Source organism: Helianthus annuus, chromosome 2 (genome assembly GCF_002127325.2).
Source record: "Helianthus annuus cultivar XRQ/B chromosome 2, HanXRQr2.0-SUNRISE, whole genome shotgun sequence".
Classification (NCBI taxonomy): Eukaryota; Viridiplantae; Streptophyta; class Magnoliopsida; order Asterales; family Asteraceae; genus Helianthus; species Helianthus annuus.
The window spans coordinates 158,945,783-159,017,871 of NC_035434.2; the positions used below are offsets into that span (position 1 = coordinate 158,945,783).

The 72,089-nt window shown below is 36.3% G+C and overlaps 2 protein-coding genes across 2 annotated transcripts; both read left to right on the forward strand.

The window, feature by feature from the left end:
• The first annotated feature begins 23,468 nt into the window (after positions 1 to 23,468).
• LOC110925967 (nuclear poly(A) polymerase 1) lies at positions 23,469 to 31,553 on the forward strand. The gene is made up of 14 exons (XM_022169755.2): positions 23,469 to 23,518; positions 23,601 to 23,669; positions 23,798 to 24,323; positions 24,404 to 24,481; positions 24,569 to 24,676; positions 27,161 to 27,223; positions 27,295 to 27,456; positions 27,546 to 27,659; positions 28,569 to 28,631; positions 28,787 to 29,116; positions 29,195 to 29,359; positions 29,826 to 30,578; positions 31,065 to 31,138; positions 31,327 to 31,553. Exons 3-14 carry the CDS (start codon positions 24,204 to 24,206, stop codon positions 31,370 to 31,372), a joined length of 2,076 nt encoding a protein of 691 aa, XP_022025447.1. The 5' UTR covers positions 23,469 to 23,518; positions 23,601 to 23,669; positions 23,798 to 24,203; the 3' UTR covers positions 31,373 to 31,553.
• An 832-nt stretch (positions 31,554 to 32,385) lies between these two features.
• LOC110925975 (lysosomal Pro-X carboxypeptidase) lies at positions 32,386 to 38,943 on the forward strand. The gene is made up of 11 exons (XM_022169764.2): positions 32,386 to 32,842; positions 33,723 to 34,123; positions 34,199 to 34,388; positions 34,490 to 34,623; positions 35,602 to 35,714; positions 36,232 to 36,355; positions 37,208 to 37,363; positions 37,509 to 37,664; positions 38,350 to 38,429; positions 38,521 to 38,570; positions 38,637 to 38,943. Exons 2-11 carry the CDS (start codon positions 33,731 to 33,733, stop codon positions 38,774 to 38,776), a joined length of 1,536 nt encoding a protein of 511 aa, XP_022025456.1. The 5' UTR covers positions 32,386 to 32,842; positions 33,723 to 33,730; the 3' UTR covers positions 38,777 to 38,943.
• Positions 38,944 to 72,089: the final 33,146 nt, after the last annotated feature.

The following is a 72,089-nucleotide window of genomic DNA, read 5'->3' on the forward strand; positions in this document are numbered from 1 at the left end:
CAACCAGGGTGTGTGCGAAGGCAGTTCGACAAGTATCATTTAAGCATGCACAAATAATCATCCAACCCATTCCCACCCTGGGAACCCATGCCTTGGCTGTGTGAACTCACCTTGGTTTGCTCGGTATGCTAGGTTATGCACTCACAAGTAATTAATCACGTCCTATTGTATGCACGTATAACAAATCAGTTCATGTTCACAGTGATACGCATGCAATTTAATGTTCACATAACAGTCAGTTTGCATATCGGCACAACACGTATTACTTCACATCTAGTTATCAGCTAGTGTACACGAATACAAATGTTAACATTCATCACCAAGCATTGCATGCCAAAACAATCAAGCCTATGTTACAATATTCAAAGCATAATTCCCTATTATCTTTCGATCCAACTATTATCCTTCGGCACATTAATGATCTTTCGACAGACAATTATCACAATTATCATTCGGACCGAATGTTATGTTTCGGACCAATGTCATCTTTCGGTCAAAACTATCTTTCGGTCAAAGTTATGGTTCGGTCCAAACTATCTTTCGGTCAAAGTTACTATGGTTCAGTCAAAGCTATCCTTCGGTCAAAGTTACTATGGTTCGGTCAAAGCTATCCTTCGGTCAACACTACCATGGTTCGACTAACAAGCATCTTTCGACAACAAATATGTTTCGAGTAGCAAGTATCTTTCGATACATATCAGTTACGTTTGATCACAATCAGTTACGGATATTACGCAGTCAATTACAGAAACAGAAACCCTAATCATCTACAGCCGTCATCATCATTAACAAGCACATTTCATCAGTTTCATTACTCAGAAGGCACAAGATCATCTACGACAGTTACTATCATTCCCAGAAATCATTTAACGGTAACAGAATCAATCATCAACCAATCCGAATCGTCATCTATGTGTCATGTAAACATAATCATCATTCGGTTCGACTATCTAACATACATACCCGGTTATCATAACCGATCCATAAATATTATCATTGAACATCATCAAAACAGATCCGATAGTCATACATATCCGATTAACATACAACAATATATTGCAAGACAATAGATTAATCATGAAATCAAAGCATCGTGAAATCAAAGCATCGTAAACAACACCACACACTAACCGGAAATCTGGATTACGGAATGAAATCCTTCGAACAGAGGATGGGTCTGCTATGCCGTCACACACACACAATAGAACTAGGGTTTTTGAGACTAACTGATGACTTACATGCATTCACGTATTTAAACGTATCACAGAAATGGGCCAAGCCCATCAGAAAGGCTGGGCCGAAAGATGTCGAAGGATAGGGTCCTTGGTCGAAGGATATGTTTCGAGATCCTTCGGACCGAAAGTTGATCCTTCGAATCGAAGGATATGTTTCGTGGTCCTTCGAATCCTTCGAACTGTATGCCATGTTTCGTGATCTAGACTAAGTGTATTAAATAATAATTCTAGACTAAGTGTATTAAATAATAATTCTAATATTATCTTTTACAACCACAAGTAGTTACATGTATGCACAATGACAACACGTTTCATTAAAACACAACGCGTACAATTACAAGTCCAACAAGTCAACTACTAAACAGTCAAAGTCAACGCGCATTTAATGCGAAAGCAAAAGTCAGAAACTCGAGTTGTCACATCATGTACCTTCAATCCGGGATACTCCCCGAGAACAAAGCCGAGGCACGGAAGATCCAATACAGTTGAGATGCGTTGGTCCATTGTTGAGATGCGTTGACTCCAAAGACGCAAACTATTTGATTAGAGAGGTGCATGAAGGAATCTGTGGTATACATGCCGGGCCAAGAATGGTAGTGGCAAAAGTGATGAACGCCGGGTACTACTGGCCCGGGATGCATTTAGACGCGGTGAAAGAGCTGAGAAAATGCAGTGGATGCCAAAGACATGCCCCCAAGACGATGCGTCCCAAAAATGAATTAGTCCCAGTCACAACTGCATAGCCCTTCCAGCAGTGGGGAATAGACATGGTCGGCCCTTTCCCAGAAGCCCCAGGGGCGGTTAAATTCTTAATAGTCGTGGTCGACTATTTTACCAAGTGGGTAGAGGCGAAGGCACTTGCATCAACCACGTCAACCGTCGTCAAGAGATTCATATGGGAATAAATCATATGCCATTTTGGCCTGCTGCTCAGAATCATCACTGACAATGGAACGAACTTCGCAGCAGACGACCTTGAACGATAGTTCAAAGAATTGCACATCGAACACACCTTCTCCTCGGTTGCGCACCCGCAGGGGAATGGTCAAGTAGAAGCAGTTAACAAAAGCATTCTCGATGGTATCAAGGCAAGGCTAGGCGAGAAAAAAAAGGGCTGGGTTGACGAGCTGCCTAGCATACTGTGGGCCCACAGAACAATGCCAAAAACAAGCAACGGTGAGACACTGTTCAGTCTAGTTTATGGATCTGAAGCAGTAATACCAGCAGAAATAGGATTGCCGTCTCCACGAATGCTCTCTATGAACTCAATCGACAACGAAGAAGAAAGGAGGATCGACCTGGACCTCCTAGAAGAAAGAAGATAGATGGCGGCAATCAACGAAGCGAAATACAAAACGAAGCTGGAGAAATATTATAACTCCAAGGTCCGAGTCTGCACCTTCAACCCAGGGGAGTACGTCCTAAGAGAAAATGAGGCTTCAAACGCTGAGAAACCTGGAAAACTGGCTCCCAAATGGGAAGGCCCATATGTTATAGACGCAGTACTCGGAAAAGGAGCTTACAAGCCGCGCACCATCGACAACAAAGAGGTTCCACGAACTTGGAACGCTCAACAGCTGAGAAGGTGTTATATGTAAAAGAGTCATGTAATTGCAATGGCTTAATCGCCGACACATTTATCGTAATACAAGAAGTGTTCGGCTATCTTTATATTTTGCAAATTTCCTGTCATAACTGCATATATTACTTTGGGTGTACATGAAAACATCAACGGCTCGACCATAGGAAACGTTGTAGACCTTCAAGGCTCGTCACAACACAGCCAGGTCAGAAACACAACTGAAGCCTACAAAACGCCAAAGCAAAACTTCGTGCCCACACAAACACGAAAACATCGATAGCAAGGTAAATAAACATTGTAACGCTCCCAATGCTGAGCACAGCTGGGCACACACAATAACCTGCAACTCGATCACTTCGTAGTCACAACCCAACTCACGCGCGAATACGACAGAACAAACGTTGTAATCAACACAACACAACCTGTCAGCGCCATCATTCATTCGTAACAGCTAATCAAAGTAATTTTACATGCACATATTATGACGATAAGAAAATTCGCATAAAACAATGGCAAAAATTAACATACCAAGCATCAAACACAATCAGTTGTTCACAAGCATAAAACAGGTAAAGCAGAAATTAAAATTGTTCACAAGTCACCAAAAACTACAGGGCCGTCCAAGGCCATACGCGGCACACAGGCCGGAATCCTTCACTTAGGATGGCTAGTACCAGCAGCTCCCACCGCACCAGCTTCATCCCCGAGAGCCTTTTTCAACAAAGCAACACCATCAACCTTCCTAGCTAACTTCTCCGCAGCCTTAACAACAACAAACTCTAGGGACAAAAACTCCTTACGCTTCGCTGCATACTTTCCATCACAATCTTCTTTGAAAAGTTCGAAGTGATAATCTTTTTCATTGTTAACAACCGCAGCTCTACCCTCAGAATAGCCATACTTCCGACCGCTATTGTATCCCGCTTGACCCAACTCAAACATATACGTAGCAAGTTCAGGGGAATTCACAATACGGTCGGCAAGCTGTAGAAAATAAACGGCAAATAAGAGAAAATCACCAAAACATTCCAATAACAAATATAAACGAAGGAAGTTACCAAAGGTACTGCGCGCGACAGCAGCCATCTGCAATCAGCAGATACCTCCTCAACAAGGCCATCAGAAGCTGCACATTCAGAAGTTTTCTCCTCAAGAAGCTTTCCAGTGGCCTCACACTCGGAAACCTTTTGCTTAACGAGATTGCTCCAGCTTGTCGATACGAGCGACATATTCCTTCCCTCTCTTCTCAAACGCAGTACGCGCCTTATGGGCTTCACTAGCAAGCTCCTTCTTCTCACCAGATAACCGAATAATCGCTTCACACTGAGATTGCATCTCAGCGTTAGTACGTTCATCAGCCATGATATTTAGTTTTGAACTGGGAAAGCTATTGAGTAATTAAGGGTTTGAATTAAGTGAGTAGAATTTTTAAAAAATTGGAGGCGCGTCGCGTGAGTTTCTATGGGGTATTATAGTCCATCTAAGACAATAGCTTCTCTTTCTTTCATTTCCCTCATTCTTTAAGTTTTTCATACAACAATATTTAAAAAAATTGCACTAAAATGAGTATTTTTTATCTTTAAAACGAGATACTATTGCCAAATTTAAAGAAAAATAAAAAAACTCAGATGCGTAAAACACAATGGATAGAACAATTATAAAACGCAATGAACTCCAGGTTATGTTTTAGCACTCTAGCTTGAAAAACAAAATGAACTGTGTGTATTTTAAAGCAAAATGATCTAGCTGTGTTTATAAAAGACAATTCGAAAACGCAATGAAACACAAAATCAAGTTTTTTGCACTCCATGTTCAAAAACGTAATGGGGTTTCACATAGTTATGTTTCCGTTTTGATGTGGTCATGCCTCTGTTCTAATATGATCATGCTTCTGATTTAACATGATCATGTTCTTTGCACTCAAGTTCTAAAACGTTAACTCCAGATCCAAATTTCACATGGTCATGTTTCTGTTGGTCGTGCCTCTGTTTTAACATGGTCATGCATCGGTTCCAACATGATCATGCTTCTGTTTTAGCATGATCATGTTATTTCACTCCAGGTTCTAAAACGAAATAGGGTTTCACATGGTCATGTTTCCGTTTTAATATGGTCATGTCTCTGCACTAACATGATCATGTTCTATTTTAGCATGATCATGTTCTTTATACTCAAAGTTCTAAACGTACAATCCAAGTCTAAAACGCAATGGCTTTCACATGTTCATGTTACTATTTTACATAGTCATGCACTTGTTTCAACATAGACATGCTTCTGTTTTAACATCTAGGAGAACAAAATTGAAAAAAAAAATAATTCTAACTAAAACACAATAAGGTGAAAACACAATTGAGGTTTGATAACCTAAAACGCAATGAAAATAAAAAAAAGATACAACTTACAAAAGAACTCCGATTAATGACAATGGATGGAGATAGAACGCCGACAAACTGGTTGCGAAGGCGGCGAGCGGTGGATGGTGAAGAAGAATGGGACATGTTAAAACTGTGTTGGGTAATGGTTGAAAAAGAATGAGAAAATATGTAATTTTGGGTGAGTATTTATAGATAAAAATGTAATTTTTCTTTAAATTTGTTTTACCATACCATAACCGTCACCCCCAAACGGCTCCATCGAACCAGCTGATCAAAGACAGCAATGTCACACCCCCCCACGCCAGCGGGGCAATGCCATGGCCAACGCTAGCCCGGTGTGGTCTAGCCAGCGTTTTTGGCATTCCGCCGCCCCCAACCACACCCCACAATCTTAAACTATGGGGTGTGGAGGGGCTTGGGTTGAGGGCATTACTCGACACGTAGTAGATGTCGTCTCCACCAGTCGGCCCCAAAAAAAGTGGGGTGTGGGTGCGGCGTGGCCAGGCCGGCGTGGGGTGCCATGCGTTTTTTTATTAGCTGACAATTATATAAAAAACACAATATATATTAATTTAAAAAATTTACATAAAAGACAATCCGAAAAAAAAACCTACTTATTAAATCCTAAAAAATAAAAATAAAAACTACTTATTAAATCCTAAAAAAACAAAAAAAAGCACTATAGAGTACGATACATATTAAAATGGGGATCCAACTTAAAATCCGTATTCCCATTGTGCCTGTACTCGATCTTCGCGATTTCGACTCGATCGTCGTGGGTCAAGTCGCTCGTGGGGACACGGTTGAAGCAAACTTTAAACCGATCCAGCTTCGGTTTGGGTATGGGTGAAGAAGAATGGCAAAATATGGTTTAGGGTTGGGTGTTTATAGGTAAAAAAGTTTATTTTTTTAATTTGGTTTTGCATACCCGCTACCCCCACGGCAACCCCCAACATTGAACCAGCCCTTCAACTTTATCACATACCATAACTGTTGGAAGTTTTGTGTGAATGAAAGTCTCAAGTGGTAAAACAACTTTGTCTCACATTGGTGTGGGAACAAAAGGATAGGCTATTTATAAGGTGAAACCTTGACCAAGCCATTGAAGTCTTATGACATGTTTTACCACAAGTCTTGCCCGCGCGTGTGCAGGGGGTGCAAAAAAATGAGTTTTGGAACTGGAATTTGGTTGAACTCGTGCATGCCCACACGTCCTGTGGACACGAATGTAGCTCCGAAAACCAGGCCCGCGTGAGGCCAAGTTTTGCACTGACTCGTAACTGTTATTCGTTTTTAATAATCATAATTTATTTCAGTTTTAAACTGATACGATAATTGCAATAATGTAGGATCATGTGATGACCCCGAACGAGTCGTTCAGAGGAGTTTTGATCTGTTTCAGAGGCGGAAACTAAGAAACAGATGTCGAAACAGCTTGAATATCACTTTAATAAGCTTTCTGATTGCTTTAACACAAATTACATCCGCTGGATAAACTGGCAGCACTTCGGTATCCAAATCACACAAAGTCACCACTACTTAGTGATTTCGCTTGGAATACATATATATAGGCTACATGATTTCGCTTGAACATGCTCAAGCGGAATCAGCAACTCAAGCGAAATCAGCAACTCAAGCGAAATCACCACAATATACTCAAGCGGAATTATTTCTTGAGATTTCGCTTGAAATGACCATTTCAAGCGGAATCAGCCTAAATGACACCTAATTCTGCTATTTTCTCGTACAACGTGCCCTGATTTAACATATCTAGTACAAGACTCGATACAAGACGAAGTCGACAGATGTATGCACTAACAAATAATGACCATTATTCTGGTCTTTAAGTTGATGCGATGACGATGAGAATACAGTTACGGTTTTATGGCTATAAAACCGAATCAAATGATTCAGTTCAGAAACACCACAACAGCTTCTCTTCTCTCAATCTCAGTCTCTGCAACAAACCTCCTTTTTCTTTTTAGGCAAGTGTTCAAGTCCGGCAGTGCGCTATTGCTACTTCAAACCGGCGTATCCTGGGAACAGATCGCAAATCTGTTTAAGGGAATTGTGTCAAACACAAGCCCGGTTCAACGTTCCTGTCTCGTTTATTTTGTTGTTTTTGTTTCATATTTCTTGTTCATATTAATAGGTTACTAACAAACTTAAACAGATTTATTTTACTAATTGTTTCTGCATTGTGTTCTCTTTTCATAATGGAATCCCAGCCCATGTCTACTGTTGTTTCTGCAGTCATGACTGCTGTCATGACTTCCGTTGTTGCTGTCACAACCGGTCTGGTTGCATCACTGCCTAACGCAGTCTCGCATGCTGAGAAACCTGAAAATTCAACAGTGTGAATATTAAACAGTGGCAGCAAAAGATGTTCTTTTATCTAACCACGTTGAACCTAGCAAGGTTCTTGACCGAAACCAATCCCCATGTTGATGAAGGGGATATGGATGCTCAATCTGTGAGTGCGATTCACGCTTGGAATCATTTGGATTTCTTGTGTCGCAATTTTATTCTGAATGGTATAGTGGATACACTATACAATATGTATTATAAGGCCAAGACTGCCAAAGAATTATGGGAGTCCTTGGATCGCAAATACAAAACAAAAGATGTGGGCACTAAGAAATTCGCGGTGGCTAAGTTCTTGGACTTTAAAATGATCCACTCTAAAATTGTCATGAGCCAAGTCCAAGAATTGCAAGTTATTCTTCATGATATTCATGCAGAAGGAATGGTGCTTAGCTTGATTTCAAGAACTATCTCAAGCATAAGCGAAAGGAGATGACCATTGAAGATCTTGTTGTTCGTCTTCGTATTGAAGAAGATAACAAATTGGATTTGAAAAGGATTGATGGTCCTGAAACAGTGAAGGCCAATCTTGTTGAACATGGCCAATCTTCAAAGTGAAAAAACAAGGACAGTGGAAAGGGTGGAAAGAAGGGTCATGGGAAACGCTCCAACCTTGGTCCGAAAGGGGGTGTTGGGAAAAAGAAGTTCCAAGGAACTTGCTACAATTGTCAAAAGCAAGGCCACAAGGCCAGAATGCAAGCTTTTGAAGAAGGAAAATGCTTGACAAGTGAACATGGTTCATGAAGTTGATAACCTTGTTGCCATGGTCACGGACCTCTCGATTTTGGTTACGGGAGTGAACCTGGTTGGGCAAAATAACAAGGATTGGTGGATTGATACGGGGGCTACCCGACATGTGTGCTTTGACAAAAGCCTTTTTAACGCGTTCAAGGAGGTGACTAATGGAGAAAAGGTTTTTATGGGAAACTCCGCCACGGCCGAAATTAAAGGTGAGGGGAATGTGGTTCTGAAGATGACTTCTAGAAAGGAACTCACTTTGTCAAACGTGTTGTATATTCCAGAAATTCGTAAGAACCTTGTGTCGGGGTGGCAATTGAACAAGTTTGGGTTCAAAATGGTGATTGAGTCGGATAAGGTTGTGTTGATAAAAAACAGTATGTATGTTAGTAAGGGTTATGCCCTAAATGGAATGTTTAAACTCAATGTAATGGTTGTGAATGCAATGAAAGAAACCGCTACTAGTTCTACTTACTTGATTGAGTCTTCTAATCTTTGGCATGGTAGACTAGGTCATGTTAAATTTATAATTCCATTCGTCGTTTAATTAAACTTGATTGCATACCAACATTCGATATCGACTCAATTAATAAATATGAAACTTGCGTAGAAGAAAAACAAACGAAATCGTCATTCAAAAAGGTTGAACGAATCACCGAACCCCTCAAGATGATCCACACTGATGTGTGTGATCTAAAAGCAATTACTACTCGTGGTGGGAACAAGTACTTCATCACGTTCATTGATGATAGTACAAGGTATTGCTATGTGTACTTACTTAAGAGTAAGGACGAGGCTATTGACAAGTTTATCTTGTTCAAAGCCGAAGTTGAGAATCAACTAAATCGAAAAATCAAAATCGTAAGGAGCGACCGAGGAAGTGAATATGTTTCACCTTTTATTGACGTATGTGCAAAAAGTGGAATCATCCACGAACTCACTACTTCTTACTCCCCTCAATCAAATGGCATAGCGAAATGGAAAAATCGCACCTTGAAAGAAATGATGAATGCCATGATGAGAAGTTCTGGTGTAAACCAAAACATATGGGGGGAAGCAATCTCATCGGCAAATTATGTGTTGAACATGATACCCAATAAGAAAAAAGATGTAACGGCTTACGAATTATGGACAGGAAAGAGACCACCATATAAAGAATTGAAAGTGTGGGGGCGTCTAGCTAAGGCGGTGGTCACACCACCTAAGCGCCTACTAATAGGACCCAAAACGGTGCATTGTGTATTTATAGGATACACCTGTCCTTATGGTCCTTATCGTTTTCTTGTGCATGATCCTAAGAACCCTGGAATATGCAAAGGCACCATAATCGAATCCAAGGATGCAACATGGTTTGAACATGTATTCCCATACTTAGGTAAAAGTGAACCAAGTCTTGCTAGACCTGTTGAGGAAATTGTTCCAGAGGATGAGGTTTAAAATCATGAACCTCGAGAACAATCTACGACTAAGGAAGTTGAAATCAGAAAAAGTAAACGGAAAAGGACAGAAAAATCCTTTGGGACTGAATTTCTTACCTATATGGTAGAAGAGGAGCCTCAAACGCACCAACAAGTAGTGAATTCCTCAGAAGGACCTCAGTGGAGGGAGGCCATCAAAAGTGACATAGACTCTATTTTACAAAACCATACTTGGGAGCTAGTGGATCTTCCTCAAGGATGTAAACCACTAGGATATCAATGGATCTTCAAGAAGAAGATGAAACCAGATGGAACCATCGATAAATACAAGGCAAGGTTGGTGATCAAAGGATATAAATAACGAGAAGGTTTAGATTACTTTGATACATATTCTCCAGTTATGCGAATAACATCCATTAGGCTAGTGCTTGCCATTGCCGTCATTAGAGATTTGGAAGTTCACCAAATGGATGTGAAAACAACTTTCTTGAATGGAAATCTAGTGGAAGAAATTTACATGGAGCAACCCGAAGGCTTCACAGCCATTGGGCAAGAAAAGAAAGTGTGTAAACTTGTGAAATCCTTGTATGGATTGAAACAAGCTCCAAAACAGTGGCATCAAAAGTTTGATCATGCCATGCTTGATGTTGGGTTCAAAATGAATGAATGTGACTAGTGTGTATATGTGAAGGACACATCAGATGGATATGTCATCTTGTGTCTATATGTAGATGATATGCTGATTGCTGGAAGTGATGACAAAATCGTAAACTCTACAAAGAACATGCTAAAGGCAAGATTTGACATGAAAGACATGGGTTTAGCGGATGTGATTCTGGGAGTTAAAATCAGACGAACCCAAAGTGGACTTGTTTTAAGTCAATCTCACTATGTGGACGAAATTCTTGAGAAGTTCAATGCAAATGACTCTAATGCAACTAGAACTCCACTTGACACGAGTCAACATCTAGCCAAGAATAGAGGTAAACCTGTTAACCAATTAGAATACTCAAGAGTTATTGGTAGCTTGATGTATCTTATGACTTGTACTAGACCAGACTTAGCATATGCTGTGAGCAAGCTAAGCTGATATACGAGCAACCCAAGTTCAATTCATTGGAATTGTATCGTTTGGCTGCTTCGTTACTTAAGATACACTCAAGAATACGGGTTGCATTATAACATATATCCAGCAGTCATAGAAGGACACTTCGATGCAAATTGGATATCTGACACGAATGATTCCAGAGCAACAAGTGGGTATGTATTCACACCTGGAGGTGCAGCTATTTCGTGGAAATCTTCGAAACAAACGATTATTGCTAGATCCAAGATGCAATCATAGTTCATCGCTTTAGATAAAGCAGGTGAAGCGGCAGAATGGCTACGTCAATTTGTTGAGGATATACCAAGATGGCCTAAGCGGGCATCGGCCATTTGTATACACTGTGATAGCCAATCAACAATTGACATAGCTCGTAGCACAATGTATAATGGTAGGAACAGACACATCAGGCGTAGACATAATACGATACGACAACTAATCTCTACAGGAATTATCATTGTTGACTACGTGAGGTCAAAGGATAATATTGCGGATCCGCTAGCAAAAGGCCTAAGTAGAGAGTTAGTTCAGAAGTCGTCCATGGGAATGGGACTGAAGCCCTTGAAAAATTAAGTTCATATGATGGAAACCTAACTTAATAGACTGGAGATCCCCAGAGTTGAGTTCAATAGGAAAACCTAATTATATGAATGAGTAAGGTCACTGTAGGGGATAACCCTACATAAATAAAAGGGAGCTTGCTATAAAGTTTAGTAAACTTCCTAGTCCATTCCTAAAAAGTGACAAGTGTGAGGCTAAGCCTATGGCTTTTAATGATTCGACGAAGGTAACAATACATAGTGAATCACCTATGTGAGAGAGAAGTGAGTTCGCTTCGAAGGGTGTTGTTGGGGCACAATACCTAATGGCTCTCGCAGAACCAGGCTCATGTTCATGACCATAATAAACATAACTATGAAGACTTGACTTTGTCAAGGAGAGTCTTGTGTGAAGTGCATTGTCGTCTACATAAACAGCAGACGAGTTCAAAGATATCGAGTTCTACTCAAAGCTAGTCGGCTAAGTGCATTTCATGATCGAAGGTTCAAAGGGTAACACCTACCTATCGTATGCAAAACTCAACTGCTGAAATCAAATTGGAATAATGTTGTTTCTGAGATCGACCTCCATTCATGTGGGGGATTGTTGGAAGTTTGGTGTGAATGAAAGTCTCAAGTGGTAAAACCACTTTGTCCCACATTGGTGTGGGAACAAAAGGATAGGCTATTTATAAGGTGAAACCTTGACCAAGCCATTGAAGTCTTATGACATGTTTTACCACAAGTCATACCCGCGCGCGCAGGGGGTGCAAAAAATTGAGTTCCAGAACTGGAATTTGGTTGAACTCGTGCGTGCTCGCACGTCCTGTGGACACGAATGCAGCTCCGAAAACCCAGGCCCGCGTGAGGCCAGTTTTTGCACTGACTCGTAACTGTTTTTGTTTTTAATAATCATCATTAATTTCAGTTTAAACTATTATGATTATTCCTTTTAATGACCATTATGTTTCAGTTTTAAACTGATACAATAATTGCAATAATGACCATTATTCTGGTCTTTAAGTTGCTGCAATGATGATGAGAATACAGTTACGGTTTTATGGCTATAAAACCAAGTCAAATGATTCAGTTCAGAAACACCACAACAGCTTCTCTTCTCTCAATCTCAGTCTCTGCAACAAACCTCCTTTTTTCAGGCAAGTGTTCAAGTCTGGCAGTGCGCTGTGGCTGCTTCGAACAGGCGTACCCTGGGAACAGAGCGTGAATCTGTCTAAGGGAATTATGTCAAACACAAGCCCGGTTCATTGTTCCTGTCTCGCTTATTTTGTTGTTTCTGTTTCATCTCTCTTGTTCATATTAACAGGTTACTAACAATAACCCCATTCCATTCTAAACTTCTCAGCTTAACTATATTTCCTATGTCATTCATTCCATACATAACCCCGTTCCATTCTAAACTCCTCGGCTTTAAGTATACTTTCTATTATATTCATAGCCATAAAATGGGTGTGGCTAAATGCACCGCCATTTTTACTGTTTATACATCCCTTTCTAAAAATATCATTTTTATAATTTTTTAAATTCCACCCTGGTATTTTCTATTTTTTGAAAATAAATCCTTATGTTCTTCGTTTAATCCCTTTAAATATTATTTTTGATATTCAACTAATATTCAAATAACTTTATAAACGTTCTTCATTTAATCCCTTTATATGTTATTTTAGATATCCAACTAATATTCAAATAACTTTATAAAATTATCAATCAAATAGTACAATGAATTTTTTTTCACTGAAATATGAAAAGAGTGAAAATTGTATTTTCTATTTTTTGAAAATAAGATCAAACAAAACTCCGACCCTTTTTCTTTCCGATGGTCGGAAACATAGCCGGAGAAGCAGCGCCTTTGATGCTATTACGTCAAAAAAAAATAAGATTAAGACTATTATGAGTTCGTCACGTTTAAAACAAATGAGCAACACATTAAAAAACAAATGAAGGTTAACCAAAAAATATTAAGGTTGAGATTTAACTAAAACAAATAAAGTTTAACCAAAACAAATTACAACGGAAGTTTAACCAACATATTGTACAGTTCATTCTGGATTAGGATTTTTTAGCTCCTTTTACCGGTTTATACGAGAACTGTACATAACTTCCCAATCTGTTGCAGCGTCACTTCGGTTGCTACTCCAAAGACTGTTTGGTGGAGGCATCAAATAGTCTCCTTCTAATCTAACTTGGATGAAATGGTTTCCATGAACATGAACGAGCGACATTACTTAATGAGGGCTATGAATTTGGTTTGGAGCAGTCAATAGCGGGAACAAGTTTGATTGCTGGCGATGCTTAAAAGGTGAACAATCACACCAAATCTTTGAGCAATGAGGAGTCTAGTGTGGGGCATATCCATCCAATGATCAGCGCTTGCAAATCCCTTTCCTTGAAAATCTATGTTGCAATGTAGACAGTTATACTCTCCGGTGACAACTGTCTCAAAAATTTGCCTCCAATTTTTTGAGTTAATGTCCATCTCTTGTACAAGTTCAGTTCGAATAAAACTCCACAAGTTTTCATCCATCTCCAACCCCACAACGACAAATCAAAACCACAATTACCATCGGGATTAAAATTTTTATACGTGAAATGTACGGGTGAAAGATGCTTGGATTTCTTTCATTAGTGGCTCAGAATCATTTGCGTAGGAAGTATGTCTTGGAGGCGCTGGTTTCAAATCCATAAAATTATATTCAACCACTTTTGGCGATGGTTTCAAATCCATAAAATTATATTCAAGCAAAATACCTTTTTTGTTGTTGTTTCTTTAAGCTTGGTCGTCCACGAGTTTTTTTCTTGACAACAGATTCTTTCGTTAATGGCTCGAAATTGTTCGTGTCTAAACTATGTCTCGGAGGTGATGATTTCAAGTCCATAAAATTGTATCAACAACATTTGACGTGGTTGAACGACTACATTTATAGGAATGTTGAGGATTGGCTCGAGTTTTTTGTTGTTGTTTCTTTAGGCTTGGTCATCTACGAGTATTTTTTTCGAATAGTAGGTTCTTCAAATGATGTTTTACTTTGATCAATTATTTCTTTTAGCTTTTCTAGCAACACTTTCTTCCCCGGCTTGGAATGCTTGTCAAAGAGTTCGTTAAACATTATTAATTTAGCATCACAAGTAATGTCACCATTTTCCTCATGTTTTAACGGCGATATATCAAGTTTCCTCCAAAATATGTCAAAGAGTTCTTTAAACATTATTAATTTAGCATCACAAGTAATGTCACCATTTTCCCCATGTTTAACGGCGATATATCAAGTTTAGCTCCACCACGTTCACACATTAGTATGACTTTACAATAGCCACTTGGCTTTTTTGTGATATTTTAATGACGATAACATGTCCAACAACACATGCGGTATTTTAAACACATTTTTAAAAAATAGGGATATTTCCTAATATAATTTTTTAAAAAAATAGGTCCAACAATCCATATAAAAAATAGGGATATTTCCTAATATAAATTTTTAAAAAATAAAAAATACAAGGGTTGGTCGTATTTATTTACAAATTTCAAGGGGAGTGCAACCAGTAAAATTAAAAAAAGAGCAAACTACCATTTTGGTCCATGTGGTTTGGTCAATTTTGCCACTTTAGTCCAAAACTCAAACTTTTTGCATCTGGGTCCCTGTGGTTTCAGTTTTATTGTCATTTTGGTCCAAAAATGTAATTAGGTCATATTTGTCTTATAAAATCCTGTTATTTTGTCATTTCTGCAGGGCCAAAATGATCATTTCTTTTTATAAATAAATACCATATTTTATAAGACAAATATGACCTGATTTGCCCCTGAGAAAAATGACAAAATTGCATGATTTTATAAGACAAGTATGACCTGATTTCATTTTTGGACCAAAATGGCAATAAAACTGAAACCACAGGGACCCAGATGTAAAAGGTTTGAGTTTTGGACTAAAGTGGCAAAAATAACCAAACCTCAGGGACTAAAATGACAGTTTACTCTTAAAAAAAATAGGAGTAGCAACACCCCCATAAAATATATAGAGTAACTTTGGTGGTCTGTACAAGTCTTTTTCACTAATTACTACTATTCCAGATACGTCATGGTACGGGATTATTTGGACTACAAAAGCAAACCAGATTATAGAGCAAGATCTGCTTTTTTATCAACATATTTTTTTTATTCCGTTTGAATTCATTTCAATAATTGTTTCAGTCGCGTTAATAGACGCAATTGCTGTAACTCTTCAGTAAGGGGGCGTTTGGTTCGCGAATGATTTGAAATTGGAATTGGAATTTGTATAGGAATTAGAATTTGAAGGAATTGGATTTGGAATTTAAACATTCCAATTGGAATTGGAAATTGTTGGAATTGGAATCTCAATTCCATTTTTGTTGTGTTTGGTTGTCAAATGAATTGGAATCCATCACCCCGGCACCCACAACCACCAGTTCGGGTCGAAATGTTATGGGTCGAAACGATTCAATTCGAAACGGTACTGGTCGAAACGGTTCGCGTCGAAATGGTTCGGGTCGAAGCGGTTCGATTCGAAACGGTACGATATGAAACAGTTTAGGTCGAGACGGTACTAGTCGAAATGGTGCAGGTCGAAACGGTTTTGGTCGAAACGGTACGCGTCGTAACGGTTTGATTCGAAACGGTACCGTCCGCGTCGAAACCTTACGGGTCGAAACTGTTCGCGTCGAAATGGTTCGGTTCGAAACCAGTATGGGTCGAAACGATTCAGATCGAAACGGTACGGGTTGAAATGGTGCGGGCCGAAACGCTCGAAGATTCCAATGAATTTACTTTAATTCCTTAACATGTCGGAAGGATTTTGAATTCCTTTAGTTAAAGGAATTTGAAGGAATTCATGCCTAATTCCAATTCCAATTCCATTGTCAACCAAACACATGAAGATTGAAATTGGGATTCCAATTCCATCAAATTCTGTGAACCAAACATCTTAAGAAATGGAATTTAAATTCCAATTCCCTTAAATTCCTACGAACCAAACGCCCCCTAACACTTTAGAACTGGAAAACCCTTCACATGTATTTCCTTTTTTGCGATTGCATTATAAGGTCGCAATTGAACAGATCGAGCAAGTGCAGCAACAAGAAGAAGGAAAAGGATTGCATAGAGGAACTCCCGAACATTCTAGGTGTACAAATTTTCCACAACTACAAACACAAGTGTCGGCGCCGATACGGGAATAGGTGTGGCCCTTTATTAGGCTAAATGAGCGGCAAAGGAATATGCCAGGCACCTGGCACTCCTCTATTGGCCTAATAAATTTACGAATTTATCCCGCTTTAAAATTACAATTTTGCCATTAGTTTAAAATTATGTTATTGCCCCCACTTAAAAATAAATTTACGCTTTCGCTCCCAGCTAAATATTTCAGTTTTGCCCTCGGTTAAAAATTACGATTTTGCCCCGTTTCAATTTACAGTTTTGCCATTAGTTTTTTTCACTTAAAATTACGATTTTCCCATCAGTTCAAAATTATGTTTTTACCCCCACTTAAAAATAAATTTACGCTTTTGCTCCCAGCTAAAAATTTCAATTTTGCCCTCAGTTCAAAATTAAGATTTTGCCCCGTATAAATTTATAATTTTGGCATTAGTTTTTTTTTCTCACAGCCAAGTTACGATTTTGCTCTCAACTTAAATTTACATTTTGCCCATCGTTTTTCTTTGTTTCCCAGGTGAAATTACAATTTACCCCCAGTGTAAAATTACAGTCGTGCGAGCAGCTTCCTGGCACTCCTCCGTTGGTCCATTTAATGTACGATTTCTCCCCGAATTAAAAATATGATTTCGCCCTCAGTTAAAAATTACGTTTTCCCATCGATTTAGTTTTTTTTAGCAAAACTATAAAGGTTTTTTTTTAATTGGTTTACTCGATTTAATTTTTTTTGTGTTAAGGAGCTGCTTAACACTGTCTTATTAGTCCTGAAAAATTACTGTTTTGCCCTGAGCACAAAATTACGGTTTTATTATCGTTTTTGTTTTTTTTTTTCCTATCAACTTATAGTAGTTTTTTTTAATTGATTGAAAATTATTCGATTATCGTCCTAACGGGGCATCAACTAGTTAACATACATAAATGAACAATGTACCGAAAGTTCCGGAACCTAAATTAGTGGATAAGATGTAAACAAATATAAATATTATTAAAATCTAATCATTTAATAAGTAAACACATATAAATAAACTCTTTGCCAACCAGTTTAGGCAGGGTCCATTTCATATTACATGTCCCCTACCTATTAGACCTTTCTACCTGGATACTAGTACCCCCACTCGTATATGTTAACAAGGATTTTATATTCATACAAAAATACATTCATATTTGATTTTAGTAAAATACAAATAACGCATCTAGTCATCTAGGTGCAAAGAAAATACATATATAAGTTTAATTATAATAAAAATATTATTCATGTGTTATAGGATATAGATTTTGTGTCTAAATATATCCAAATAATATGATTGTACATTTATACACATTTTTTTACTTTATTTTACTTAAGGGTACTTTTACGATTAGCGTTTACAGAATTTTCCTTCAAATTTTAGTTAAAAGTAGATTGTTGTCAAAGGCGGCGCGTTACGGCGGCGTGTCTTAGTTATTTATAGCTTGTGACACATTATGTGATGTATTAACCATATGAAAATGCGTTTTACGACGTATCTGATCTGAAGTATTGAAGTTATAAAAGAAATGGAATCGAACCCGAGTTGTTTTGTTTAATGAGTGTTCCAACTAACCACTACACCACCCTTACCTTTGCATCAAGACTTAGTGGCGTCAGAATGTACAATAACTTGAATTTATATCGAATAAAAATGTATTATATTTGAACAGGCTCGTTTCCGAACACAGTTTACGTCAAGACGTAAACCAACCGAAAACATACCAAAAAATAAGCATGAAAATGTATTATATTTGACCAAACTCGTTTCCGGAAAAATTTATATTGTAACGTGAATTTATATCGTTTACATTGAAACGTTAATATATACCGACACTTAGATTAAAATACCAAAACGTAGACCAACTGAAACATACATAAAAATAAAAATAAGCATTAGAATGCATTATATTTGACTCTACTCGTTTCAGAAAAAAAAAAAAAAAAAGTTTAAACATGATATTACACCAACACGTACATAAAAATAACTATATAAAAAAATAGGTTTTCTTTTTTTAAGCTAAAAATAGGTAAATTTGATATGTTAGAACAACATTTTGTAAAGTTTTTAGAAATTGTATTTAGATTTCAATTTCAAAAGTTTAAGAGCTATTTTTATCAAATTCTAAACTTTAGAGGTTGGGATTGTATTGGTCAAGTTGAAAATTTGAAGGATTGTTATGCATTTTGATCCACCGACCTTTTGTTTTAAGGTATATTATCATCATCATCATACTCAGTATATCCCACCAGTAGCAAAGATAAGGTAGGGTTTGATGAGTGTAATATGTAGACAGTCTTACCTCTATCTCGTAGGAATAGAGAGACTGCTTCCAGTGAGACATCTGACTCGATAAGTTATAAGGTTTATATAATACATATATAAATCGTGATATCGATTGAGATCTTGATGGTTATGTAAAGAAGTCAAGTCAACCGGGGTTTGGGATCAACTGATCTTCACGCAAAAAAAGGCCCTCTATTAATATGGATATAACTTATGTAATACTACGTAGTTGCAACGAATGTAAATAACTTTGTTATAATCTCATAATTTTCCAATATTGATAATGTATGTTAAAATTTTCTTCTTGTGTTTTTATGTTACAAGTTGGTCCGTCGTGTTAATTATTGTAATTTTTTTAGTTAAATTAAATAAATAATATTCTACCATATATGTTATGTAAATTTACTTTTGTTTAGAATAACGAACTCACACCCTAACTATATATACTCCTAAAATTTACACCAATGTTTAGTGTGAAAAAGAACACATTACGACACTCCTTAACACCACCGTTAGGTTATAAATTAAAGATCCATAATATATTTTTATTTAATTTCCCTTTATAGAAAGTACAGAAATACGATAACATTATTGAGGACATAAATGCCCTTAAATCCCATGTCATGGTCAATGAGGTAGCGGTGGAACGGTTGGTGACAAACTTAGTGTTTCTTATGAATACGGGCAGCGCCGGTTCGTCTTGGATGCGAGACGAGGTTTAACGATTACTCCACTGTCGTACCTTCGAGCGGGTGGAGGTCGGGTTTCCGCACATCTGGGAGAGCCAAGGGGCTGATCGCGGTCGAGTAGTCGACCTTGGCCACAACGCGCCCAATGTTACAATGATTGACACATCGTTCCTTACCGTTCCAAAAAAATCCCACGTTATTAGGGTGGAGGGAGTGGTCAATTACTGGTGAGTGTTTAAGTTATTTTGTAGCCAATAATATCATGTTATGTCAAGTCCACACTCTACTCCATATTTTGCACTTAATCACTGACAATGATCAAACAAATGGAGAGTGGTAAATAATTTAAAAAAAAATTAGAGTTAATTACATAGTTAGTCCCTGTGGTTTGCATAAAATAACATACTTAGGTATTAATAGTTTAAAATCACATTCTAGGGTATTAACTTTTCATTTTGTAACGTTTGGAGGTATTAGCGTTATTTGTAGGCTTAAAATCACATTCTATTAGTACCTAAATATGTTATTTTGTGTAAACCACAGGGACTAACTATGTTAATACCCAAGAACTTAATACCTCCAAACGTTACAAAATGAAAAGTTAATACCTTAGAAAGTGATTTTAAACTATTAGTACCTAAGTATGTTATTTTGTGTAAACCACATGGACTAACCATGTAATTAACTCAAAAAATTATGATTGGTTGAAAGGGGTTAGAGCCCACCATTCACCCTCTCTCTCCCACCTTTCTCTTCTTCATCGACTTGGTGAGAAGTCACCGTCCACACCACCTCTCTCCAAGTCCCCATTCATCGACAACAACCCGGCACCACATCACTGATCGGTGAACTAGACTCCCCTCCCCACTCCCCGCGCCCATACCAACCACCCTTATTTGATTTTGAGGACATAATGGCCCCTAAAAGAGACAATCACCCCATGTTACTTTTGCCTCTAGCCAACCCAAGAATGAAGTCATATGCCTACTTATGGCTTCAAATTATTCAGAGAGTGACGTAGGGACAGGATGACGTTAAAACGAGTATAGTTTTTCTCTTGTGAAAAAGATCATCTAATTAACAAATTTTCAAGTATGTTATATTTTTGTAACTTAAAAATTTCTTTTATTTATAATCATGAGAGAGATATATTTTTTTGGTGTTTCTATTCTTACATTTCTAAAATCTTATTTCCACACTTTTTTCATTATATATATATATATATATGTATATATAGGTAGAGGTTCTTGTAAAAAAAAATTTATGAGAAAGGTAAGAAAGAATCTACACCATTAGATATTTGATCTAATGGTTGAGATCATAATGACAAAATTGTAAATAATGTTTACTATTAAACATATTAATTTTCTAGATTAAGGGTATATAGGTAAATTTAACATTTTTAAATTAAGAAACTAACATTAATGCACATGTAACTTCCCCCGTTTTTTTTAAACGTCAATAACTTTTTATACATAACTTTCTTTTTAAAAAAATCTACCATAATAACGAGCGTTCTTTTATCTTTAATATGAGTATCATATTGCTATACTTATATAGAGAAAAATATATGTTTCGATCAGATGTTTAGTCCATGAATGATGTTATATACTTACTGAACGATGTTATATACTTACTGAATGATGTTATATACTTACTGAACTGAATGATGTTATACTTGCTGAATGGTGTTATATACTTGATGAATAGTGTTATATACTTGCTGAATGGTGTTATATACTTACTGAATGGTGTTATATACTTGCCGAATGGTGTTTATAGAGATCTTTAAAAAAAATTCAGTTTCTATAATTAAGGTGTCGGTTTTGGGAACTTTTTAATTAATTGAATTAATGATAAAATTACTTGTTTACCCTTTTGAATTAGTTTAGATTTTTGACACACGTGATCTCCACAATATTTCTCATCTTTCTCACACTTTTAACATTTTTACAATAACCTTACCCTATATATACATACAGGGGACCGCTAAAATGAAAACTACCTCTAGTTTTAAGAACCATGAGAACTTTTTGATCCGGGGCGAGTTGGACCATTTTTTTTTCATAAACGTAGATGTGTGTTTTATAAACAAATTTGTAAAAAAAAAAAAAAAAATTCAAAAAAAATGTCGTGTGTGTAGTTTTGAGCACCATAAGTTTGTGTTTACGGTACGGTGTAGTTCTCATGATTCTTACAACTGGGGGTGGTTTTCATTTTAGCGGTTCCTTATACATATACATACATATATATATATACATATACATATATATATATATACATACATATATATATATACATACATATATATACATATATATATATATATATATATATATATATATATATATATAGGGTTGGGCTATATAGAAAACCCTATATATATAAAAAACCCTAGAAAACCCAAGCTCCCGACATTTTTTTTTTGAAAAAAATAACACATGTAATATACATGTTTTTAAGACTTTTGGGCCAAAAAAATCAAAAAAGCGCCGAAGGGATAATTAAAAAAAAAAGTTTCAGCAAATTTCAGCAAATTTATGTCTTTTTTGCCTAACACATGTTAGGCACTGAAATTTGTTTATTTTTTTTAAAAAAATCCCTTCGGCGCTTTTTTGTTTTTTTGGCCCAAAACACTCTAAAACATGTATATTACATGTGTAATTTTTTTCAAAAAAAAATGTCGGGAGGTTGGGTAAAATGGGTTCCCATTTGGGTTTCTAGAGTTTTATAAGAATTTTAGGGTTTTTTGTCTAGCATTACCCTATATATATATATATATATAATGTGTGTAGAGGGAAGGAGTGTATAGAGACAACAAGATTTTATGTTTGTGTTCATGAACACTTAACGAACAAGATTTTATGTTTGTGTTCATTTGTTAAGAAAATTAATTTGTTCATGTTCGTTTGTGTTTGTTTGTTAATTTTAGGCAAAGAACGAAATCGAATGTTGATAAACACAAATGAGCACAACCTGATGCTTATGAACACAAATGGAAACGAACGAACACAAACAAGCGTTATATAATACATTGACACTTATTATATATTTTATTATTTGGAATTTGAGTTATTTAAATAAAATATAAAATCTAAAAACACTAATGAACTATCGGACACAAACGGACACGTTACCGAACGTTCACGAACATAAATGAACAAATGCAACCTTTGTTGATGTTCGTTCGTTTAAATAAACAACCAAAATTTCTTGTTCGTGTTCGTTTGTTTAGTAAATGAACGAACACAAATGAACCTCCCGACGAACGGTTCATATACTGTCCATCGAACCTCGGTTCGTTTACAGCCGTACTTGATCTGTTTCCCACCAAATAAATACGGATGGAGGGCCGACCCAATAAGCATAATACCCTAGTCCCAATAAGCCTAAGGCCACCAATATTGAAGGGCCATGAGTTTTCTTTAATATAGGCCCCTATAAAATTCTATTACACTAAACATCTATCGTCCATATCCGCTAACTCAAAACGCGGTGCGTGCGAAGAATCAGACGTTCGAGGTCATAAAGAAACTTATGGCAATTAGGGCTTTCAAATTTGGGGCTACGAATGACAATAATATCAACTGAACAACATAGCTAGCTGTCAGGTAACAACGACTAATTGGGCGAAATCGGTAATTTTAGTGTTATCAACGGATTTTGACGATATTGGATTAACTCGTCGACTATGTTGATCTATTAGAAACTAAACGAGTTAGGAAATGCGAGAGTGCAGACTCGTTTTAATCTAATAAGATCGGGTACTCATTGGTTTTCTAAATTCAATATATATTTTGTCTTGGGCTTGTTAATTAAAATTATTTTCACTTTAAGCATGTTTATTAAATCAAAGTGGGCTTTCATCTTGTAGTGAATTAAGAAGTGTTAAACTTATTTGGGCCCAAGGAATGGATACCTAAAACCCAAATAAATGATGAGGAGATAGAGTTTTTTTTTTTCTGTCGAACAGAACAGAGAAAAAAAGGAAAAAACGGTACGGTTATTTCTCAACACGAACGATCAAATTCGTTCTTGATTCTCTAACTCTAATCCGTTCAAACTCCCGATTCTTATAGATTATCCAAGTGATTCCCAATTCGTCTACGATTCAAGTTTTCTTAAATCCAATATGCAACAGTGAAAAGGTTTGTTTCCTCCTATAATTTCAACAAAATCAGTATTATAAGAGAAACTAAAATCACTTTAATCTCGTATCTTGTTGCTTGGAACTTCAGTTTTGCTAATTGATTTCGTTTTTATACGATTTTCATAGGTGAAAGATCGGTTTCTTAAAGACCTACAACAGATTGATCGAAAAGAACGCCCCGATTCACTTGTAGCGAGCTGTTGATTCTTGGATTCAGTTGATCACTTGAAGTTGTTTGTTTTAATCGATATCGTAGAGTTAGGGTTTGTTCTTAATTAGCTATAGTTATCAATTAATTAATATAAAAGGGTCCCTATCTGGTTAGGTTTTTTTTTTTTTTTTTTTAAATTGTAGCACTTGGCTAATTTATAATGGCCTGAGACATACTGTACCATTAAGGAAGAGATTTATTGTGGCGTTTTTTTTTATTATTTGTTTTCTTACTTGTTCTATGCAAAACTAAGGGAGGATTTAAGTGTTTGTTCATACCAGACTCAACTTCTTTTGAGAAAATTTTGTATTTTTACAAGATATGATGGGTACCCAAGGCTTTAACGGTCAGAAAAACGGCCAAAGATTGGGCATCACCGAGCCGATATCTTTGGGTGGACCAACCGAGTATGATGTAATCAAGACTAAAGAACTTGAAGAGGTTGTTGTATGCTCCTTTCACATTCGACATAGTTTGTTTTTTTGAACTGCTTAAGGATCGGCTTCTTTTACTTTGTGTAGTTTTTGGCTGAGGCTGGATTGTATGAGAGTCATGAAGAGGCCATACGTAGGGAAGAGGTTTTGGGACGGCTCGACCAGGTTGAATTACGATTTATGTTTCTAGTTAGAGTTTGATCATTTTCGTTGTATGCTTTACTGTTGCTCTGATGTTGCTCAATGGATCAGATTGTAAAAATCTGGGTGAAAAAAGTAAGCCGGGCAAGGGGGTTGAATGAACAGCTTGTACAAGAAGCAAATGCCAAAATTTTCACCTTTGGGTCCTATCGTCTTGGGGTATGCGGATTTTTTTTTCTCAGTAATTTCTTATTGTCTTAATGTTTATCTCATTTTCTTACCATCATGGTTTAAAAAAGCGCGCCTTAAGCGCGAAGCGCACCTAGGCGCAAAGGAGATCGCCTTGTGTGACATAAGGCGCAGGGTGTACAAGAAGCGCAGCTGAGGCGCGCTTTTTAGGGGGAAAATCGACATAAGGCGCAGCTGAGGCGTGCGCTTTTTGTACATTGGGTGTTTCTATGCTTCTGAGTGTTGTACACCAGGCTTTTTATGCTGTACATGTATGTTTTTTTCATTTTAAAACATATATAAAGCTTAATTATAGCTAAATCATAGGTATTGGATGCTAAACACTTATGGGATATATAAAATAAATTATGTAATCACTTTGCGCTTCGCGTACGAAAAGCTCACCGCTTTTGCGCTTCGCTTTTTAAAAATCGGTTTTAGGCCTCATCGCTTTTGTGCGCCTCCCGCTTTTTTAAACCAAGCTTACCATCATCTGTAAAGCCTGTTTGATATGCTTTTGTTTCACATGAGTTTGTAATAGACGATTTTTTAGTTGTCATTTGTCAGACTTTATTTTGATTGATCTTTGTACAATACATCATTAGACTATATTTAAGATCTCTTTAATTTTCGATTAAGTTCGTCTTTTCAACCTAAATCTACGATTCCTCTTGTTATTTTAGGTTCATTGAATTCTTGCATTGTCGATTTAGTTTTATTGGTGTTTATTTATCTGATTTTGCTTGTTTAACCACTTACTAGTTAGGTTTAACCCCTCTTAGTTAATTTGTTTTATTCATATAGTTTTATTTTCGGTTAATAAAGCTCTATTTGCATCATTTTATCTCCATTTAGATCAATTCATGCACATTACATCATTAGAATAATTTAGATTTTTCCATCTTTGGTTGCCGGGTGAGCCAGATAGGCTGCCTACCCTCGAAGGCTCGAAGGGTTGCGGACAAGAAACATCTTTCCTGGCTCAACCTAGTGCCCGTCATGTGATGAAACGACAGACCATCTGTCCACTTCTTGTCTTATTGCAGCTGATATTTGGCAAATAGTGAGTAGTTTGTGCAAAATTCCACCGATATACCTTTTTTTTCTGCCCGTGATTGTTACTTCATTAGAGTTCCGGAATCGATGGCGTAAAACAAATGATGGTCTAATCGGTTATCCCTTTGGCCTGTTGGTATATATGGAGAAGCCGGAACGAACTGGTGTTCTTCGGCAAACGGGTGTCAATCGTCAGGCTGTTTGGACTTTGGAGAAAGTCGGTCTATTGGGTGAAAAGTCGACCCAAAATGCAAGTTTTGGAATGGAACAATTGGTGTAATACTAATTTCCCAGATACATAGGGTGTCTTTTGTTTATTCGGCTAGGTGTATAAGGTGTATATGCCACCGGCTAGTATGAGATTCTTGTATTTTTTCTTTGATCAATAAGTCACTCTTGTCGCCGTTTGGAAAAAAAAAACAGTTCCCAAAGAAATGCATCCTTCCCATGGACTCCCACAAACATTCGTACCTTTTTCACATAAATTTATATACTTATAGACTAGGCAAGTAATGAAATTTATTATGTAATACATTTATTTTAGTAACTTATTACATTTTTACAAATTATTAAAAAAATTAAACCTCATAATAACCAAAGTTAAACCCAACCCCATCCTCCCACCCTTTCGTAACCAACTCATGGGGCCGCGAAACACAGTGTCAGTGGGGATGCTCATACGCTGTATTCACACTAGCTGTCTGTGGCTCCACAAACACCCCATTGCGGGTGGTCTAAAGCCCTATCACTTTTTTATTGAACTTTTTCTTATGTCGATCTCTGGGTATTTTACGCTCATCAGATACTTTCTTTGTGAAGTTAACTTTTCCTTTGTTGCTTTTCTAATTTAGTTTGTTATTTCAGCTTAAATATATGTGAGTTTTTAGGCTATTTTGGATTCATTAGATTCTTCTTTTGCTGATATAACTTTATTAGCTTTTCTTTTTCTTTAGTCTGGTTTTAGAGTTAATGTTTGTCTTTCATAGATCCAGTCTAGGTCATAGTTATTAACAGAGAATATCGGAAGATTGCGACAAGCTACGTGTACGCTACGTAGCGATAGCGATGAAATAGCGGGCGCTATTTTATGGTTAGCCACACACTAGGCGAAAATTTTAGAAATATTTTATATGTATGTTATATCCAAATAAGCTGTTTTATACGCTGTTTTATATGTATGCTGCTCAACAAAAAACCTAAAATCCTGCTATTTTATACCTATAAAATCCCGCTGTTTTATATTAAAGCAGAAAAAAACAAAAATCGCGCTATTTGTTCGCTATGGAGGCGCCAAAATCAAATAGCGACACGTGAGTGCTACGCTACGCTATTCGCCATCGCGCTATTATACCTATAATATTTTTGCAAGTTGGTATTGGCTTCTTCACCTTATATAAAGTTTTGTATATTAATTGATAGGTACATGGACCTGGTGCAGATATTGATACACTCTGTGTTGGACCAAGACATGCAGATCGAGATGTAATCTCTTGTAAATTTTACGGATCTTGATGTTGAGTCAACTCGCTCGCTGATGGTCTGCTTTTTTACAGGAGGATTTCTTCGGTGAACTTAAAAGAATGCTTTTGGAGATGCCTGACGTAACAGAATTGCATCCTGTACCTGACGCTCATGTTCCTGTGATGAGATTCAAGTTGAATGGGGTTTCAATAGATCTTCTGTATGCAAGACTCTCACTTTGGGTTATACCTGATGTAAGTAAGTAGGTCTCAGGAACATAAGATGTGAATGTCCGTTAAATACAGGTTGACGACTACTCATGAGTTGTATATTGCTACTGCAGGATTTGGATATTTCTCAAGACTCGATACTGCAAAATGCAGATGATAAAACAGTTCGTAGTCTTAATGGATGTCGAGTTACTGACCAGATCCTGTCATTAGTGCCTAATATTCAGGTTCTGCCAATTGCTTTTTTTTTTCAAATATACTAGAGTTTTCACCCGCCGCAATGCGGCGGGGGATTCATTAGTTTTATATATCATGTTAGATGAAAGACAAATGTTTCTCACATGACCACGAGCATATGTGTAAAACCAAGAAAATAATAACTAAGTCGATCTCTGACTCGCACGTTGCGACAGACCTATCAAACGGGAAAAATAGACGCGCTGCGACGGACATGTCAAACAGGAAAAAAAAATAGATGTAAATACGTTGAACATCACACGCACGTTGCGGCGTGTTAACTCGGAAATTTAGAACGACACGTTAAACGGAGAACTTATGAAAGATGAAAAGTATGTAAGAGACTAAAGTTGAAAGTAAAAAAAGTGTTGAGATTAAATTGCGAAAGATGAAAAGCTTTGGGTTGAAAGTAAAAAAAAAAGTTAAAGGAGTTAAATTGCAAAAGATGAAAACTTTTGAATTAGAAGTGAAAAATCAAATTAATCAAAGGGGTTAAAATACCAAAGATTGAAACTTTAGACTTAAATTGCCAAAGATTGAAACTTTTAGAGTTAAAAAAGAAATCACTCTCAGATTATGAAAACAAAAGAGATAAATAGATTTAGTTAAATTGATGTTTATTATTATTATTATTATTATTATTATTATTATTATTATTATTTTAATAAAAGAGATAAATAAAAAAACAAGTGTGAGAAATTACCAGTGAATGACACGTGTCCAAAAAGGATTTTTGTTTATTAGCATAGAAAGATTAGACTTTGGACGAATTTTAACTATTTAGCTATATTTTATTTGACCCGTTTGATATAAAAAGTGTCCCATTGATAAGTAGATTGGTGTCTGGCTTCTTGGTTATTCCAATCATGTGATGTTTACACTTGTTTTTGGGTTTGCAGAATTTTCGCACAACCTTAAGATGCATGAGGTTTTGGGCCAAACGACGGGGAGTTTATTCAAATGTACAATATTATTATTATTATTATTAATATTATTATTAATATTATTAATATTATTATTATTATTATTATTATTATTATTTATAGATAATCAATCAAGATTTGAAATTTTATTGCTACATCGTATTTGAGGTATCTTTTTTATTTATGGGTGGCAGGTTGCAGGATTTCTAGGTGGCATAAACTGGGCTTTGCTTGTTGCGCGCATTTGCCAGCTGTACCCTAATGCACTGCCGAATATGCTAGTTTCTCGGTTTTTTAGGGTGTACACTCAGTGGCGATGGCCGAATCCAGTAATGCTGTGTGCTATTGAGGAAGGATCGCTTGGATTGCAAATTTGGGATCCCAGAAAAAACCCCAAGGATAAATACCATCTAATGCCAATTATTACCCCAGCTTATCCTAGCATGAACTCTAGCTATAATGTCTCATCAAGTACTTTACGAATAATGACTGAAGAGTTTAAGAGGGGTCATAATGTTTGTGAGGTACGTACTTTCGTTTATTTGAGTTGGTCTGTTTTGCTATCAAGCGGTGTATAATAATTTTGTTTTCGACTGTTGTAGGCTATGGTGTTGAATAATGGTAGTTGGCTTGAACTGTTTGAGCCGTATCGGTTTTTTGAAGCATACAAGAATTATCTGCAGATAGACATAGTTGCAGTGTGTGAAGAGGATATGATGAATTGGAAAGGCTGGGTTGAATCCCGTATACGTTACCTTGTATTGAAGGTGGTGACGTTATTATAGCTTTTCTTGATCTCGCAACTTCGGCCCTGCTTGCTTGCTTATAATCATAGTTATTAATAGCGAGCATAGCGCCCGCTATAGCGAATAGCGTAGCGCTCATGTGTCGCTATATAGCTGGTAGCGACAAATAGCGGTAAATAGCGAGATTTTTGTAAAATTTTTAGCTTTTTTATATTATTTTGGTAAAATATACATAAAAAAATTTTCTGAAAATTTCTCTAGTGTATCGCTAAACATGAAATAGCGCCCGATATTTGATCGCTATCGCTACGTAGCATTTAGGTAGCTTGTCGCTATCGTCCGCTATTCGCTATTGACAACTATGCTTATAATTATAAATTGGTCAATTTTGGCGTTTTAATTCATAAATAAACATGTTTAACTAAAAATTTGGATTAAAAAATTAAAAAAAAATATAATTTAATTCTAACATTTTTTTTTTGCGTAGATCGAAAGAGACACATTTAAATTGCTGCTGTGCCACCCACATCCAGGTGACTTTCCAGATAAGTCAAACCCGTTTCACTGCAGTTACTTCTTAGGTCTTCAACGAAAAGAGGGTGTTTCTGTGAATGATGCCAAGAAATTTGATATACGGTCGACAGTCGATGAGTTTAAAGGTAACGTTGGTTCATACACAGCATGGAAACCCGGAATGGGCATAAGCGTAACTCATATAAAGCGTAGGGACATTCCCGCTTTTGTTTTTCCTGGTGGTGTTCGACCTGCACGCCCTGCCAGAGCGAGTGTAGAGGAAAGGCGGAATGCCCCAGACACAAGTGCTGCGAGCAGTCTGGATGCAGGAACTTCGGTAGATGTTAATGTTGTTGACAGACCTGGACCTGGACCTGGACCTGGACCTGATGATGATGATACAAGGAAACGCCAACGAGAGGATTACCAAGAGTTGCCCGCTCCCAAGCGCTTATCCACTGATGGTTTTAATGTAGGTTTGCCTACTGAGGGTACTAATGTCAATGATCAAGCAGGGACATCAGGGGTCAAAACTGAAAACAATGAAGATATCATCAGTGGTCAATTAGTTTCTGGAGAAACCGAGAAGCTGGCCACTGATTCTGGTCAGTGTGAATCCTTTCAGAGTTCCCGTCAGCAACTTGAGGAGCTTGAAGAACTTGACATGGAATTCTCAACCATAAAACAAGTAGCAACTTCTGTGAATGAGAGCTTAGAAGAACTTGAGGTTCGTTTTTAGTTAATTTCTTCTGTTTTTTACTTCACTACGAGATTTGGTCTTAATCTTCTGGATCTCTTTGATTGATTGTGTGCAAAATAGCACGTCGTGAAATCGTTGATGCTTTCTTTCTGTTGTGATTATGGAAGTTCTAGGTGTAACGTCGTAAACGTATTTTTAACATTTTGTTATGTAGATATGTTTCTAGACGTTGGGTTCAAATGAAAACTATTAAATAGTTGGTGGTGGAACCAAAGGAACTATTTTTTAATTTTTTTGCTTTTAATCATGGAGCGGACGAGACGTAATCGTCTCCGATCTCAGTCGATCTTTGAAACATGATCAAGGGCCAAGAAGTAGTTCCTTTGGTACCTAGTTATTTATTTGTTCTCTTTTGAGCCCTTTTTACGTGTTAATATCATAACGGGAATCTTTCTAGGTTTGTTATAACTCGCAGTACTTAACTTTCTTTTCATTTTTCAACTTTGTATAAAGGCCACTGAACTTGTTGTGCCCCTGCCGAGGGCTGCACATGCTACAGCTGCTGCACAGAGAAAGCCAGTCATCAGGTGACGGAAATCTTTTGATTAATGCTGTTCTTTACGTCTTTGATTTATATCTGATCGGTATAAGGAAAAATATGCATATATTTTTCAAGATTAAGATGGGATGATTGACTCGACAATGATCAAATGCCGAAAAATGTAATGTCAACAACTCTGTTCCTGTTTGAATCGGTTTTTCTTTGTGTTTACAGGTTCAATTTTACCTCCCTGGCCAAGGCTACGGGCAACAGTAGTTGAATTCTGCATTGGTGATCATGTAATGCTGCTTCCCGCACACAACGCTCCTTTGTTAGCCCGGCGTATCGACTGAGTCCTTGTGCAACTCTTTGATTAAATGTTGATCAACTCTTGTACTTGGCTTGCAGTGTCATAGTGAGATTACAATGTGTGTTGGTATCGCTATTCGTCTTTTTTTTTTTTTTTTTTTTTTTTTTTTTTTTTTATGTGGTAACTTTTGGGGTTATAAATAAAACATATATTTTTACTTAATGGGTGTTGGGATGACTGTTAGTTACTGGTTGGTTTTCTGTTATAACAAGAACTGATTCCGTACGTTGGAGGGTTGTTTTTTTTTTTTTTAATTTTATTTTTATACGAGTAGACCAACAGAAAACGTTCATAAAATAAGCAAAAAAAATCTATAATATTTGACATGAATGATTTTCGAAAATAAAAAATTACTCCAAAACGAAAAGCAACTTGAAATTATACCAACATTTACATAAAAATAAGCGCACCTAAAACCTAAGAAATCCCACTTCATATATGACCATTCATAAAAGTACTGAAAATAAAACAAACTAGAAAACTATTAATAAAAAAACGGAATATTACATAAAATATTGAATAACATATTAATGCATTGATATTTTTTTAACCCTTTGACCGGTCAAAGTGCTACCCTTTGACCGGTGAATTGCAAGGATTGACCTTTATCTTTATACCCATTTGCAGGCGCTGTCCTTTATGTTTAAAATTGACGAGTTTTGTACTTTATGTTTTCAAATAATACACGTTTTGTCCTTTAGCCCTAATCCAGTTAGTTTTTTCTGTTAAATCTGATCATGTGCAATGCACATGAGGGTAAAATTGTCTTTTCACCCTATTCTTTTAAAATACATTTAAAACAAAAAATATTATATATCATTTATTCCTCTCATCTTCCCCAACTCAACCACCATTCCCACCTGTGACCTGTCACCACCACCCACACCTTACAACCAGCCACCACCATTCGACCATCACCACCACCGGTTCAACATCACCAGCCGACCAGCACAACACAACCCACAACCCACACCCTCTTCAAAACCCACAAATCAAAAACCCCCCCAATTTCAACCGTAACCCAAAATTGGATGTGACGGATCAGAATCTCCACCCAAAATTGATGTGACGTTTTGTGGAGTATTTGATGGGCATGGGCCCCACGGACATCTTGTTGCGCGTAAAGTTCGTGACACGTTACCGGTGAAGTTGTTTTCTTATCTTGATTCCTATGAATCGAAGAAAAACCGGTCTGCTACTTGTATTTGTGGCAATGTGGATTCTCGATTAGATGGAGGTGACGGTGAAGGAGAAAAACCGGAGTTATTATGGAGAGAAGCTTTTCTTAAATCATATAAAGCCATGGATAAAGAGCTAAAATCGCATCCCAATTTGGATTGCTTTTGTAGTGGTAGCACCGCAGTGACCATTGTTAAACAGGTATGGTTAAATAGCAAATAAATGAATCTTGATGAGGGTAAATTAGGTATTTTGAAAATTGAAATTGTTCTTTTATCTTCCAAACTAAATCTTGGTGGCTAAAAATGTTTGATTAAGGTTGAAATTGGGGGGTTTTTGATTTGTGGGTTTTGAAATTAGGAAGAGGGTGTGGGTTGTGGGTTGTGTTGTGCTGGTCCGCTGGTGATGTTGAATCGGTGGTGGTGATGGTCGAATGGTGGTGGCTGGTTGTAAGGTGTAGGTGGTGGTCACAGGTCACAGGTGGGAATGGTGGTTGAGCTGGGGAAGAAGAGAGGATTAAATGATATATAATATTTTTTGTTTTAAATGTATTTTAAAAGAATAGGGTGAAAAGACAATTTTACCCTCATGTGCATTGCACATGACCAGATTTAACAGAAAAAACTAACTGGATTAGGGCTAAAGGACCAAACGTGTATTATTTGAAAACATAAAGTACAAAACTCGTCAATTTTAAACATAAAGGACAGCGCCTGCAAATGGGTATAAAGATAAAGGTCAATCCTTGCAATTCACTCTAATAAAAATATAAGTCCTACATGTTTTCAAGAAATGAATAATGTCCATATATATAGAATCTTTAAAGCTTTGGACCAATCAAAGGGTCACTCTCAACTCTCTCTTGTTTTCTTCTCACAAGGGTCACCAAATTGCCTAATCAAAGTCTAAATGTTACTTTCAAAGTAATGATACCAAAATCCAAAACAAGATTATTATAAATAACAATTGTACATCATGCATCAAGATTTGTACCTTTTATAGATTTGTCCTAATAAAAAAACTCCCCAACTACTCTAATAAATTCATACAACCTTATAATTGCTTCTCTTGAGATACTTAGATACAAGAATGGCACCATGGATGCTAGACTTGCTAGTGCTACCCTTGTTCTATTCACTACTACTTTTACAATATAGCCCTTCAACTTTTGCTAAGTTTCAACCTAGGTACTTCCCTTCTTCAATCACTCATCCCAAATCACAATCTCTACATACCAATAACAAGCTTTACAAAACAAAATACTTCACACAAATTCTTGATCACTTCAATTACAATCCTCAAAGTTATCAAACTTTCCAACAACGATATTTGGTCAACGACACCTTCTGGGGTGGTCCCAAGATCAATGCTCCAATCTTCGTATACACGGGAAATGAAGGCAATATTGAATGGTTTGCTCAAAACACCGGCTTCATGTATGATATCGCGCCTGAGTTCAAAGCCCTTCTCGTGTTCATAGAGGTGATAGGTTTTAATTCTCATTTGCTTAACGTTGTATGGTTTCTAAATTTGGAAAGTATGATTGATTATATATAGCATAGGTACTATGGTAAATCAATACCATATGAGGGTAATAAAAAGAAAGCATACAAGAATTCAAAGACTCTTGGATACTTGAGTTCAACACAAGCATTGGCTGATTATGCTACACTCATAGTTGATCTCAAGAACAATTTGACAGCCATAGATTCTCCTGTTATTGTCTTTGGAGGGTCCTATGGTGGAAGTATGAATTCTTTAATTGATTAGCTTATTTAAAATATTATCTTTATTATTATTATTTGTACTATTATGAATTTATAATTTGGAATTTTTGTTGTTATGCAGTGTTGGCAGCATGGTTCAGGCTAAAGTACCCACATGTAGCTATTGGTGCATTGTCTTCTTCTTCACCCATCCTTCAATTTGAGAATATTACATCTCAATATAGCTTCAACAATATAATTACACAAGACTTTAGGGTATTTTCTTTTACTTCATTTACCATATTTTCTTTATTCTTTCGGATATTGGATTTAAACAACCCCAATTTTCACCAATTGGCCGATAGCACTCCCAACTTTCGATTTGTAACACACCACTCCTAACTTTCAACTTAATGGCTGATAGCACTCCCAAACTAACCCAGTTTGCTGACATCAGCTGTCTATCACCAAACCAGTGCCACATCACCTGCCACATCATCAAAAAGCCAAGTCAGCTGCCATGTCATTAAAAAGCCAAGTCAGATGCTACATCAGAAGCTGCGTCATCAAAAAATTCCATGTCAGATGTCACGTCAACACACAAGTGCCACATCAGCAAAAAAACTAACTGGATTAGAGTTCAGTTAGTTTGGGAGTGCTATCGGCCATTAAGTTGAAAGTTGGGAGTGGTGTGGTACAAATCAAAAGTTGAGAGTGTTATCAACCAATTGATGAAAGTTAGGATTATTTAAATCCAATATCCCATATTCTTTTTACCTATTATATGCTCGTTTAAAAGATAGAAACACCCAAATTCATGTCATAATAAATCTCAAAAATCTCCAACTAAGGGTTACAATATAACTTTTTTTTTACATCCCTCCAACTAAGGGTTACAATATAACTTTTTTTTTACATCCATTTCAACTACCATCCTATTGATAAGATGAAAAGGACTACAAGAAACAAAAGAGGGTCTACATTTGACACCCCTTATTATAAAATTTGGTTTGGTAAATGGTCAATAGACCCGGACCACCTCTAGCTCTATCAAGCAATCAATACGCGTAATTATTATACCTTTACTTATTTTTCATATTATAGCCTAGTGATATTTTAGGGGTGAAATAAGGCTTAGAAATCATTAGGTCATCAGATTTATTGAGTTACCTCCTGAATTAGTGTATAAGCAACTGGCGTAGTCTGTCAGTGATCCAAATTTAACTGATAAAACTTTAATGGTCAAAATACCAGAGTGAGAGCGAGAATTGTTACAAAGTAATAAAAGGGTCGTGGAAAGAAATCGAGGAGACGGCTAGAACGCGACGAGGACTCGAGTTACTTCGAAAATCATTTCATATATGCAAGTATGTTACATTATTTAATTTGGGGAGCGTTATCTTGACAACGCTAAATATTACAAGAACCGTGAAAACAAATGAAAGAACCAATCAAAACCATTTTTTTTTTAAAAAACCTCATTGTAATTAAAACACAACATGAAAAAAAAAGAATTTACAACATCAAATAATTCATTTCTCCTTTCAAAATCACTCTTTTTAGATTTTTTACACGTGTGTAAATATAACATATTTACACGTGTAAATGACAAACTTACAAATTTGTAAATTTTCTTTATTTACGAATTCACGTAAATTTAAACGTATAAATTAAATTTCTAACATTGTATTCGAATAATAATGATAAGCGTAGAAAAAAAAATTGAATTTGAATTGTTTTTGACCAAGTTCTCGCGGTTTTTTCATTTGTTCTCACGGTTCTCACAATATTTAGCGTTCTTATTTTAACCTTTCCCTATTTAATTTTAAAAAGAAAAGAAATCTTGAAAATCTTAATATGATAATAAATAAATGTGTGTTGCAGGAATTATATTAGTGGAGATTATCTTGAAGGATGGCTTTCAACTGCATTTATTTATACAGCAATGACGGATTATCCAACACCATCCAATTTTCTTGCTCCAATGCCGGCTTATCCAATCAAACAGGTAATTTGTTTGATGCTTTACATTTGTGACAGAGTTAATTGCTCGGATGGTCCCTGTGGTTTCAAGTTTTTTTACGTTTAGTCCCCACCTTTTGAAAATAGCATGTATGCTCCCTATGGTTTGTCATTTTGTTACTCGGATAGTCCCCAGAGTAAATGTTGGGGGACTATCCGAGTAACAAAATGACAAACCATAGGGAGCATACATGCTATTTTCAAAAGGTGGGGACTAAACGTGAAAAAACTTGAAACCACAGGGACCATTCGAGCAATTAACTCTTTGTGACAAAACATGCTGTCAAAGTACATAGTTTTTATAAAGGGTTGTTCTCAAATTCTTGAAAAAGTAATGTTTTTTTTTTGTTTAAATGGTAAATTTGTATCATTGACGGATCACTGGAGTATAATCGCGTCACCAGCGAAACCACTCGATCATATCCATCTACACTAGACAATAATGCTTATACACCAATTTAGGAAGAAATCCAATAAATATGAGAAAAACCCTCTTGTGAGAATCGAACCCAGGACTTCATACACAACTACACACACGTACACATATATCTAGGTGAGTTTATATTACCCACGTTAGATGCCTATGACCTAGCGGTCTAGTCCCCAACAAAAGTGGTGTGTCTTCAAATTATTACAAGTGCAATGTTAGGTGATATTCAAGTGTAAAAATCGCGTGTTTAAAAAATTAATAAGAAACTTAAATAACACAACAATCATAAACCATATAGTTATTGGGTATTTAGGCTCATTTTGCGAACTTTTTTCACATCTTGAGTCAAATTCATACATTTCTTTGGAACGACTTAACCGACTTGACTAACTATATTGAAATACACAGATGTGTAAGGCAATTGACAGCCTTAAATTAGGGAACAACACATTTGCAAAGCTCTATCATGCGGCTAACATCTACTACAACTATACTGGGGACGTTTCCTGTTTTGATTTTCTTGACGATTCCGATCCCCACGACCTTGGAGGATGGCAATGGCAGGTAGCAACTATTACTAGAGAGCAATGTGTGAAAACAAACCATATAATAGCTAATCCTTCACATGAATTTTACTTTTATTTTTCAACAAATAATATATGATTTGACTTTGAAAAGTCAAACGAAATGCTGATTTGATTTGGGCCAGGCCTGTACAGAGATGGTGATGCCAACATCTGGAAATAACAAAGAAAGTATATTTCCGGCCTCAACATATAGCTTTGAGGGCCATGCCCAATACTGTGAAGAAGCTTATAGTGTCAAATCAAGGCCCACTTGGATTACTACAGAATTTGGTGGACATGTATGTATACATAATTTCTTCTTTTTATATACAATTTAATTTAAGTAAAGACTTAACTTTCGTTTTGCTTCATGCGCTTTGGTCATTTTAACGGTTTTGCTCCCATAGTTTAAAAATAGCCATTTTCCTCCCTTATCTTTCGAGTTTGTCGCCAGTTTGCTCACTGACTCTAACTCAGTTAAAACGTTCAATTAAAAGTAAGGGTATTTCGGTAGTTTACTCCCTGGCTCTAACTCAATTTAAAAATTTAGTTAAAAGTCGCGGTAGTCGTGGTCGGCAAGTGGTAATTGCAGGTGGTGGTGGATGGTGGTGGCTGGTAGAAAGAGTGGTTGGAAAGATGGGGATCAGAAAAAATTACTTATATACATGTAAATAAACAAGTTATAGGTTCATTTAGGTGAAAAGACTAACATGCCCTTGCTTTTATCTAAAAAATTACCAAAATACCCTTCCAGTTAATGGATTTTTTTGGATGAAGTTAGAGGCGAGGAGCAAAATGACGATAAGTTAGAAAAATCAGGGAGGGAAATAGCTATTTTTAAACTATTGGGGCAAAAACATTAAAATGACCAAATCACAGAAAGCAAAATGGAAGTTAACTCTTAAGTAAATTATCATTTTACTAAGCTAGATTAAAAACTAGTGATTAGTAAATCTATTATTAATTTTTAGTTTAATGATTTAGGATATTACAAGAGTGTTAAAGCGTTTCGGTAGTAATATCATATTCTTCAATGGCTTACGAGACCCTTGGAGTGGTGGCGGGTATCCATCGTTCCTTCTTTAATAATTTTATTCGCGTTCATGCGTGGGATAACTAATCGTATCTTTTGTTTGTTTTTATAAACGTAAACAGGGTGCTAAAGAGTATATCGAAAAGCATTATTGCTATAGTTGAGAAAGAAGGTATTGGAAATATTTTGTTCTAACGATCATATCTATATATAAATCGGTCTACTTGTGTCGTGGCAGGGGCACATCATGTCGACCTACGATTTTCAACAAATGAAGATCCGGAATGGCTTCGAGATGTAAGAAATAGAGAGATTAGTATCATGAAAAGCTGGATATCTGAATACTACCAAAATATAGTGGATTCTGATGCACACTAGCAACATCAACAACACATGAATTTATTTTCTTTGCCATGTGAGTTTTTTATACGACATTTTGACATAAGATTATCTTTATAAACGGTTTAATGTCTTTAATAAATACTAATACCACACTAAATATGTGACAATGAGCATATTGTTATATTTATAGTTGTGTTATAGTTTTTTTTGAGTCATAGACACTTATCTTTCAACTTGTGGGATTGACACTTAAACCGTACCTTATAAATGCTTACATGCTTCTAGGCATAAGGCTTATGTTGTGGTATAAAATGATTATTATCAGTCTATAAATTAGAGGATTATCTCGCTTACTTACTTGGGTGTGTTCATAGTTCATACCCTAGTATGTGAGAAAACTCACAAATAAGAATGAACTTGAAAATTCCCCAAGTTTTTACAGCTTGTACAAACACGATCTATTAATCTGAAATTTATTTTATTAATCTTTAATTAATAAAAAATAAAAAACTACCAATGTAAATAAATATAAGTATGTTTAAACTATAAAATCTAATTTTAATTTAGAGAAAAATGCTCGGATAGTCCCTGTGGTTTGCTCATTTTTCACCTTTAGTCCCTAACTTTCTATAGTTACACCTATAGTCCCCAATTTTTTGAATTTCGTTCCCGGATAGTCCCTGACGTGGATGGGGGTTAGTTTTTGATGTTAGGTGCGTGTAAAATGACAAAATTGCCCTTTCTCTCTATTTCCTTGTCAGCACACCTCCACACCTCACACCACCCCAAATCCAAACCACCACAACCAAATCCCACCGTCGCTGGAAAACGAACCACCAAACCACCGCCACTTCATCACCCCTACCCACCCCACCCCACCACCCATACCCTCACGAGAAAATTTTGAATTATCCGTGGAATTAGAAATAAAACACTGGTGTGTTACTGTTGAACATGACTTTGATCCACAAAAGAACTCATGTTCAACAGTAACATACCAGTGTTTTGTTTCTAATTCCACGCATAATTCTAAATTTTCCGGTGAGGGTATGGGTGGGTGGGGTGGGGTGGGTAGGGGTGATGAAGTGGAGGTGGTTTGGTGGTAAGTTTTCCGGCGACGGTGGGATAGGTTGTGGTGGTTTGGATCTGGGGTGGTGTTATGGTGGTGTGAGGTGTGGAGGTGTACACACAAGGAGATAAAGAGAAAAGGGAGGGAAAGGACATTTTAGTCATTTCACACCCACTTAACTGGAAAAACTAACCCTCATCCACGCTAGTGACTATCCGAGAACGAATTTGCAAAACTTGAGGACTATAGCTGTAATTTTAAAAATGTAAGGACTATAGGTGAAAAAAAAATTAATCACGTGTTTAAAAAATTAATAAGAAACTTGAATTTCAAGAAATAACTATGATTCTTGTTATTTTCATCGATTGTTGTGCAAAAATTTGAACGGCAAGATGCCACAACGGCTTGTTCAGCTTGTTCGTATTCAATATGTTGTTCGTCTTCTTGTTCGTCTTCGAGGCTGATCACACAACTGGGTTTTATATGGAATTGAACTTTATCGCACAAAAGGGATTAATGTGGGTGAGTTTTTTTGATATTGATCCTCATAAGAATTACACAACAAAATAAGAACATACGTATAGATTTAAAATCAACACAATACATTTTTCATACTAGCAAATTCCAACTACATAACTAGCACAATTATAAAACACATTTTTTTGTAACTTTTTTTAAAAGTCACTTTTATAATAAAAAAAAATATATCAATATGGTACTCATATTAAAGATAATAAAAAAATACTTGATTTTATGGTATATTTAAAAAAATAATGAAGTATATAAAAGTTATTTTAGTTTAAAAAACCATGGTGGAATTGGTATTTAATGGAAAATGGCTAAATGACTAAAATACCAATAAATTTTAGATCTTATTAGGCCGGAGGGTGTGGAGGCGCCACCCATGCCACCTCACATTCTATAGCGCCACCACCCCACACCGTCTGATTTACGGTGGGGCGCCATTGATGAGGCTCCAGCATGGTAACGAGCATTTTTTGCTTGATGGAGTTAAGTTGGTCAAGATAAGGGGGGCCTAAAGGCATTGTAGGGGCTTTATTCCACACCCTGCAAGTTAAGGGAGGGCGTGATAAAGCCCCCTGGCTTACGTGGATCCTACGTGGCGCTGACGTGTCCTGTAGGGCCTTTATCGCACACCTCGTAGCCTTATTAAATATAAATTAACAAGTTTACGAAATTACCCCTAATTTGTTAGTACTAATTATTAAATATAAGAGTTTTATTTGTAATCAAAACAAACCTTTGATTTAAACTATCAATGGCTCAGATATGTTCTTACAGTTTTTACAGTTAGCACTATTTGTACCGGATCTCAACTCATGGTGTCATATCACCAAGATGATTTAATCATCATTCCATTGATGTAGAAACCATCACTAGTGCTCTAGTGATGGCCACGAGTATTTAAGTTCCACTTATGGTGGGTCCGGGTGATCGAGGTTTCTCATTAAGGGGTTTAAATTGGGGATCTATTGTGCGAGGATACTCTCTAGCATGGACCCGGTTAAAATAACGTATGCTAAACCTCTTGATATTCGCGAATAATTCAAACCTTTCAAAAAAAAAAAAATTCCATTGATGTAGAAAAATAATAATAATTTAATTAGAAGGGACCATATACATCTTGACCTGGTTCTATGGGTGTGTTTTATATCGAGAAACATTGATTATTTGTTTAAGAGAGAGATACCATCAAATGGGTTTATTTATCTCAAGCTAAAAAAGTCAAACAGTGACTTTCAGCTTTGACTATGAATTTGGTTAAGATAAAGTTTGTTTGAACTTTGCAACGTGAGCGTAATCTCGATGGTCATAATCCCTTGCGACTATACCTATTGATTAACATGTTGACTAGTCGAAGCGACGAGTCAAAGTTTCGGTCAAAATGCACGATTATGTGCATTTTGCGACGAAACTATTTTCGGGTATCAAAACACTTTGTTTTGATATCAAAATAGTTTTCTAACTTAATTAAACATGTTTTAACATGTTTAACTCGTCACTTCTAGTTTAGTGCTTATTTAGGGTCGTAAGTCAAGCGGTCTTAACCACCACTTAGACTTTCGAACCTGACCCGTTTGGTCGATCATTAGGATCCGACCAAACATATTTTGTGACCATAGTTGTATAGGGAATAACCTTCCGAGGTTATACCTTATGGTTACTTCGTTTAATTAGTTGTATGATAGGTAGTTTATATGCCTTAGAAAAATGACCAAAATGCCCTTTTTACGTATAATTTCATTTTAAGCATATGTAACCTAAATTTTGACACATAAACTGATTATGCAACATTATTAAACATGTTAGGGCATATAATACTTGTCATAGGGCTAGTTAGACCATCCGAACGCGCTTTTGCGCAAATGACGCGTTAAAGTAGCCTAAACTACCTTAACGGGTCATAACGGGTCATAAGCACTTAGGACAGGTTCCAATTTAGAATGTAGGTTTTGTTAAACCATATCATATGAGTTCCAACACTCTTTTGGTTTACAAGACTTCATTCTATCCTATCTCCCGATTTAGGTCCCGATTTATTAACGTAGTAATCCGATACTAGGTGACACTTGATTCCTTGATTGCCCGAGCTTTGTTAGTTCACTTAATCGAGGATACCTTGCAATCTCAACTTAGTACATAGTCCCCCCTTTTACCGCTTTCAAATATTTTGGGGTGATACACATGTGCCTACTTGTTACTTTCATGCTTTTCATGTTTTTCATGACATATACTTGCTATGCTCATCTAGTACATGATTTCGATTATGCTTTGCTATGTATGTGTGACAATTGTCAAAATTTGCATGTATCCGTACAATAATTAGACAATGATTAGTGCTTAATGATTGTGTTGGTTTAACATTTATGACATGCATGCTTTCTGATTATTGTTATCATACATACATGTGCACCATATATTGCAAAATGTCATATCATTATTGCATTCAACACTTTATTGATTCAAATGATGCACGAAACAGAGATAGCACAGTTATCAGACAAATCATAAAAACTCTGACGGAGTTCAGTACATAGACATACATGGTATTGAGACACAGAATGAGCCAGAAAATAAGAGTTACACTAGTATAGTGTGTAGGAAAGTAAGGATCATAAAACTGCCTTCCTAGTGATAGTTTAAGTGCCGGAAAGTGCCTAAAAGTCACACAAACTGTAGAATTCTGCAGAATTCAGCATTTAAACCACTTATTATCATGCAGAAATATGGTTAAATGGTCCAGAATGCTTTCCTAAGTGTTGGGAATCAAAACTGTCACAAAGGGTAACATAAAGCACACTAAACTGCATAGTTTAGCACCTTAACGAACCGGTAACCAACCGAACAACCGGACACTACCCGAAACACCAAATTTTCACTAGAAGCATTGTTTTATCATTTCCGAGCTAGTTATGGTCCCCGGACATCATAACACACTATATAGCATCATAACAACTAAATTCCCTAACTAGACACTTAGAAACTAGCTTGATAATCTAACCAATCTTTACACCCTAATCTATACCCCCTCCTATTTACGGCCACCAAGGGTGGCCCACACCTTGATTTTCTTTGCATTTTTTTATTAGATCATGTCTTGAACTTTAGAAGACACATGAACCGTTGGTTTGAACTATGTTGGAAGATTTATAACTTAAACCACTAGACATCATCTTCATTTTCATCACAACACTTCACCTCAAACCTTCTGCTCTCTCTCTCCTTTGTCACACCCCCAAAATAGCACCTAGGGAATGTCCCTGTTAGGCGTGTGACGTACCAACAACGAGCCACTAATTACGTTGAACCCATACAAGTTTTAAAATAAAATTCTCAATTATAAATAAAAATACCATCCACAAGTTTAAATGAAAACCAACATATTCAGCGGAAGCAAATAGTAAAACCAAGTTAAACTGTTTCAAAACCAATGTATAGTATCAATAGTTTAAATACATAAATCCCTCAGTCGACCCATGACCACTCCAGCTATTCCAGACACCAAGTTCCCATCAAAGTACCTAACGACCTGCAAGCATGCAGACAAGTGTGTCAGACAACGCTGGTGAGTTCAAAGTTTGGTTAACGCGTTTAGTTACCATATATGTGTACGAAACAGTTTAACAATTTAACAGTTCAATAATTTGATTTGATGTTGTTATTAACTCGATTACCGCAGATGGCTACAAGATGTGTTTGCCCAACCCCAATGTCTCTATCAAAATATTGGTCATGCTTTAAGGTAATTAGTTCACGCCCGTCCTCCCAGGTACAGTGTGAGGGTGCCAAACCTAATAGCGCTATCAACTAATAACCTCGTTGCCTCCTCGGCAACTGTCGGTAGATGTAAGGGGTCTTATATGCTAGAAACTGAGAATAATAACAAACATCCCAAAACCTGACGTTCCTCCCTGGAACGTTACCCGATATCCCTACCCGGGATGCATGCTTGAAAAAGAGCAGTGAACTCACCTTAGTTTGCTAGGTTAAAAGACGGAAAGTAGGTGCGGAGTGGAACGGGTCACTCACGTCCTAACATGATTATCGTTTAAAAGTTAGTGTGTGAACTCACACAGAGACACGGATCCTTCACGTATCTAACACGTAGCACGTAATATATTATAATATATAGATATGTACATATGCATGCAAAGTGTCGCTATTCGAAATAGTGGCCACATTTTTGTCACAAATCACATAATAAATCTTGTCACAAAATTTCAGCTTTTAGGTACATTTTCGGACAATTTGCGGTGCGTTAATCGGGACCGTTCGGGCACCGGATAGTTCCCGAAAAATTACAGCGTTTCAATCGAACCAGAGACCATTGTATTAAAATTTGGTGACCCAATTCCTTATGGATTTTTCGTGAAAAATCTTGCGCCAAACCATGATCAGATTTGACGTAATTTGATCAGGTTTGCCGAAAAATTTATTTAAAAATATCCGTATATCTGATTGGCGCGAAACCAAAAACAAAATCGCATGTCCGGTCCCTAGAATCTACAGTAACAATTTCATATTTAAACAACAAACACACACCGAGTTATAATGCAAAACGTTCGCTGCATTTTCTGCAGAAAATGGCAGCTCATAGCAGTTTTACAAACAATTCCGCTAAAAATACCTAGTCCTGTCTGAAAAATACGAAACCACTTCTGTTTGAAAGCTATTTCCGGATACTTGGTTTTCGACTCTGAAAACGTAAAGTTTCGATAACTTAAAGTCCCGGAATAGACTACGCAAGTCAGCGTATTTTCCGCAGAAAATCACTAAGCGATACATTACTTGTTTTAGATTGTTTTTCATGTATTCCTACAACAGTTCTAATTATCATTATCAGGAAATCAATACTCAATACCAACATATTACATAAAATCATACTTCACAGTTGCATGTTAATACTTATCTATAAACACATATGCATTCACGATCAAGATCAAGTATTAATACTATATATATTTCGAAAACTTTTCTTACATACAGCCACACCTACAATTTTCATATATTCACTAATCAATAAGAACTTTTATGTATTCACAAATCAGTAGCTTTCATAACTCACACTTTTCATAAAATCAACAAGAGCTTTCAATTATATATATATATATTCATACACATATAGTTTCACCAACAGTTTCATGTAGTTTCATGTACGTATCATCAAGCATGTATAGTTTGTATGCATGTCAATCATCTAGTTTCAAATATATCATCGCATGAATAATAAACAACAGTTTCATATAGCTTTCATGTATTCACTAAAACATAGGCACTAAACGAAGCTAAGGTCGGACCGAACCGAGACAATGGGTTTTTAAAATCGAAGTTACGAGATGAATCGGGCTTACCGATGATGATGGTGGTCTTGAGAGGATGGTTACTCGTTAACAGTTGCACGAGATGGAAGGGAGTAGCAGTTTTCTGGATGCCATAGGGTTTTTCTACGAAGAAGAAGATGAGGACGATTTATGGGGGAAGCAGGTATTTAAGGATTACGATCATTGAAGATTATGTAACTAGATAAGGGGCAATGGGTTGGGGCTAGGATTTGTTAGATGGGCCAAAGCTAGTTGTAAAGTCGGAGTGGACAGAATGTCAACGGAACCATCATATTTAGATATATGTTATTTCTTTCTTTTTTTACTAGCCATGTTATATGCCTAGTTGTATCCATGATCACATATATCATTATTATTATGATATATTTCGTTTACTAATAATAATATAGTTAAGTGTCAACTTAATTAATTTAATATATATTAATCAAGTTACGGTCCGGGTCTCATAGGTATCGGGTTACGCGAGTTATGCCATGGTTCAGACGGTTCGGGTCGGTTCAAACAAATAAACTAAGTTATAAATACGTAACGAGAATTTGAGCCAAGAAGGAAAACTGGTTTTCCGGGATGTCACATTATCCCCAACTTGAAAGAAATTTCGTCCCGAAATTTGATAAGTAACACAAAGCGATAAGATGTTAAATCAGGATGGCTGTGGATTTTTCCACGGTTGCCACATCCTTCTTGCTTACGGCTGAGAACAAGCAACAACATCACCACCATCTTCACTTCAAATCCATCCATTCTCTAGTTATACAAAGGTGTATGAAGCAAGGATAAGAAGCTAGGAGCCTTTGGAAGTGGAAGGACCTCTCTCACAAGCTATTAACCACCACATTCATCATCATCTTCATCTTGTTTTCATCCCTAGCCTTGAGCTAGTAGTAAGATCATCTTAATCCCATTTTACATCTTGTTTAGTTGGTTAAAAGATGATACAAGTAACTAATCATGAAGAACACTAAAGATCAAGAACATAATCTATGTTGTTTAAGTGTTATTATGCTTCTTGATTGTTGATTGTTTGTGTTAATGATGTTAAACATCATATGAACTTGCTAGATGGTGATTAAAGACATAATCTAGCAAGATAAGATGATGATCTTATGAAAGATCAAAATGATCATTCTTATGTGAAAGCATGAACTTGAAGTATAAAATGTTTTCTTGAAAAATGATGATCCAAGTGTCATATAAATCATGTAAGTGGATGATTTCAAAACTAATTTATCAAGAAACTAAGTTAAAATACAATATTTACATAAATTTGTTCTTAAAGAAACTAATCACATTTTTAGTGGTTAATCAAGTGTAGAAACATGTATTTAGCAAGAAAAATTCAAGAAGAAATATTTTTAGAAAATTATTTCACAAGTTGTAAACATCTAAAATCTCCAAGAATGATGTTTTTAAATAAACAACCACACTTTAGAGGGTAACTAAGCTTACTAAACATACTACCAAGTTACTACAAATTTTTATAAATTTTCAAGTTCATGAAGTTGTGTAAATAGCTTGATTTTGGCACTTTGTAAGCAAATTTGATTTGTTGTTGATTGTGATGATTTATAAAATAAAATGATATGCTTTAAAAGCATGGAAACCTCCATTTTTAAGGGAAAACAATGGAAAAATTTTTTCTAGAAAATTTAACACTTAGAAAAATATTTTTAAACAAGTGTTAACAAGAATATTTTAACCATGAATTTTCATATAAGTTTGCCATAATTTTTGTTACAAAAATTACAAAATATTGGAGGTTGGTTTTTGATAATAAAAGTGACTAAATATGTATTTAGGAAAATATATATTTAGATGTCACCATGTGTGTGATTACTTGTATATTATGTGTATTAGTTATATTATTTTAGGACTTGAAATAATATAACTCACCAAAATACCAAGAATTACAATACAAAATATTACCAAAATTCCAAGAGAATAAATATACAATTTATACCCAAAACTGGAGAAACCGAACAAGGAATATAACTTAGAAAAATATTCCGGATTAAATTCATGAGTATATTTTGGTAAACAGTATTTTGGACACCACGAGAACAAAAATTTGATTTTTATAATTATTACAAAAATATATCATATTTTTGACAAGAAGAAATCATATTATTTATGGGTAAAGAAAATATATATGTTTTCTTGAATTACTAGGAAATACATTATTTTTGGAGAAAATATAAATTTTCTTAAAATAAACTTAGAATATATTATTTTTTGGGTGAAAAATGGATTTATAAATATTTTCTAAGATAATCTTGAAAATATATATATATTTTTTTAGGTTTATATGAAAATACAAATATTTTTGCCAAAAAAAAGTATAGATAAAGTTCTAGAAATGATTTCTTAAAAATATATATTTTAAGAATATATATTGATGAATTTTTATTAGAAATATTATTTCGAAAAAATAAATATGAAAATTAAGTATAGGAATACTTAATAAACACAATAAGAATACGTATTCTCGTATGTATAAATACACCGGAATACGCCACCGATACTTGGCAAAAATATACAAGATTAAGAATACAAGTATGAATACACTCATTCTTGGGGAAGTTATACAAGTGCAAATACATAAATGTGGCAAGTTAAAATATATTATTTTAACTAATATTCCAAAATTAATAAATATAATTAAAGTTAAAATATTTATTATTTTAACAAATAATTATATATTTTGGAAAAATATTAAGACACAAAGAAATGTAACTCAAAGATACTAATCAAGACTAAAAGTCAAGGTACTACCTATCCGTCTAATAAACCATAGTACGTTTGTAGGTAGTCGTGTGAATAAGTATCAGCTTTGAGTTACATCGGATTCAAGACGCAAGACCGTGAGTTCATATCCCCCTTTTCTTTTAACTATTTTCAGTTTTACAACTTCGGGGGTGAAGTCCATGTTACAAACTATTTACAAACGTTTACATATGGTATGGTTAGCTAAGGAATGAACTGTTAGATCATGTGAGTGGTGGGTACAACGCTTAAGACCATTAATCCTCGTAGTAGGACTCAGGGACATGAGTGATAGATCTATTTGGGTGTTGCGAGCCCCACCCATGAGGACCGATATTTAGCCCATGAGGGGACTATGTCTTCGAGCCGGAAGCCCAGTACAAAATCCGCTAGGTTTGAGCCTTCCTGCATCACGTCACACTGCAAATCATTAATTGATAGGTTTCCTTGTTTGCTTTCATACCGGGATTTTACAAATACATACATACTTACAATGTTTACAAGGTTTATTCGTGCACACATACAAAACACATGAACTCACTCAACTTTTGTTGATGTTTTCAAACTACATGTATTTCAGGGAATTGATATGGATCTGGCGGGCGATGAAGTTTTACAAGTTGTGTCTTCCAAATAAATGATGTCATCCCATCTTTAGAAGGGTTTGGAGTGGATGTCTCATCCTAGATGAGACATACATTTCAAAGCCTTGTTTTATCGTTGTAACGTGTCAAGTTCGTTCTGGAACTTCAAACTATGGTTGTCATGTATTTCAAACTTGAAGTCTGTGTTTTAAACAAAGTTGGTTGTAATGTTTTGAAACTTAATTTTAAGGATGATCATCATGGTTTTTTCATATAGTTGTTTGTTATGGTTGAATGCAATGATATAAAGCAAGTCACACATAATCACGCTTCTGCAAAAGTCAGGGTGTGACAGTTTGTTATCAGAGCTTCGATTGTAGCGAACTAGGATTCTTTCTCGAGTCTAGACTACAATCACCAGGGCTCTCATGAAAATATGTTTACAACATATTTTTCATTGCATACACGAAACACCCAGATCCATGGAACAAACGTTTTACAAAAGGAAAGACAAGAAACACGATTGCAATCACAAACCCCATGCAGACTGGTAGACTAGGAAAGATAGAAAAGTTTCATGAAGGAAAATGTGAATACATGATTGAGTGAGAACTGTCTTGATTGCATACTAAGTGTTAATGGTTAATATATGTGCACATGTTATGATTGTTATGTTACAGGCATCATGTCATCTTAAGAGAGTGGGTTATCTGATACCCATGACCCTATGGCCATCGTCTCATATGATGAGATTGCACCCGAGCTAGAGATATTTACGTCAGACACTGAGAGTGATCCTGACATGCTATCCGAGGACGAGGATGACTTCCAGCCATTTGCGTTGCCCGACTTTGGCGATGATTTACCTCATGCTGATGGTTTCCCTGACGAGGATCCTTTTGTCATTCCTATTCCAGTCCATGATCACCTCATCATTGGTCACCCCGATGGTGAGCACATCGTGTCTCCGATCCTCGATCCTGTTCCTCTTGTGGTCATTCCTCCCGAGGATTGGCCATTCGATGATTTGTTTGATGACGACGTCGATTTATTTGTTGCTGGTCCTCCAGTTGACGCCCAGGGTGATGGGGAGATAGATGAGGATGTTGTAGCTGTCCCACCTCCTGAGATTCCTGTCATTGAGATATCCTCTGATTCTAGTTTGCATTTCGTTTTAGACTCCTTTTAGTCTGTGACTTCTTCAGCTTTACAGGCGGCTGTATTGCAGCTTTTTGCTACTGAATCCGACGATGACACTACTATGTCTGCTGCACCATCTCCTTCTCTTGACCCTACACCTCCACACGACCCCGAGCATGTCCCCGATCCGGACCCTATTCTTTTTGGTCAGCCTGACGTTGCACCTGTTGACCCTAAACCGATTCCTGCTCATGACCATGTCCCTTTTGGTTTACTAGATATTGCACCTCTTATTCCCGACCCAGTTCCCGCACCTGTTGATCTTCTAGTTGTTGAGCCATTTATTCCTCCACCCACACCCGCTAATGTTGCTCCTCTCCCTCTTGTAGAGTCTGATGTCCACCGCACTGATTTGCCGATTACCTTCTTATAGGACATCCCTGCACCCCGTCCAGGGGAAGGTACTTCAGGCCAGCATCCTAGTTACGATCCTTTTGCTTCAAGAGCTTTTCCTCAGATTCCTCAGACTGCACCATTTGCTCCCTTCACTTCTTCAACGCTTGACGAGCCACTCCGATGGTTCCCATCATACTCTATGCCGATCTCAGATCCCTACCATCCCTCCCATTTTGTTGGCTACACACGGGATGAGTTACTTTTATCGCTTCAGCTTCAGTTCGAGGTTTTGAGTCACAGAGTTTTGGAGCTTGAGCTGACTCCACGTCCTCCACCGTGTCCCTGTCAGTCTACTTTTGTTCCTCCACATTCATCAACGTCTCCTTTTGCGCATCCACCTGCTGCTCTTACTCCTTTTCCCGATTTTGATGCTCGTTTCCTTACTATCGAGCAGCATATCAGTTACTTACTTCATTGTGTATACGAGCTCGAGGAGGAGCTTGCGGATGTTCGCAAATTGCTTTTCTTCCCTCCTCCTCCACCTCCACCATAAGCATAGTTGGTTTTGGTTTTATGCAGATTGCATTAATTTTGTTGAGAGCACCAATATTTTGACACCCGTGCTCCATAAACACACACAATGTAGGACACTATCTTTTATGAAAGAAACAATGTGTTTTGGTCTCAAAAAGTTTGTTTATTTTGGTTTTTACAATTTCACATTTTGATTCTAGTTCATTTTCAAGCTTTAAATCGTTTACTGGAAAGTTAAACGTGAACTGATGCGTAAACGTAATAAGTTTAATGTGGCACACACTCTGGAACAGTGACATAGGCTTGACATACCTTAAATAACTTTTATATAACTTCGAAATATGTTTTGAAAGCTTTGGTGTGTCAAAAACAAGTTTATTCACACGCAGGGACTATTTGCGTCAAACTGCGAAAGTCTGCTGATTCACATAGTATCATACATTCCAGAACTTGATCATAAGTTAAACATGCCTTAAATATCCTTTACATAGTTTAGAAATAGGCTTTGAGGTGTTTAATGCGCAAAAATAAACTTATTCGATCAATAGGGACTAAAAGCGTCAAAAGGTGCATAAGTTTGCATTTTCGCGCATATCTTACGTTCTGTATATATTCGGACTTCCAAAAACTTATGTAATCATTAAAATATTTTATTTTAGTGATTGGCATGATAAAATTCCATTCTTCGCGTAGTTTGGATTGTTTTTCGCGTCCGTTCGTGTTTCGTCGTAATTAACCGAACAACGCACCCGTACGACCAAACGAACCGACATCCGATATATTTTTGAGCACATTTTAAGTTCCGTATACTTTAACTTCGTTTTAGAGCCTTGAAATACGGTTAATGGGGCTTAAACGTGTCAAAAATGCATCGAAAACCAAGTTTTAGGCATGCAGGGACTAAAACTGTAATTCTGTCAAATTTTTTAGGCCTGGGGCGTAAGCCTAAGCCTATGTTTACGTGGCCCGCCTAAAACTCCCAGATCAGCAAAAATGGTTTCTAGCCATTTCCAGCCATTTCCAACACTTGCAAATGGTTTTTAAGCTTCCTAGGGGCTTGTTTTGGATGCCCATACTATTCTAATTCAGTGGGTGCAAGTGTATGGTTGGGATTGAAGCTCGGTTTACGAGGAACGATTTTAACGGTTCTAAAAATCCTATATATACCCATGCTCTTCATTGTTGCAACTCATACAATCTGATCTATTTGCTCTAAGCTGGGGCTTAGCACCTCATACCTTAGCAAGTTGGACCCTTTGTAAGTATTCTTTCGTTCTTTTACACGTTTTAAAGCGTGAAAGTCAGACAATGTTTGAGTTTCTGCTTTGACCAGTCAATGGTCAACACGAAGTTCGTTTAAACTTCGCAACGTGAGCGTAATCATGATGGTTGTTGTCCCGTGTGACTATACCTACTGATTCCCACGTTGATTAGGTGTAGTGACGAGTCATAGTTTCGGTCAAAATACGCGTCTATGCGTATTTTGCAACCAAACTATTATTGGGTATCAAAACCATTTGTTTTGATATCAAACCTGTTTTCTATCCTCGTTAAACATGTTTTAACATGTTTAGCTCGTCACTTTAGGTTTAGTGCTTATGTAGAGTCATAAATCAAGCGGTCTAAACAACCGCTTAGACTTTCGAACCCGACCCGTTTGGTCTATCGTTAGGATCCGACCAAACATATTATGTGACCATAGTTGTATAGGGAATAACCTTCCGAGGTTATACCTTTTGGTCACTTCGTTTAGTTAGTTGTATGATAGGTAGTTATATGCCTTAGGTAAAATGATCAAAATGCCCTTTTTCGCATAATTTCATTTTAAGCATATGTAACGCATATTTTGACATCTATACTGATTATATAACATAATTAGATATGTTAAGGCATATAATACTTGTCATAGGACTAGTTAGGCGTCTCGAGCGCGCATTCGCGCGAACGACGAGTTAAAGTGGTGTAAGCTACCTTAACGGGTCGTAATGGGTCGTAAGCACTTAGGATAGGTTTCAATTTAGAATGTAGGCTTTGTTAAACCATATCACATGAGTTCCAACACTCATTTGGTTTACAAGACCTCATTCTACCCGATCTTCCGATTTAGGTGTCGATTCCCTAACATAGTATCTGTTACCCTAGGAACCGCTTCAATACTTGAACTCTTGGTCTTTTGAGCTTTGTTAACCCTTTGAACCGGGACTATACGCAACCCCAGGCGAGTACATAGTCCCCCTCTTTTACTGTTTTCAAATGTTTTGGGGGTGATTCATATGTGCAATCGATCTGTTTTCAAAATGTATGGCATATATGTGTTCACTAAGTACTTTTATGTGTTTATTTCTGATTATGCAAACTCAATGTTTTATCCTTAAGTGATCTGCCTATCTTCATAGTTAGATTCATGCAGGATATTTGAGGTACAATCTTAGATCTTCCTATCTTCATAGTGAGATTTTTAAGAAGTACTTTACAACTCGATGGTTGGTTTTTGTGTAGTTAGTTGGTGATATAGATAACGAAACTAGATAATGTGAACACATGCAATCTGGAAGGGTGGATGCCTGTACCCCGAGTTTTCTGTCTAAGGCTAGGGTGTTCGTACAAATCCGCTTTTTCGGACCAGTCACTCTTACCTGGGAACTCTTAGGGTGAGTGTCCACTTATAGGCTAAAGCATGTCTTCGTGAAGCATTATAAAAACCCATCCATGTTGACCCTACCGAACGATTTTTAAACGACCTTTGTAACCTTACTCATTCATGTTACCCTCGGTAATGTGTTTGCTCTTCATGGCAATCGAAGCATCCTTCTTTTCCCAATACCATTCGTCATATTACCTTCGGTGATATGTTTGATTCAATACAGTTGAAATGAATCTCATTTCATTTCACAACTCTACGAGATCCTATTTTATTTTCAAAATACTACTTTTGTCTTTTAAAATTTCAAATTTTACCATTTGGATGAGAATTTTCAAAATTTCAAAACAAAGTTTCTATATTTTAAAATTTTAATTTAAAAACATTTTTGTCTTAAAAATAATAAATTTTTAACAGGTAAAGAATTTATGATACAAACCATTAACCCGGTTTGTATTCTCTCATCCAAAAATATTACAAAAAAATTATTTTCAAAACAACTCTTGTTTCAAAACAATAACAAATTGAATGAATCTAACTTAATTGGTTTTCTCTATAGCTGAATTTTCAAAATGCCTCCTCGACGAGATACACAACCTCAAACCACTGAAGAAGTCGCAGCCCTTGTCGCTCAGCAAATGGCTGCAGTGCTTCTAGGCGTAGTAACCCAGATTCATCAGATATACAACAACAATGCCCAGTGTAATTTCAAGACCTTTAATTCAGCCAAACCGCTAAAATTTTCTGGGTCTGAAGGAGCAACCGCACTCTTGCAATGGTTCGAAAGTATAGAAAGCACATTCCGCCATGTTCAGTGTCCCAATGAGCGAAAGGTAGATTTCGCTTCGAGTGTCTTTCAAAGGAGAGTACTCACTTGGTGGAATGGTATTATGAGGGACTGAGGTGCCGAGGTAGCAATGGAACTGACTTGGGAAGAATTTAAGGATCTTATGAAGGAATTCTTCCCACGAAGTGAAATAAGGGCACTGGAAAATGAGTTCTATTATTTAAAACAGGAGAGTGGGGAAAATCTTGCCTACACTGACAGATTTGAACAGTTAAGCCTACTTTGCCCCACTATGGTCACACCTTTGGATCGGGCCATTGAGAAATACATCGATGGTTTACCTGACCCTGTCCAAGACATTGTCACTGGCGGCCAACCTGCAACACATAGGGAGGCTAAGGAATTAGCTGCTATCTTGACTGACTCACAGGTTAGAAAAGGTAAGTTATTTCGACAAGGAGACAAGAAACAAGACACCGAATCTGTTACCGAGAATTCGAGAAGATCAAAGGCCGAATCTTCTAAAAGTTCTAGGAAGCACAAGGCTTCAAAGAATTTTGTAATTCCTGCACCTGCTCCACTAAACTCGGTACCCTTCAAGAAATTTTATCGTGGAAAGCAGCCTCGGTGCAATCATTGCAATTGTCGTCATGCAGCAAATTCTCCTAGTCGCCAGTGTACAATTTGTGGTTTATTTGGACATCTGGTCGTGACCTGTCGTATCCAGAACCGAGCAGCCCCTACTCAGACTCGCCCAAGAGCATGTTTCAATTGTGGTGACTTAAATCATTTCAAGCGAAACTGCCCAAGCTTGCCAATGCTAATGGAAGAGTATTCAACATCAACGAGGCTCAAGCTAATGGTCAAGCGCTTATGATCATTTGAACCTCTAAATTTTCCTGTTTATTTTCAAGATTAGTGTACATATTTTAACTATGTTGTAATGAGAATATAAATTCCAAGAAGTTTATCTTTATCTTTGTTATTCAATTTTCAATTTCAAACTCTAATGTGATTGCACTATGTGTGATTTCAAATTTCATGCTGATTGTGAGCATTCCGTTCTTTAGGAACTAAATCTTATGATATTAGCATAAAATAAATTACATTCCGGTGCATTCATACAAACTTGGTAATACAATCAATACGAGTACTATGAACAAGTTAATACTATTTTATGATCATAACTTACATGCATGATTTGTTTATCTATTGTGTATAGTACATGATTATAAACACAATTTGCTTCGTATGTTGATTTAGCATACTTAGTTTGCTATACTTAGCGTACTTAGCACATGATTTGAGAACATTTTATTGATATGCTTACATTATGGTGATAATGTATAATTAATATATGTTGCATTCTACCTGTTTGGTTACTATGAAACATATATAAATATTCGTACTAGAACGAAATACCTACTCCCAATTTGTCGTATGTAGAATAAGTAGTGCTATTATTGCTAGTATGAAATGCAATTCGATTTGACAGATGTTGTGTTGTAATAACGTTTATTTAATTTAGACGATAGTTTGACCTTATTATTTGTTTACGCCCACTTAACAAGAGGAGCTATGTGGACCATGCGACGAAACGAGTAATTATGGGTGCACACTTATTTATGAGATTCGACGTATGAGAATCATAGTAAGCCTTGTTAAATATGGTGGCATAAAATTTAGAATGATTAAGGTAACGGGAGGAGTATGATGCGATAAGAACATGGAGAATACGCCGATGGTACTTCCTATATATAAGTGTTCTTATTGTGTTATTCTTCAGAACGTTGCTGAGATCATTTGATGATTTTATGTCATCTTGGACCATTATGTGATTATGTGTTTGTTTTTTATTTTGAGTGGTTATTTCCAATAGATATAAGCAAGTACATTCATTAACTCAAATCGAGCCGACCGAGAGTATATTATGGTGTTAAAGGTGACGATCTTGATGCCATTGGTATGTTGACCCGTCTCCTATGCATGAGATGCTCATAGTGCATTGGATGTACCTCGTGGGACGTTGAAACTGTGTACGTGTAGGGCTTGAATGTACACCCCCTTTGTTTGCTAGGAATTACACTAGGAGCTTAGTATAACATAGTGCCATACTTAATGATTTTTGAACACTAGTCGACTATCACAAGTTTCAAAGGATTAATACCTTGAGACACTTTGAACATCCCAAATCAAATTTTGAATTCCCTTCCAAATGATGCTCCGCATCTTTGGGATCTAGCAATCTACTTATCCATTAGTTGTTTCAATTCCATTCTACGGTCACCTTCGAATAAATTTCGGGACGAAATTTCCTGAAGTAGGGGAGACTGTGACACCCGTGCTCTGTAAACACACACAATGTAGGACACTATCTTTTATCAAAGAAACAATGTGTTTTGGTCTCAAAAAATTTGTTTATTTTGGTTTTTACAATTTCATTTGATTCTAGTTCCTTTTCAAGCTTTAAATCGCTTTCTGGAAAGTTATACGCGAACTGATGTGTAAACGTAATCAGTTTGATGCGGAAAACAGTCCAGAACAGTGACATAGGTTTAACATACCTTAAATAACTTTTATATAACTTAGAAATAAATTTGAAAGCTTTGGTGTGTCAAAAAAAAGTTTATTCACACGCAAGGACTATTTGCGTCAAACTGCGAAAGTCTGCTGATTCACATAGTATCACACATTCCGGAACATGATCATAAGTTAAACATGCCTTAAATATCCTTTACATAGCTTAGAAATAGGCTTTGAGGTGTTTAATGCGCAAAAATAAACTTATTTGATCAATAGGGACTAAAAGCGTCAAAAAGTGCATAAGTTTGCATTTTCGCGCATATCTTACGTTCTGAATATATCTTGACTTCCAAAAATTTATGTAATCATTAAAATATTTTATTTTAGTGATTGGCATGATAAAATTCCATTCGTCGCGTAGTTTGGACCGTTTTTCGCGTCCGTTCGTGTTTCATCGTAATTAACCGAACAACGCAACCGTACGACCAAACGAACCGACATCCGAGTTATTTTTGAGCACATTTTAAGTTCCCTATACTTTAACTTCATTTTAGAGCCTTGAAATAGGATTAACGGGGGGCTTAAACGTGTCAAAAATGCAGCGAAAACCAAGTTTTAGGCCTGTAGGGTCTAAAACTGTAATTCTGTCTAAATTTTTAGGCCTGGGGCGTAAGCCTTAGTCTATGTTTACGCGGCCCGCCAAAAACTCCCAGATCATCAAAAATGGTTTCCAGCCATTTCTAGCTGTTTCCAACACTTGTAAATGGTTTTTAAGCTTCCTAGGGACTTGTTTTGGATGCCCCTAGTATTCTAATTCAATGGGTGCAAGTGTATGGTTGGGATTGAAGCTCGGTTTACGAGGAACGATCTTAACGGTTCTAGAAATCCTATATATACCCATGCTCTTCATTGTTGCAACTTACACAATCTGATCTATTCGCTCTAAGTTGGGGCTTAGCACCTCATACCTGAGCAAGTTGGATCTAGATTTACGTTCTTGGACCCTTTGTAAGTATTCTTTCATTCTTTTACACGTTTTTAAGCGTGAAAGTCAGACAGTGTTTGACTTTCTGCTTTGACTAGTCAATGGTCAACACGAAGTTCGTTTGAACTTCGCAACATGAGCGTAATCACAATGGTTGTAGTCCTGTGTGACTATACCTACTGATTACCACGTTGATTAGGTGTGGTGACGAGTCATAGTTTCGGTCAAAATACGCGTCTATGCGTATTTTGCAACCAAACTATTCTTGGTATCAAAACCATTTGTTTTGATATCAAACCTGTTTTCTAACCTCGTTAAACATGTTTTAAGATGTTTAGCTCGTCACTTTAGGTTTAGTGCTTATGTAGAGTCGTAAGTCAAGCAGTCTAAACAACCGCTTAGACTTTCGAACCCGACCCGTTTGGTCTATCGTTAGGATCCGACCAAACATATTATGTGACCATAGTTGTATAGGGAATAACCTTCCGAGGTTATACCTTTTGGTCACTTCATTTAGTTAGTTGTATGATAGGTAGTTATATGCCTTAGGTAAAATGATCAAAATGCCCTTTTTCGCATAATTTCATTTTAAGCATATGTAACACATATTTTGACATCTAAACTGATTATATAACATAATTAGATATGTTAAGGCATATAATACTTGTCATAGGACTAGTTAGGCGTCTCGAGCGCGCATTCGCGCGAACGACGAGTTAAAGTGGTGTAAGCTACCTTAACGGGTCATAATGGGTCGTAAGCACTTAGGATAGGTTTCAATTTAGAATGTAGGCTTTGTTAAACCATATCACATGAGTTCCAACACTCATTTGGTTTACAAGACCTCATTCTACCCGATCTTCCGATTTAGGTGTCGATTCCCTAACATAGTATCTGTTACCCTAGGAACCGCTTCAATACTTGAACTCTTGGTCTTTTGAGCTTTGTTATACCCTTTGAACCGGGACTATACGCAACCCTAGGCGAGTACATAGTTCCCCTCTTTTACTGTTTTCAAATGTTTTGGGGGTGATTCATATGTGCAATCGATCTGATTTCAAAATGTATGGCATATATGTGTTCACTAAGTGCTTTTATGTGTTTATTTCTGATTATGCAAACTTAATGTTTTATCCTTAAGTGATCTGCCTATCTTCATAGTTAGATTAATGCAGGATATTTGAGGTACAATCTTAGATCTTCCTATCTTCATAGTGAGATTTTTAAGAAGTACTTTACAACTCGATGGTTGGTTTTTGTGTAGTTAGTTGGTGATTTAGATAACGAAACTAGATAATACAATAAGCACATGGTGGATACGCCGCTGGTACTTCCTATATATAAGTGTGCTTATTGTATTACCTTCCGTGGCGTTATCCCAAATCACCATTAGGATTTAGGATATGTTTTTGATTCAATAATTCAATATAACAGAACCCAGAATCCTTATAGCATCTGTCTATCTTCATAGATCGATTCTTATATGATGTTTAGAGTACTAATATTGGAGCCCTTGTTTGGATTCATTATGTACTTTAATGCATGTTAGATTTGACAATGTGATAAGAACCTGATCCCTGTAGTATCTATCTATCTTCATCGGTAGACATATTTGGGATGATTAGAGTACTAATATTGGAACCCTTGTTTGGATTCATTGTGTACTTTAATACATGGTTACAAGGTGGAACAATTTGCCGATTATGTTTTTATGAGGTAGTTGTGATTTCGATAATGAAACGGGTGTAATAAAATAAGAACATGGTGGATACGCCGGTGGTACTTCCTATATATAAGTGTTCTTATTTTATTATTCTGGTAGCGTTATCTGGATCACTTTAGAATTTTGTGTATAATTGTTTCAATGTTTGATTATCAAAATCTTTGTAGAATCTCTCATAGTTTTATATGTTAGATTCTTAGAAATATAAATGAAGTATTATCATGTCTCATTGATTTGACTTATATGATACTTTCAGATGTTTTGATTTATTTCAAAACAGATATTATTAATCCTTGATTGGATTCCTGATAACACATTAACAAGTTTTTACAATGGTTTAATCAAGATTACAATATAAGGCATAAAATGACTTAGTAATAATCATACTGCCATATACAAACCTATTTGTCACAAGTTTTCACAATTAAGATTTTGTAATATAATACTAAATTTTTGCCATTTCTTGGCTTTAAAATTTATTTTCAATTAACACTTCTCGTAGTTGTTAAAATATTTCAATACCAAATGTTTTGCCATTTATATGGCTAATAAAACCTATGTATTCGCCGACATTTTTATGCTGACTGTTTTCACATATGTTTCAGGTTTTCGATTATTTCAAGCTTGCAACGCATAGGACTGCATTCGGGCCTTAGACTTCTAAAACAAAAGAACAATTTCATGTATTATTTGTTTGTAAAACGATGTTAATGATATTGAAACAGTTTAGTACCAGTAGTTGTTAGCAGTTTGTAACGTGACTCCCCGATATTTCCGCCACGTGTTGTTATATTACGCGATTGGGGTGTTACAGATTGGTACAAAGCAATGGTTATAGGGAATTAGGTTATTAGCATGCCTTGAACCTAGTCTATAACCTTCCTAGGACCCAAACATGAGTAGACTTAGGAATTCTTTCCTAATCCTCATCCTTATTCGTGCGACAACTGCTCTATGAATTACGAATCATCTAACCTTAGATGATTTATCCTAGAACCCTTAAGCTTTATGCCTTAAAGTATTCCTCAATTTTTTTTTCTCAAAACGTTTTCATTAAAATATTTTTCAAAATGTTTTCTCAAACGTTTTTGTCAAAGTATTTCACAACATGTTTTCTCTCAAACGATTTGTATCAAAAGATTTCTCAAAAGTTTTCCTCAAACGTTTTTCATCGAAATCTTGGGTTTTAATAATGTGAACATATGCAATCTGGAAGGGTGGATGCCTGTACCCCAAGTTTTCTGTCTAAGGCTAGAGTGTTCGTATAAATCCGCATTTTCGGACCAGTCACTCTTACCTGGGAACTCTTAGGATGAGTGTCCACTTATAGGCTAGAGCATGTCTTCGTGAAGCATTATAAAAACCCATCCATCTTGACCCTACCGAATAATTTTTAAACGACCTTTGTAACCTTACTCATTCATGTTACCCTTGGTAATGTGTTTTCTCTTCATGACAATCGAAGCATCCTTCTTTTCCCAATACCATTTCATCATATTACCTTCGGTGATATGTTTGATTCAATACAGTTGAAATGAATCTCATTTCATTTCACAACTCTACGAGATCCTATTTTATTTTCAAAATACTACCTTTGTCTTTTAAAATTTCAAATTTTACCATTTGGATGAGAATTTTCAAAATTTCAACAAAAAGTTTCTTTATTTTAAAATTTTAATTTAAAAACATTTTTGTCTTAAAAATAATAAATTTTTAACAGGTAAAGAATTTATGATACAAACCATTAACCCGGTTTGTATTCTCTCATCCAAAAATATTACAAAAAATTTATTTTCAAAGCAACTCTTGTTTCAAAACAATAACAAATTGAGTGAATCTAACTTAATTGGTTTTCTCTATAGCTGAATTTTCAAAATGCCTCCTCGACGAGATACACAACCTCAAACCACTGAAGAAGTCGCAGCCCTTGTCGCTCAGCAAATGGCTGCAGTGCTTCTAGGCGTAGTAACCCAGATTCATCAGATATACAACAACAATGCCCAGTGTAATTTCAAGACCTTTAATTCAGCCAAACCGCTAAAATTTTCTGGGTCTGAAGGAGCAACCGCACTCTTGCAATGGTTCGAAAGTATAGAAAGCACATTCCGCCATGTTCAGTGTCCCAATGAGCGAAAGGTAGATTTCGCTTCGAGTGTCTTTCAAATGAGAGCACTCACTTGGTGGAATGGTAGTATGAGGGACCGAGGTGCCGAGGTAGCAATGGAACTGACTTCGGAAGAATTTAAGGATCTTATGAAGAAGGAATTCTGCCTACGAAGTGAAATAAGGGCACTGGAAAATGAGTTCTATTATTTAAAATAGTATAGTGGGGAAAATCGTGCCCACACTGACCGATTTGAATAGTTAAGCCTACTTTGCCCCACTATGATCACACCTTTGGGTCAGGCCATGAGAAATACATCGATGGTTTACCTGACCCTGTCCAAGACATTGTCACTGGCAGCCAACCTGCAACGCTTAGGGAGGCTAAGGAATTAGCTGCTATCTTGACTGACTCACAGGTTAGAAAAGGTAAGTTATTTCGACAAGGAGACAAGAAACAAGACGCCGAATCTGTTACCGAGAATTCGAGAAGATCAAAGGCCGAATCTTCTAAAAGTTCTAAGAAGAGCAAGGCTTCAAAGAATTTTGCAATTCCTGCACCTGCTCCACTGAACTCAGTACCCTTCAAGAGATTTTATCATGGAAAGCAGCCTCGGTGCAATCATTGCAATTGTCATCATGCAGCAAATTCTCCTTGTCGCCAGTGTACAATTTGTGGTTTATTTGGACATCTGGCTGTGACCTGTCGTATCCAGAACCGAGCAGCCCCTACTCAGACTCGCCCAAGAGCATGTTTCAATTGTGGTGACTTAAATCATTTCAAGCGAAACTGCCCAAGCTTGCCAATGCTAATGGATGAGTATTCAACATCAACGAGGCTCAAGCTAATGGTCAAGCGCTTATGATCATTTGAACCTCTAATTTTTCCTGTTTTTTTTCAAGATCTGTGTACATATTTTAACTATGTTGTAATGACAATATATATTCCAAGAAGTTTATCTTTATCTTTGTTATTCAATTTTCAATTTCAAACTCTAATGTGATAGCACTATGTGTGATTTCAAATTTCATGCTGATTGTGAGGATTCCGTTCTTTAGGAACTAAATCTTATGATATTAGCATAAAATAAATTACACTCCGGTGTGTCACACCCCGACCACGTAAAACAACAAATCGTGGCGGAAACGTCGGGGAGTGTTGTAACAGAATCATTGTTTCACAACCATGGATCAAATAGTTTTGTTTTATTGAGTTATTGAACTCATTGTTTTTGGTACAATTTAGAATAATACAAATAATTGTTTCTCAGTTTTAAGTCACTAAGGCACAAGTCCATCCTATATGTAGCATGCATCAACAATCATCACATAGCAGTACCTGAAACATATATGAAAATATGGTACGTCAGCATAAAAATGCCTGTGAGTAACATAGGTTTTTGTGTATTAGATTCATGGCTTTAAATAATACGAGAAAAGGTTTTATGTTTTCAAAATAGCCATGAATCTAATGTAAAAGTTTTGTTTCTGAAAACGTGTCGTTTTGGAAAAACGGGTTTATAGTATAGACAAAAATATACTTTGGTTTTGAAAAAGTTTGTATAAATAGTATATCAAAGTATACTTTAGTTTTCAAATAGTTAAATGGATAGTATATCAAAATATACTTTAGTAATTAAAATAATAGTTTTGGTAATATATCTCAAGTATACTTTGGTTTAAGAATAAAAGTATTGGTAGTATATCAAATTATACTTTGGTTTGAAAATAGCATATCAACTATGCTTTGGTTTAAAAGTATCATATCAACTATGCTTTAGATAGTATATCAAAATATACTTTAGTTTAAAATAACAAAGTAGGTAGTATATCAAACTATACTTTGGAAAATAGTAGCATATCAAACTATGCTTTGAATAGTATATCAAAATATACTTTAGTTTAAGATAACAAAGTAGGTAGTATATCAAACTATACTTTGGAAAATAGTAGCATATCAAACTATGCTTTGGATAGTATATCAAAACATACTTTAGTTTAAAACAACAAAGTATTGTTAAAACGTATGTTGGATTTTGTACTTAGTATATCAAAATATACTTTGGTATATCACATTTGAGAGTACATCAGACTGTACTTTTGTAGTATATCAACATATACAAAGAGAGTGTGATTTGGTATTCAACAAAGCCTTAGTGTATCAAGCTACACTTTGGAGACTATAGAAATACCACGAAGGCAATTTCTATTTGGTTTAAATTTGATTTCTGACATTCCATACAACAGGAATGGGGTGTCTAGTCCTATAGCGCTATATCATACTACCAATCGGCTGGGTGAATGTAAAAATAGGAATCCAACAATTAGTTTTATAAGTTTTGGAAAATCAGTGTTTAAACAATAGGAAATCGTTTAATTTATCAATAGAATACGTAATAAGCATGTATAATCATGTAGTTTAAAATCAGGAAAATAACAGATAGGCATATATGTTTCACCCCAAAACATTTGAAAACAGTAAAAGAGGGGACTATGTACTCACTTGAGATTGCAAGTATCCTTGATTAAGTGTCCTAACAAAGCTCGGGAAATCAAGGAATCAAGTGGCACCTTGAATGGATCACTATGTTAAACAATCGGATCCTAAGTCGGGAGATAGGATAGAATGAGGTTCTATAAATCAAATGAGTATTTGAACTCATATGGTATGATTCAATAGTCCCAACATTCTGATTTGGAAGTCTACCTAAGTGCTTTTGACCCGTTTCGACCCATTATGGTAGTATAAGCCACTATAATGCGTCGTTTGCGTAAAACTATGTTCGGATGGTTAACTATGTGCTATGTCAAGTCTTACATGCCCAATTATCCCTAAACATGTTACTAATTCAGATTATATGTCGAAAATATGTTCACATAGTCAAAATACGGATTTTAGCTTCAAAAGGGCATTTTGGTCATTTCCTATGGGCATACAAGCTAACTAGCATACGACTAACCAATCCTATGTGATCATAAGGTATAACCTCAGTGGTTATTCCCTATGCAACTATGATCACTAACTAAGCTTGGTCGGATCCTAAAGATCGACCAAACGGGTCGGGTTCGGAAGTATAAGCGGTTGTTTAGACCGCTTATCTTACGACCCTAAACAAGCACAAACTAATAGTGTCGAGTTAGACATGTCAAAACATGTCTAACCTACTGATTTGGTATCAAAACAAAGCGTTTTGATACTCTAAAGTAGTTCCGTTGCAAAATGCGTGCTAAAACGCATTTTGACCGAAACTTTGACTCGACACTACAACTAATTAACGTGGTAATCAGCGGTTATAATCACGAAGGATTATAACTATCGTGATTACAATCACGTGTCAAAGTTCAATTGAACCTTGACTTGACCAATTGATGGTCAAAACCGAAAGTCAAACTGTTGGTCAAACTGTTTGACTTTCTGCTTAAACATAAAGAACAAGCATGAAAGAAGACTCACTAAAGTCCTTGCTATCTTTTCTACTAAGAAAACAAGCTCCCAATCAGATGAGAAAGCTCCCCAAAGCAGGTTAGAGAAGAGAATAAGAGGAAATGAGCAAAGAATGAGGAGGTTTAGCTTGCTATTTATACTTGTTGATGAAGAACAAGATCAAGACATGTGTTTGTGTGGCCAACAAGGATTGAATCTCATCCATACAAGTGTTAGGAGCAGTTGCAAAGCCTTGGAGAGGTGGTAACTTGGTTACTACACAAAGAAATTGCAAGATTGGCCCCTGAAATTACAAACTGTTGCTGAAAACACATATTCTGCCCAGATGAGGCACTCGCGTAGCGCGACGGCATAGGCCATAGGGCTCGCGCTACGCTACGGCGTGTCTGATTCAGCAAAGTTTCAAAAATGGCAGAAATGGTCCCTGCACGCGTTTAAAGCCTTTTTCGATGCGTTTAAACCCCGTTAACCTCATTTCAAGGCTCTAAAATGAAGTTAAAGCATAGGGGACTCAAAACATGCTCAAAAATATCTCGGATGTCGGTTCGTTTGGTCGTACGATCGCGTTGTTCGGTTAATTACGACGGAAGTCGTAACGAACGCAAAATCGACCCAAATTAAGCGACGAATGGAATTTTTGCATGGCGATCACTAAAGTAAAAATATTTTAGTGTGTACAAAAATTTTGGATGTCCAGATGTGTCCAGAACGTAAGATATGCGCGAAAATGCAAACTTACGCCGTTTTTGACACTTTTAGTCCCTGTAAGATCACATAAGCATGTTTTCGCACACCGAACCTATCAAAGCTTATTTCTAAGCCATTTTTAGGTTATATATGGTATGTTTAACTTATGATCAAGTTCCAGACTGTTTGACACCATATGAATCGGTATAGTTTCGCAGTTTGACGCAAATAGTCCCTGCGATCGAATAAACTTGTTTTTGCCATACCAAACCTTCCAAAACTTATTTCTAAGTTATGTAAAGGTCATTTAAGGTATGTTAAGCCTATTTCACTATTCCAGAGTGTTTGTCGCGTTAAACTGATTACGTTTACGCACCAGTGCGCGTATAACTTTCTAGAAAGCGATTTAAAGCTCGGAATTGAACGAGAAATGATATGTGCGAAAGATACACATATTTATACAAATCCCCAGTATGAAACACAATGTTTCATAGGTTTGGCATTTGTTTGGTGTTCGAGGTGACACAGGTGTCACAGTCTCCCCTACTTTAGGAAATTTCGTCCCGAAATTTAATTCTAGAGGAAACTTGTGAAGACAACTGTGATCGTTTCGCTTTTGAATGAATCCTCCGTTTCCCAAAGTAAAACTCTAGGTTACGTTTGGATTCTTAGCGAATCTGATAACTGCCAGAATGTCCTTGTTGCAGTAACAAAAACATGGGGTTTCGAACAACGGATAGGAGAATGTTTCCTATGAAGACTATTATAGGAAACTTGTGTGTGCTCGAAATCAGAGTCGGAGATTACAAAATAAAATGACATTGGCCAAGGTCCAGGACTTCTAGTAATTTAAATAACGCTACCTTCGCAATGTAATAAGGAACACTTATATATAGGAAGTACCAGCGGCGTATCCACCATGCCCTTTTACATTGCTCCCGTCTCGTTATTCTCATCACTATTGGTCTTAACACATGACAAAATTTGTTGTGGTTTCTGTGCACTGAATTCCATAATTACGTATGCATCCATAATTACGTAATCCCTTGCACAGTCCGCACAATTCATTTCATAATGTGTGGGGTGAAATCAATCGAATAAACATGAAATGACTTGACTAGATCACCAAAAGATCTTTTTAATTAAATCAACGAACGATCTTTTTAACTAGATCAACACATGATCTCTTTATCTAGATCGTCGTATGATCTTTTTAAATAGACCATTTAAGGGATCTTTATAACTCGGAACCAAATAATCGTTTTGAATCAGTACTTTGGAATCCAAGGTTCTTACTATTTGCATAGAAGCCCCTTAAGGATTTAAAACAGTACTTTGAGTATCCTTCTGAGAATCTAACATATGAAAATACGGAAGATTCCACCAGGACTTAGATAACGAGCTTTGGAGTTACACATAAACACAAAATCACCAAATTGTGTATTCGTTAATTTAGTTATTAGCTCGATCGTTAATATGAATTAATGCATTTGAAGTACACCAGAAATCCAATCACGGACTTCAATTAGTACTTAAGACATCCTCAAGAATCTAACTATGAAGATAGGAAGATCTTATAAGGATTTGGAATTTGTTTCTGTCGTTTTATAACATTCGTTTTAGGATATATAAAGAATCCAATTAAGGACTTATGATAGCACCTTTATCAAATCAAAGATTTGAAATGGTACTTCAAGTATCTGATTAAGAATTGCACCTGTACTTTGTTTCTTAAAAGAAACTAGTACTTAGGATTTTTGGGGAGATCACAAATGATCATAGAATAAAGGAATCACACGAGAAGTTTGTTCTGAAAAGAACATGGTTCTTTGGTGTCGGTATTGTAGGGGTATGCCAACACACAATCGGATCAGTTTTGGAAATAAAATTGGAACAACCATTTTATTTATAATAACTGAATTGTCTCAAATGTCAAAAGATAACATCGAAGGAAATACAAAAGACCAATTGTTCACTGCTGCGTTGTCATTTGCAATTGCCTCGTTTATGTTGAATACTCGTCCACGTGCTGGATTTGTATTAACAAGTCTTGGGCAATTGTTCCTGTAGTGAGTAAGGTCACCACAGTTATAGCACGATCCAGGAGGAAACTGTGCTCGAACAACGACATGATTTGCAGCATTTTGGTACCAACTTTTCAACACCTTGCACTAGGCGTGCTTAAGTTGATACATAAGGTAGAAAGTTCATGAGGTTGAGGCGCTAGATATGCCAAGGCGACATATGAAGCAGGATTTGAAGATTTGAACAACAGCAGGGTTTATAACAGCTTTGCTTTGGATTGCAAAGCGGCACCTGTTAATCAAATGTCCCCATCGTCCACCGTGGGTACACTTGAAACAAGGTATTTGATTCGGATGATGACGGCTACATTGATTGCACCAAGGAGCAGTTCCCTTACATGGTTTCATCCCTGAGGCGAGTCATGGTGATAGCTAAAACAACGGTCCTCTGGAGTACGACGTCTATTTGCTGGGTAACTGCAGCACCTGGTTCGGACATTCGTGTGTTGTTGCGATGAAGAGGCATCTTGAAGATAATGGAAGGCATAGGAGGGAACAAGCGAAAGATAGCCAAAGGAAAATGACAACGCATGAAGATTGCGACCATTTGTTTGTTACCAAAGGCAAACAAATGAGACAGTGACTAATCAAAGTAAGCGGGTCAATATAATGTATCGCGAAGACATGCTCGCCTATAAGTGGACACTCACCCCGAGAGTTCCCAGGTAAGAGTGACTGGTCCGATTCTGCGGATTTGTACGAACACTCTAGCCTTAGACAGAAAACTCAGGGTACAGGCATTCACTCTTCCAGTTTGCATGTGTTCACATTATTTTGACCCTAACTTTGACGGGATTTTGAAAACTCAAAAGGCACAAAGCTAAAGATGAATCAAACTAGAAGGGTTCAAAACCTTATAAAAAAGGGTTCAAAACCTAGTAATTAATCATCCAAGGATAGATGATTAATTTTCGAAGCGGATTCGTTATTGTGTTCTCGTTGTGGTTATCACCTAAGGATAGGTGACGTGTATTGTTTTAAGACTAAACACAAGATAACTTGTGTTAGGGTCCTAGGAAGGTTATAGTCTAGGTCAAAGCATTACTAATAACCTAATTCCCTATAACCATTGGCTCTGATACCAACTTTTCTGTCACACCCCGACCACGTAAAACAACAAATCGTGGCGGAAACGTCGGGGAGTGTTGTAACAGAATCATTGTTTCACAACCATGGATCAAATAGTTTTGTTTTATTGAGTTATTGAACTCATTGTTTTTGGTACAATTTAGAATAATACAAATAATTGTTTCTCAGTTTTAAGTCACTAAGGCACAAGTCCATCCTATATGTAGCATGCATCAACAATCATCACATAGCAGTACCTGAAACATATATGAAAATATGGTACGTCAGCATAAAAATGCCTGTGAGTAACATAGGTTTTTGTGTATTAGATTCATGGCTTTAAATAATACGAGAAAAGGTTTTATGTTTTCAAAATAGCCATGAATCTAATGTAAAAGTTTTGTTTCTGAAAACGTGTCGTTTTGGAAAAACGGGTTTATAGTATAGACAAAAATATACTTTGGTTTTGAAAAAGTTTGTATAAATAGTATATCAAAGTATACTTTAGTTTTCAAATAGTTAAATGGATAGTATATCAAAATATACTTTAGTAATTAAAATAATAGTTTTGGTAGTATATCTCAAGTATACTTTGGTTTAAGAATAAAAGTATTGGTAGTATATCAAATTATACTTTGGTTTGAAAATAGCATATCAACTATGCTTTGGTTTAAAAGTAGCATATCAACTATGCTTTAGATAGTATATCAAAATATACTTTAGTTTAAAATAACAAAGTAGGTAGTATATCAAACTATACTTTGGAAAATAGTAGCATATCAAACTATGCTTTGAATAGTATATCAAAATATACTTTAGTTTAAGATAACAAAGTAGGTAGTATATCAAACTATACTTTGGAAAATAGTAGCATATCAAACGATGCTTTGGATAGTATATCAAAACATACTTTAGTTTAAAACAACAAAGTATTGTTAAAACGTATGTTGGATTTTGTACTTAGTATATCAAAATATACTTTGGTATATCACATTTGAGAGTACATCAGACTGTACTTTTGTAGTATATCAACATATACAAAGAGAGTGTGATTTGGTATTCAACAAAGCCTTAGTGTATCAAGCTACACTTTGGAGACTATAGAAATACCACGAAGGCAATTTCTATTTGGTTTAAATTTGATTTCTGACATTCCATACAACAGGAATGGGGTGTCTAGTCCTATAGCGCTATATCATACTACCAATCGGCTGGGTGAATGTAAAAATAGGTACAATCCAACAATTAGTTTTATAAGTTTTGGAAAATCAGTGTTTCAACCATAGGAAATCGTTTAATTTATCAATAGAATACGTAATAAGCATGTATAATCATGTAGTTTAAAATCAGGAAAATAACAGATAGGCATATATGTTTCACCCCAAAACATTTGAAAACAGTAAAAGAGGGGACTATGTACTCACTTGAGATTGCAAGTATCCTTGATTAAGTGTCCTAACAAAGCTCGGGAAATCAAGGAATCAAGTGGCACCTTGAATGGATCACTATGTTAAACAATCGGATCCTAAGTCGGGAGATAGGATAGAATGAGGTTCTATAAATCAAATGAGTATTTGAACTCATATGGTATGATTCAATAGTCCCAACATTCTGATTTGGAAGTCTACCTAAGTGCTTTTGACCCGTTTCGACCCATTATGGTAGTATAAGCCACTATAATGCGCCGTTTGCGTAAAACTATGTTCGGATGGTTAACTATGTGCTATGTCAAGTCTTACATGCCCAATTATCCCTAAACATGTTACTAATTCAGATTATATGTCGAAAATATGTTCACATAGTCAAAATACGGATTTTAGCTTCAAAAGGGCAGTTTGGTCATTTCCTATGGGCATACAAGCTAACTAGCATACGACTAACCAATCCTATGTGATCATAAGGTATAACCTCAGTGGTTATTCCCTATGCAACTATGATCACTAACTAAGCTTGGTCGGATCCTAAAGATCGACCAAACCGGTCGGGTTCGGAAGTATAAGCGGTTGTTTAGACCGCTTATCTTACGACCCTAAACAAGCACAAACTAATAGTGTCGAGTTAGACATGTCAAAACATGTCTAACCTACTGATTTGGTATCAAAACAAAGCGTTTTGATACTCTAAAGTAGTTCCGTTGCAAAATGCGTGCTAAAACGCATTTTGACCGAAACTTTGACTCGACACTACAACTAATTAACGTGGTAATCAGCGGTTATAATCACGAAGGATTATAACTATCGTGATTACAATCACGTGTCAAAGTCCAATTGAACCTTGACTTGACCAATTGATGGTCAAAACCGAAAGTCAAACTGTTGGTCAAACTGTTTGACTTTCTGCTTAAACATAAAGAACAAGCATGAAAGAAGACTCACTAAAGTCCTTGCTATCTTTTCTACTAAGAAAACAAGCTCCCAATCAGATGAGAAAGCTCCCCAAAGCAGGTTAGAGAAGAGAATAAGAGGAAATGAGCAAAGAATGAGGAGGTTTAGCTTGCTATTTATACTTGTTGATGAAGAACAAGATCAAGACATGTGTTTGTGTGGCCAACAAGGATTGAATCTCATCCATACAAGTGTTAGGAGCAGGTGCAAAGCCTTGGAGAGGTGGTAACTTGGTTACCACACAAAGAAATTGCAAGATTGGCCCCTGAAATTACAAACTGTTGCTGAAAACACATATTCTGCCCAGATGAGGCACTCGCGTAGCGCGACGGCATAGGCCATAGGGCTCGCGCTACGCTACGGCGTGTCTGATTCAGCAAAGTTTCAAAAATGGCAGAAATGGTCCCTGCACGCGTTTAAAGCCTTTTTCGATGCGTTTAAACCCCGTTAACCTCATTTCAAGGCTCTAAAATGAAGTTAAAGCATAGGGGACTCAAAACATGCTCAAAAATATCTCGGATGTCGGTTCGTTTGGTCGTACGATCGCGTTGTTCGGTTAATTACGACGG

Bases quoted from the DNA above. Each gene is read 5' to 3' on its own strand.
- LOC110925967 (XM_022169755.2), top strand. From the start codon at position 24,204: ATGATGGGTACCCAAGGCTTTAACGGTCAGAAAAACGGCCAAAGATTG. The intron at 24,677-27,160 runs GTATGCGGATTT...ATTAATTGATAG, and splicing joins TTGGGTCCTATCGTCTTGGG to GTACATGGACCTGGTGCAGA. The intron at 28,632-28,786 runs GTACAATATTAT...TATGGGTGGCAG, and splicing joins GACGGGGAGTTTATTCAAAT to GTTGCAGGATTTCTAGGTGG.
- LOC110925975 (XM_022169764.2), top strand. From the start codon at position 33,731: ATGGCACCATGGATGCTAGACTTGCTAGTGCTACCCTTGTTCTATTCA. The intron at 35,715-36,231 runs GTATGTTACATT...TGTGTGTTGCAG, and splicing joins AAATCATTTCATATATGCAA to GAATTATATTAGTGGAGATT. The intron at 37,364-37,508 runs GTAGCAACTATT...GATTTGGGCCAG, and splicing joins TTGGAGGATGGCAATGGCAG to GCCTGTACAGAGATGGTGAT.